Raw genomic sequence first — 72,089 nt, forward strand, 5'->3', positions numbered from 1 at the left:
AAATATATTTATCTTTTAAAGTAGTAATTAATAAAAAGATTAATACTTAATTATTTAGCGTTAACTATTATAGAGTAAGTAAAGGTATATATATAAGTACTATCTATAAGATAATATTAATAAGCTATATAGAGCTTTTTTATACGCGGCTAGCTTACTATTATATATATAAGATCTAGCCCTTTATATATAACTATATAGCTTAGGCTATAGCTTAAGCCTATTACCTATAATAGTTAAAGACTTTTATATAATGCCCTCCCTTAAGCGCGGCGTAGGGCTGCCTTATTAATAGCTCCTATATAATTAAGCCTATACTACTAGCTCTTCCTTACCCTTTCCCGTTAATTAAGCTAGCCTTACTAGCCTTATTATCCCTACGCTTATTAGCCTAGGTAGCTAGAACCTAGCTCTATACTTATTAGCCGGCTAGCTATTTAAATAAGGGCGTAACCTATTATATATACCCTTAGGTAGCTAGCAGCCGGTCTAGACCTACGTAAGCCTTAAGTTACCCGTCCCCTTTACCTTAGGTAGCGTCTTTTACTAAGGGGTATATAAAGTAATATCCCTTTCTCCCCCCTTCCCTTCTTTCTCTCCTTTCTTTAACTATAATAATAATATTAATAAGTAAGTTCTACTTTACTTAAGGCGTTAGTCTATTCTTAGCTATATAGGCTACTCTATTAACGTATACTTATAGTAATAGTAATAGTAGTAATAATAGCCTTAATAATAATAATAACTTTAACTAATAAGTTCTATGCCTTATTAAGTAAGAGGCCGTATTCTATTATACTAACTTCTATAATAGATATATCTACCTCTCTTTCTTTTACCTCCTCTTTCTTAGAGTATATAGAGTTATTCGTTAACGCTATACTAGCCGCGGCTAACGACGACTCCGCCGCTACCGCCGCTCTTACCCGCGCCGCTACTACCGCTCCTACTACCGCCGCCGCTACCTCTACTATACTATTCGCCCTTATATCGCCTCTTAGGGTAACGACGCTATCCCCGCCGCTACCTATAACGCCCGGCCCCTTAGCCCCTACCTCTATCTCTACTACCCCTATAAGTCTATAGTTAGGTAAGCGTAATAAATATTATCTACTAACCTCCTATAGTATAAGCGCTAAGTATAGGCCGGCGCCGCCTACTCGGCCCCTTATATACGTTATACGTTATAGGAGCTCGATTACTCCGACTAGGCTAGGCGCCGCCGCGGCGGTAGCTACTACTAGTACGCGCGCGCTAGCCGCGCCTATAAGGCGGCGCCTCCTATCCTACTCGCTATAACGTCGGCTTAAAAGGCCGGCTTATATAGGTCGGCGCGGGGGGCTACTAAGAAGCGCCTTACCGCTACCGCCGCCGCTTACTATAACCTTTATACCCTTAAGCGATAGGGCCTTATACTTAAGTAGGTCCTTACTCCTTCGCTCCCTTACTTTTACCTCTAACGTACTTAGCGCTAAAGATACTACCTCTATTGCCCTATTAGCGGTTCCCTTAGCTATGCCCGCTTCCGCTACTACCGCTACCCCTATCGCCGCTACTAGCCGCTGCCCCTTTACCTTTAGAGCCGCCGCCGCCGCTAACTAGCTTATAGTCTTAAAGGGCCGCCTTAGCGCCTTAGAGACCGCCGCTACTATTAATAAGAAGGAGGAGGCTAATAAGGATAACGATAATAAAGATAATAATAAAGGTAATAATAATAATAAGGAATAAGCCTAGGTAGTTTAAGGGCTCCGCCCTATAATAAATACTATTTTTATCTCTACTTATATTATTACGCTTATATTACCTATATTATTATAACTACCCCCTTTACTTTACTTACTTTATAGTCCTAGCCTAGGCCGCTATTAATAGTCTATTAGTTTATTATTCTTATTTACTAGTCTATATAAGGCCTTAAACTTATTAAGGGCTATAGCTTTTATAAACTTATATATAGGTTCTTATATAAGGTTAAGGTACCTATACTACTTAATAAGAACCTCTTAGCGTTTCCCTTAGCTTACCTTCTTTTAGTATATAGCCTATATCTCTTTAACCTTAAATTTATCGTCCCCCTCTACTTTAAATATAAGCGGTTAAGTATCTACTACTTCTTATTTAGGTAGCGGGTTAAAGGAGGCTTAGTAAAGGAGGTTAATATTAACTTTATTATAGACCCCTATTAAGAGACTATTAAGCTTAACTACCTATAAGCTAATAACCCTTTATACTATAAACTTTATTTATAGCTAATCTAGCTTTTTCTTTAGTCGCGCTAACTTATAGTTATAAAGGTCGAGCTATACTTTATCTCTTATCGTAAACCTATCTACTAGCGCCTTAGTCTTATTAGTATACTACTCTTAATCTTACGCTATAGCGGCTATCGCAGATTAATAGTATTCTATAGTTTCTTATAGCTTCTATATAAATATAAAAGCGCGGCTCTTTAATAACGTACTACTATATTACTCCGCTACTATATCCGCGGTAAACGGGATTAAGGAGGGCGGCTTAAAGCTATATATTATAAAGAAAGGGGCTATCTTAATAAAGGTTTATAGTCTACTATTTAGTATAAGCTAGGCGGTAGGGAGCTAGCGGTCTTAGTCTACTTAGTTATAGGCTATAACTACTTATAGGTATACCTATACTTCTTAGTTAACCCTCTTAGGTCCCTTATTAATCTATAAGTAATAAGCTATACTAAGTAGCTATATAATTTAAAGTAGCTAGTATAAGTACTACTAAAAGTAGCTAGTTTAGTTTAACCCTCTATCGCTTATAATAGAGGCTAGCTAGCTATATAAGCGGGCCTAGTATTAAAGGAAGCGCTTCGCGTAAGCTTTTATATTTATAAACGGTATTAGCTTTAATACTACTAATTTATTAAGTCGGTCCTTAATTACCTATATATAGTAGTTACCGCCCTTTATAAGCGGGAGGTCTATTATAAAGTCTATTTATATATATATATAGAACCGGTCTAGTACTAAAAGCTACTTTAATAGCCCTTTAAGCTATACCCTTTAAATCTTTATATAGCTATAAATATTATAGTTATAGAGAAAGCGATAAATATAGTACTATAAGAAGGGCTAGTAAAAGTCCCTTATAAGGCTTACTACTATACTTTATTTACTTAAGTAACCTATAATACTAAAGTTATAGATAAGTTAAACTAGCCTCCCTTAAAGCTCGTTTTATTTACCTAGCTTTAATAGTCCCTCCTTCTCCTTAGCTTCTATAATATATAGTGCGCCTAGTACCTATAGTCTCCCCTACTAGTATAGATACCCCTATAAGTCGATATAGTAGTTAGCTACCTATACCTTTAGCTTTAGCTTTAGATCTAAGTATCGAGCGCTAGACTTAACGGCGCGGCGTATACCCTTATAAGTATAGTCTAGAGCCGCTATCCTATCCTATAAGTATTAAAGGGCCTTATTTTAAAATACTCTCGCCGCGCGCGCCCTTAGGCCGGTCTATCTTTCCTTACTAGACTAAGGTAAGGGTATAAGGGTAAGCTTATTTACTAGCACTATGTCTTTTTCTACTAAGGAAGCTCCTATATAAGTCCGTAGTACTTTCTATAGGATAAGCTATAGATCCTAGGCCTCGATATCCGCTCCTATTAGCTAGTCTTAATCCCTCTAGGAAAGCGCGTCTAGGACCGCGGAGTCCCGCTTAAGGTAGTACTTAATCGAGAAGTTAAAGTATAAGAGATACTCCGCTTAGTAGGCTTACCGCTCTAAGAGGTACTAGCGAGTTATAAAGTACTTAAGGTTCCTATAGTCTATAAGAACCTTAAAGCTCTTATAGCTCTAGAGCTCCGCTTACTATTACTTAAAGTAGCTAATAATCGTTAGTATCTCCTTATCGTAAATAGCGTAATTCCGCTTTACTAAGGTTAGCTTATAAGAGTAAAACGCTATTAGTTACTTCCGCCTATCTACCTCTTAAGAGAGCGTTCCTCTAAGTGCCTAGCCGCTATAGTCTACTTTAACTAACGTAGACTAGTCGAAGTCCTATTAAAGTAGTACTAGGGCTTAAGAGAATAGGTCCTTAAGTATATAGAACGCTCCTTCTTATATAGGCCCTTAGTAAAAAGCGGTCTACTTCCTAGTAATCTTATTTAAAGGTATTATAATATAAGAGAAGCCCTTAATAAATATCCTATAATAGTTCGCGAACTTAAGGAAGCTTTATACGCTTATCTATATAGTTAGGGTAGCTTAGTCCTAAATTACTTAGATCTTTATAGGATCCGCCTATATACCTACGCTTATATAAATAATAAAGCCTAGGTACTTAACCCTCTTAACCCTAAATTTATACTTATCTAGGTTAAGGTAGAGCCTATAAAGTTAAAGGCGCTTTAAGACCTTCTATACTTTCTATATATAGTCCTTATAGGAGCTGCTTATATAAATAAGGATATTATCTATATATATAAAGGCGAACTTATTAAGGAAGTCTTAAAATATATTATTAATATAATACTAAAAGGCAGCGGGCGCTCCTAAGAGGCTAAAGAGCGTTATAAGCTACTTAAATAAGCTATAGCGTATATAGAACGCTATCTTTTACTCGTTACCCTCTAAGATCTATACTTTATAGAACGCTTATTTTATATCTAGCTCTATAAACTACTTTACCTTTAAAAGGTTACGGAGTATATCTAAGATTAAGGGTAAAGGGTAGCGGTCTAGCCTTATAATTACGTTTAAAGCCCTATAGTTATAATAGAACTATATCCCGCCCCTTAGTTTACGTATAAATAAGACCGGCGCTCTTACTTTAAAGCTACTTACTTAAATAAAACCCTTATCTAAGAGGTCCCTTAGCGTCTTCTTTAGTACTAGTAGCTCTACGTATAATATACTATATAGCGGTCTAAATAGTATAGGTAGTTCCTACCCCTTCTTATTAGTACGGAGTATAATCCTATAATTTACCCTTAGCTTATATAAGTTAAGCGTATCCGCTTCCTAGGACTTAAATAGAAGTAAGAGGTTATAAAAGCGCTTTAATATCTACTATTATAGCTTAGAGGGCGACTTTAGCTTCTTTACTTAAAGGGCCTTATCGATATCCGCTAGGCTAACTATATAGACCGCTACGTTAGCCGCTACCTAGCCTTCCTCCTACTTTAACTATTATATAGTTCTTATAAAGATAAAGGAAGGACTTCTTATACTAAGTATAAAGCTCGTACGCTTAGTCCTATACTTATAGAACTATTATCGAAGCGGACCTACTATTATATAGGCCTAAACTATAGCTTCTTTTAATATAAAACTAAGTATAACTTTATATATAATAACTAGGGTTTCCTAAGGATTAAGGGAAACTCTAGTTAAGGGATTATATAGGCTACGATAAGCTTATAGTAACTATCGACCTTTATAGCTAGCTACGTAATACCCTTAATTACTATACCTTCTATTACGCTTAAGGCGCCCTTTACTCGCCTTAGGGCGATCTTTTCTACTAGTACTTATATCTCTTATATAAGCGCCTTATTAACTATAGCGTAGTACTAGCAGCCCTTATCTATAAGGGCGGCGATAGGTAAGGAGTTATTAACTATAACCTATATTAAAGTAGGCTCCTCTTTTATATAAGCGGATAATTCCTCTTTCTCTTTTACTAGTACTAGTAATTAGGGCTCTTCTTAAGGTATATAAGTAAAAGCGGAATTTTAGGAAACTAAGGAATTACGTAAGACTATATAATAAAGGGGAAGATAGAGTATAAAGTAGGATTTTTAATAGAATTTATTAGTAATATATTAGTATATAAAAGAGGTATTAAAGTTAATAATTCTTACTTTATCTACTAGCGGATATACTATCTTATATAAATAATTATAGCTAAATAAAAGAACCTTTTAGGACTAGATTTAAGCTACTATATAGCCTTAAGACTAAGGAATTCTATAATACCTTAAGTAAATTTAAAAGTGTCTTAGTTCTACTAATATTTATATTTAAAGGAGGTTAGTTATACTAGTATTCTTAAAAGGTCTTAGCTAGTATTCTAAGCTAGCTCTATTCCTTCGATTCTTAATTATACGATAACCGGCAACCCGTTTAATATATAATAATATATAAACTAACGAGCGATTCTTACTTTATAATATAGGATTTTATCTATAATTAATATACTACTTATTAGCTTATATAATTAAGAGAGTATATTATAGCTGCTTTATTTATAGTAGGAATACCGTTCCTTATAGCTCTAGAGCCTATCTTTGCTCCGGAGCTACTCTTTTTCTTCTAGGCCTAAGGGAGCGGAGTCCTCTTTATCGTCTAAGGCAAGGAGCGGTTCTATCTTTACTACTTAAACTACTATAGGCCGCTTAGCTAAAAGGAAGGGGCATTTTAATATAAAGTATATAGACGCGCCGTAATATAGGTAGCGGCCGTTAGCCTTCCTTTTCTTAATTTCCTTACTTATTACCTACTTCGCCCGCTACTTAAAGAGCGGGATAATATAAGGGATATTTAATAATAACTTCCTACTATATTTAGCTTAGTCTATATAGGTAGCTAATATTAAGGTATCTCTATTAGTATCGATAGTTAGCTATTCCTCTTATAAAGGGGTAGTAATCCCGTTACCGCTATACGGCGTACGCTTACGAAGCTTTTAGAAACGCGGCGTTTACTTATAGCCCTATACTACCTTTATTAACCGGCTTATATACTCGCTATAGTTAGTAAGTATAATTATAGGGATAAGTAGCTCTTATAAGGCTAGCGTAATTAAGTTCCCTAATTATATAAGCTTCGCGCTATCTTCTTATACTATAGTTCCCGCCGCTTATAAGAGCGTCTCTTTAAAGTTAGGGAGGAATTCGCTAAAGGTCTACTTATCCCTTTACTTAAGGGTCTATAGCCTATCCTACGCCTTCTCCTACTCCTATACGTTACTAAATATATATATAAGGTATTAAAAGAAGTCTTATAGGTCGCGTTTACCTTTAGGGCCGCCCTTATCTTAGAATCTAAAGATCCGCTATATCTAGGGCTCTAGTAGCGTATAAAGGAGCGAATACTATACTATATTATAATAGCCGTTTAAGCCTTATTTCTCGTTTATTATAAACTTCGTCTATAGCCGGCTAAGAAAGAAGTAAAAGAACTTAAGCTTACTATTATAAGTCGGCTAAGGAAGTAGCTTCTATATTAGTAGTACCGCCGCTATAACCGGTATTACTAAGGTCGTAGGGGTTAACGCTAGTCTTATAAACGGCTCCCTTAGTATAGCGAGAACCTTATTTTTCTCGCTAGCTATCGCGCTTTTAATCGCTTCTAGGATAGCTATAATACTTCCTATCCGCTTAAGGGGTAGCGGGGTGCTCCTTTAAGGAAGTAGCACCCTTTCTAGGGAGATATCTATTAGATCTATTAGTTAATAGCTTATACTATTATAGAGTAAGTAGAGGCGTATATATAGGTACCGTCTATAGGATAATATTAATAAGCTATATAGAGCTCTTCTATACGCGGCTAGCCCGCCCTTATATATATAGGATCCGGCCCTTTATATATAACTATATAGCTTAGGCTATAGCCTAAGCCTATTACTTATAATAGTTAAAGACTTTTATATTAACCTATTAATACTAATATAAAAATAGTAATTATCTTTTAATACCTTTTATATTTATTATTTAAAGTAGTACTAACTATACTCTATATTCCCTTACTTTACTATTACTAAGCCCTAATAACTTAAGATATAATAGCGCTACTTATAGTAATCCTTATTATTAAGTAAAGTATATATCTATAAGGTTAATAGTACTATAAGTATTTAAGTATATAGGGACTTTAATAGGGTTTTACCTTAATATTACTATAAGAGTTTTAAGTAACTATCTTATAAGTATTAAGTTTATTAAAAGAAAGGTATTTACCTTAATATCTTATCTTTTCCTTAGTTTATAGTATTAAATCTAAGAGTCTTTACTAAGGTCTTTACCTTTAAAATATTAGTATATTTTATAGATAGGTATCCTAGCTTATTATATTAAAATATATAATTCCTAATTAAGTAAAAGATCTTCTTTCTTAATAATATCCCTTAGTTTAGCCTTTAATAAGTATATTACTAGCTTATTAGTTATTAATTAAATCGGTAGTATTTCCTTAATAATTTAGCTTAGCTTATTAGCCTCTTTAATTCCTCCCCTTATATATACTACCTTAAGGTATAGTACTATTTCTATTCCTAGTTCCTTTAAAAGTAAAAGTAGTATTAATATATTACCTCTTATTAATAGTAATATCTTAATATTATTAAGTAACTTATATAAGCTCTTCCTATTAATAGGTATAAATAAGTATTAAATAAAGGTTAATTTAGTCTTAAAGTTATAGCTTTAGCTTAGTAAAAAACGTAAAAGTATATATATTTTTTAATAAGCTTTTAAAATACCTTTCTAAGGATTTAAGGTATAAGTTAAACTTTAAAGAGGACTAGCTTTTATATTAATAAGCCTCCTTTAATTATATCGCTAATAGTATCTCCTTATTTATAATATCTTTAATTAAGATAAGTATTTATTCTTTAAAGTATACTTAATCTATACTATATTTAGTCTAATTAATCGGCGTTTATTTTTTAAGGTATTAACGCTATCTTACTTTATAGTCGCTATATATATAATCTACTATATAAAGGATCTTTATTTTATTATAATAAAAATATCTAAGCGTTACCTTAAAAGCATCCTTTAAATTATAAGTTTAGTCTAGTTATTTCTATATATTAATAGGTTAAGATAATTAAGTAATATTTTTAATCTTAACCTTACTACTAAAACTATTATCCGATTTAAGGGAGTAAGACTATTAACGCTTTCTTAAATAAATAGCGATAATACTAGTATATTTAGTAATATCCTTTTTTAATTATATAACGTAATCTTATATATATTTTATCTCCTTTAGCTCTTTAACGTACGCTTATAAAGCTATAAGCTTTTCCTTATAAAACGGTTATTTTAATAGGTAAGATCGTACCCTTATAGATATTAGCCTATTAAAGGGATAAGACCCTTAGCGCTCCCTATTTAACTTCCCTCGAAGTATACTTAAAGGCTTTATAAAGACCTAAATTATCTAATTAAGTATCTTCCTTAATTATAATTAATTTAAAGTTTTATTTTTCCCTTTTAAAGTAAAGGCTACTAGTTACGCGACTTTAATAAAGATAAAGAGGTATAGAGTAAAGAAATCTCTAAGACTTATATTAATAACTTAAGACCCTTAGAGCTATATATAGGACTAATAATTAGATAATTATAGAGTTAATTACTCTATTAATCCTTAGCTATATACTATATATACTTTAGGTATATACTCTCTTCCTTATTAAATTATCTTATACTTATAAGTAGCGATATCTTCGATATAGTTATAATACTATCTATAATAAGGGTTTATTCTTATTATAGGCTATGCCTATAAAAGGCTAAGGTTATACTATAGCGACCGTACTAAAGTCGGGCTAAAGTAGACCTATATATAGGTAGAGCTCGACCTAAACTTAAGCTAAATAGCACCTAAATATAGGTCGAGCTAAGGACTAAGGAAGATAGATAACCGTTGCGACTAAGATAGAGTTTTCCTCCTTTCTCCTTAGCTTTAGATAAATAATTATTTAGCCTTATACTACTATATTAAGTAGACGCCGGCCCTTAATATATCTAAAGCTCCTTTTAGATAAGGCTATAAAGCCTAGAGAGAGATCGGACTAAAAGGATATAATATAGATATCCTAACGACCTAAAGGAGGGAAAATAGGCCTAAGGATAGTAAGGAGTAGTAATAGGAGGGCTAGACGCCTAGCTAACGATAGAGTAAGTAATACTCTCGCTATAAGTAAGAGAGGTAGAGATAAGGCATTAAGTAATATAAAGCTAACTATAGATATAGGAACTAATTAGCTAGATTAAGAGGATATACTAAAGGATAGATAAACTAATATAGATAGGTATATAGGAGGGGGCTAAGGGCGGAGTAAGTAGTTTAATACTGCCCTTAAAGGCGATAGGGGGGGCAGCGACGCTTATAACTAAGGGGGAGGTAGTAAGGAAAAATAGCTATAAGAAGCCTCTCCTAAGCCTAGGAAAATTCGATGGATAATAATAGTACTATACCTTATAGGCATAATATATATAAAAGAAGTATAAGATTAATAAAGAATTCTTTTTAAGCTTAAGGGAAATCTTTTACTTTATCTATAACTACTTAAACGCTAAGCTATAATAAATAGTCGCTATATACTATAAAATAAAGGTAAAGAGGGGCTACGATTAAAAGGAATTCCTAAAGTGCCTTAACTTAATCTACCTTAATATAGATATTTAATTATACGCGGTAGCGGCGATCTAGATAATAAAATAAAGGGAAAGTTAGACGTTTATAGCGTTCCTCTTAAAGTTTAAGTAAAGACTCTTTAAGGCTAGAGGTAGGTCCTAGCTATACGACGTTTAGATCGTCTTCCTAGAAGGGGCCCTAGGAATCTAGCTCCGCGAGGCGTTAGCTATAGTCGACCTCCCTATATTAAGCTTCGCCGCTTATATTAATTAAGTAGCGTAAATAGCGGCTAAGCTAGAGAGGGTTTAGTAAATAAGATAACCCCCTTTAAACTAAAGGAAACTAGCGGATATATACCCTTAAGAAAGGGAAGATAAAGATAGGGATACCTTAATAACTAGTATTAACGCCTTAGATAAATAAAGGGCGGGGTAGAGCTAGCTAAAAAACTAAATATACTTTAACTATAGAGTTAAAGGATATATCGCGCTTTATTATAAGAAGAGGAGATAGGAACCTTAAAGGGTAAGCGTAATAAAGAAAGAGAGGGACGTTAAGGATAATAATAACTTAGAAAAAGGGGAACCCTAGCGTAAAGTTAGGCGCTAAGGGTAAAAGAGAAATAGTAAGAAGCTTAGAAGTTAACGAGGGACTATCTTATACTAAGCTTAGTAACGCTAAAGGTAAGTATTAATAGGAAGAAGGGACTTAACGTACTTATAGATACCGGCTATAATTACTATACTATAGTAAGCGAGAGGGTAGTAAGGAAGCTATAAATACCTCTTACTAATAAGAGGAGAAGATAACTAAGGCCGTTTTTAAAAGATACTTTAGCCCTATAAATAAAAGGAATTATAGTATTTAAGATAGATATTAATAGCTATATAAAGTAAACCTTTATATATATAGTCCTTAAGCTAAGCTATAATATATTCCTAGGAAGGCTATAAATAAAGAAAAACTAAGTAATATATAATATAGTAAGGGATCGGATTTAGTATAGTAAGGCTAAGATCTAAATAGGCCTATAAGGATCGGAAGTAATAAGGAGGGTAAAATAAATCTAAGGGGCAAAGATCGTTAGCGCGGTAGTATTTATAGCGGAATATTAAAGGGAGAAGGCGGTAAGGAATAATAAAGGAAGGCAGAGGATAGTCGATATCTAGGCGATTATAATAAAGGATATAAAGAGAGCACTCTAGCTAAAGACAGCGGTAGACCTAGCGGACTATATCTTAAAGTAAGCGCTAGATATATACTTAGACCTCTTTATACTAAAGAAGGCTTTAAAGATACCCTTATATAGGCTAAGGGTAGACTATAAGATTAACTTAATACTAAATTAAGATAGGGTAAAGCCTTACCTACTATAGGGACCCCTTTATAATATATTAAGGGAGGAACTCTTAGTACTAATAAAGACCTTAAGCGAGCTAATAAAGGTAAACTTAATCCGCTTAAGTAGCTCCTTAGCCGCGGCCTTAATACTCTTTACTTAAAAGTTAGATAGTCGCTTACGATTTTACTATAACTACTAAGCCTTAAACGTAATTATAAAGAAGGAGAGGTATATACTACCCTTAATTATAAAGATAGTATAGATACTTATAAAGGTAAAGTAGTTTATAAAGCTTAACGTTATAGCGGCGTTCTATAAGATCTAGATAGTAAAGGGCTATAAGTTTAAGATAGCCTTTTAAATAAGGTTCGGATTATTTAAGTAGTAAGTATACCTATTTAGCTTAATAGGGATGCTAGCTACCTTTTAACGATATATTAATAAGGTATTAAGGGAATACCTATATAAGTTTATTATAGTATATATAGATAATATCTTAATCTACTTATTAGGGTCTTTTTAAGACTATTAAGAGAAGGTAGTAAAGGTACTTTAAAAGCTATAAAAGGCAGGCTTAATATTAAACCTAAGGAAGTATAACTTTATAACAAAGGAGGTTAAGTACCTAGGCTTTATTATATAGGTAGGGGGTAAGGTTTAATATAACTTAGAGAAGATCTAAGTAATATAGATATAGCGGGTACCCTAGAATATAAGAGGAGTCTAAAGCTTCCTTAGCTTCGCGAACTACTACTAGGCCTTTATACTACTTTACGTAGAAGTATTAGTATACTTAGACGGCCTTTATAAAAAGGGCGCGATCTTTAAGTAGATAAATAAGTACTAAGTAGCGTTTAAGTTTATTTAGAACGCCTTTTATAACGCCTTAGTACTATAACTTTATAACCTAAAAAGAGAAATATACTTAAAGGTAAACTATTTTAGATATATAATAAAGGGGGCGCTAATATAGGTAAGGCTAAATAGTATATAATACTTAGTAGGATTCTTCTTAAAGAGACTAAACCTAGTAAAGTATAACTACTTAATCTATAATAAGGAGATACTTATAATTATATAGTACTTAGACTTTTAAAAGTAAAACTTTAAAATATACCTACCTTTATAATACTAACTAACTATAAGGGCTTTTGCCCTATATAGGCCTAGACTAGGGTCTAGGCTAAGTCTATATATAAGCGGCCTCCGCGCTTATATAGGCTAGGCCTATACTTCTCTTCCTTTTCCCCTTTATAAATTATTAACCTTCTTTTAATAGACTATACCTAAGCCTACGCCTCTACTTACTTTATAATAGTATAATCTACCCTTTATTTTACCCTCTTTATATCCCTATATATAGAATAGCTATTTTTAGCTACCTTTAAAGCCGACGTTTAATTACCTAGTCTAGTTAAACCGCCCGCGCCGGTATATACGCACGCGAAATATCTATACTCCTATAGTCGTAAAATTAAAGCGAACGTAATACTTAGTTCGCCCGGGCAATTAAGAGCCTCTTATAATAGTAAGGCTCCGTACGACTAAGAGCGGTACTACCGCACCTTAGTAAGTTCGATAGCTCCTCCGTAGAGCTTAAGCTATAGCTACTTTATATAGAAGCAAAGCTCTATACCGATAGCGCTATAATAAGGGATATCCGCGCCTAACTCGATTATCTTTACGCGAGCCTATCTCTATACTTATAAAGGTATCTCTTACTATTTACGTATACTAATATAAATAGACTAGCCGACCTCCTCGCGAAGCTCTATATTAATTACGGCGAACCTAATATAGCTAAGTTAGTAGGCTAGGAGCTTATAACGCTCTATTAAAAGCGGAGTAAAGCTATTCCGGCCTACTTTATATAGTTTAAAGAGGTGCTTTATCGAGTAAACGTATATAGCTAGCCTAACGTAGTAAAGTATAATTACCTTATTATAAGCTTAAATATAGATTAGCGTACCCGTTTAAGCGAAAGGGCTATACTACTAGATATATATACCGATCTCGTTTACCTTCTTTGCGAGCTTAGTAGTAATAAGTTTCTTTTTTCGTCTTTTTTTATAGTATAAGAAGAGGATAACGCTAGTAATACTATAAATATCTCTATCTCCGCCTTAAGGACTAAGGATAGAAAGAGGTAGCGATAGGAGGGTCGCTATATAGGCTATAGTAGTAAATCCTACTAGTTTTTAAAGTGCCCGCGCTAAGAGGCGCGGGTAAACGCACTCTAAGTAGTAGAGGGGCGCACGCGCTAAGATAGAAAGGAGGTTAGGTTTAACGATAGCGACTTTAGTAATAAGTAATCTTAGTAACGCCTCTACGGGCTTTATCGGCGTCCCCTTATATATAGTAGTAGCTACTATATAGACGGGACGTATACCTATAGCGACTAAAAAGGTAGCTAAGATATAGGAAGGCCGCTAATATAATATAACTATAGCGAAAGGGAGTGCCTATATAGCCCTATATAAAAGGGAGCGGAGCCTTATATACCGGAGTACCGTCCCCTACGTTATAGTACTAGGAGCTACTACCGTACGCTAATATAGGGGGGGCGGGATACTATAAGCTTACTAAAGCTAGCTATACGCCGTTTTATATACCTTTACTTCTTAGCTAAAAGTACTAAAGCCTAACTCCTAGGGCGCGGCCCTTACTAATAATATAGTCTATCCGAGAAGCTTATTTAGGAGGGTATTATACATTATTTACTAACGTTTTTTTCCGCGACTAAGCGTATATAGTCTACGCGAGGGTTCTATCCCCCTAGGCGCGGTATTAAGTATTATTTAGAGGCGCGCCTCTTTAAAAGCTAGGTAGGGGTATAAAATAAGGGCTTTTGCCCTATATAGGCCTAGACTAAGGTCTAGGCTAAGTCTATATATAAGCGGCCTCTACGCCTATATAGGCTAGGCCTGTACTTCTCTTCCTTTTCCCTCTTATAGATTATTAACCTTCTTTTAACGGACCGCACCTAAGCCTATACCTCTGCCTACTCTATAATAATAACTTTATATTAGAGTTCTAGCTAGGGAGGCTAGCGGCGGTGCCTAACGCGCTATCCTATTAAGAGTAAGATTAGCTAGCGTGCGAAATAGATAAAAGGGAGATAAGGCAGGTAGTTTAAATAATTCTAGAGACCGTATACTTATAGGGCCGCTTAGTCCCCGCTAAGGGCTAATACGCTAACTTACCGGGACGCTTAGCCTAAGATAGGGCGGTAGTAGCGGCGCTATAGGTAGGTAGAGAAGGGGTAAGCGTAATAGTATACGTTAGTAAAGTAAGGGGGCTTATAAGACGACCTAAGGAGGAGGTAAATAAGGGCGATAACTAACTAAAACTTAACCTAAACTTAGGCTAAAATATACCCTAAGAATAGGCTAACCTTATATTAGTATTTAATAACTAAGAGCTATAAAAGAAATAGATAAAAGCGTTAAGGAAAGATAAGGAATACTAAGTAGTGTTCTAAGTAGTATATAAAAGGGAGAGATCGCTAGTACTAAAATAGTAACTAAAGGTATAGCTAAGCGAATATATAATTAACGTTAAAAGATAGTTATGCTTTTAAGAGAGGCTATAAGTACTAAGGAAACTAAAGTATAATAAAGGAGAGGGGGCTAAAGAATAAGATATACTTTAGATATAGATAGCCTAATAAACGCACGACTTAATAGTAGTAAGATACCTAAGGAGAGAAGGGACCTTAGTAATACTAGCCTAAGAATTCTTCTAGCTTAGCTAGTTAGCGATAGTAAGGCAGCTCGTCGCGAACTATAGACTATATAAGAAGGGGTATATATAGAGGTAACTTTAAAAGGGACTCTTAAAGCCCTTACTACCGCTATCCTAACCGTTTATATACCTATTAATAGACTTTATAGTCGAACTACCGCTAACTAAGATAAAAGGTATAAAGTACTTTTAAGTAATTATAGACTAGCTAATAAAAGCGGTAACGCTTAAAGCGATATTAATAATAAAGGTAGTAGTATACGTAATAAGGTTCCTTTAAGCTTACTTTTACTTTTATAAGATACTAAGGTCGATTATATTAAATAAAGGGATAAACTAAATAGGAAGCTTTTAAAAGGAATTCTATAAATAAATAAGAGTATAGAGGAAGTTAAATTTAGTATATTACCTATAGATAGATAAGTTAACTAAGCGCGTGAACTAAGAAGTATAGGCGTACCTTTAAGCGTATATTTACTATAGCTAGGACGACTAAGGAGTATAGCTACTATACGTATAAGCTATACTAAATAACCGCGTAGCGTTAATAATAGGCATAAGCCTATTCTTCGCGATATATAGATATAATATTAAGCCGGTCTAAATAATAAGGGAGGAGGGGCTGCTAGCGCTAGAAGTAAGGGGGGCGAGGGAGCTCGCTTAAAGGATAAGAAAGGTAACCGACTTCCTATAAACCGCTATTATCGCGGTATAAGTAAGATAAGAGGAGATAGCGAACTAAAGGAGAGCCTTAGTAAAGAGGTTCGAAGTAAGCGATAAAGTATAAGTAGATATAGCTAAATATATAACTAACTAGCTATATAGGAAGCTTAACTAGCTATACTAAAAGTATATTATAACGAAGGTAGTAAGCCTATATATAATAAAGCTTAATATACTAAGGAGGGTATATAAGAGGCTTTATATAGAATTTCTTTACTAGGCGGTAAAGAACTTATTACTTAGATAGGTAGTTAACGACTACTAACTACTATTAGTAATTAAAAAGGATAATAAGCTTAAGTATATCGTCGAAAAGATTTAGTAAGTATAGTAAAAGTAAAGGGGGAGGGGTAGATAGTAATAGGTGCTTATAAAATAGTAAAGGTATATAAACCTATTATAGTACCTATTAAATAACTTCTAAGAGATAGAAGCCTTAGAGGGATTTAAGAGATAGTAGGGAAACGTAAGGGAGAACGATAGAGAAAGGGTAAAAGAAAGGGATAAAGAGGAGGGCGGAAGATAAGAAAAGGGAAATAAAGGATAAAAGGGGGAGAAAGAAAAAGAGGTAAGAAATAAGGGACGCTTATTAAAGAATAAGGAAAGGATAAAGAAGAACTATAGTACTAAAAGGAAACGATAAAGGATAAATAAAAGATAGATATAAGATAGATAGTAATAAAAGATAGATAAGGACTAATATAAGGGTAAGATATAATAAGATAAGATATAGATATAGTAAGACGTACTAAGGATACTAACTTAATTTTAACTAACTATAAACGCCCCTTAACTACTACTTAATTACTTTAAGATATTAAGGTACGTTTAAGCCTAGCGCGTAAATATAGCGGCGTAGGTAAGCTTAGTATACTAAAATAATAGTTAGAGATAAATAATAAGATAAAGTTAAAGGAGGAATAAAGTATATATATAAAGGTCGCTTTAATAGTTATCGAACGTCCTTTAAGATATATAGTCTTAGAAGGTATTAATAGCGGCGATTATATCCTTAGTATACTATTATTATATTAACGTCCTATTAAATAAAGTTAAAGGAGAGTAATTGATAGAAAGGTAGTATAATCTAGTATAAGCGTAAGTAAAGTAGTTATAAGTATATAGCAACGCTTAATTTTAATAAGTACTATACTATATCTTAATACTTAGCGACGTTATTCGGCCTATATAAGCGAGATAGGGTAGCCGCTATATAGTAGTACTATAGGTCGCGCTATACTTACTAAGAGATATAGGCGGACGCGTCGACTAGCGTAAAAGTAATAGAGTATAGTCGCTTAGCGTACTAAGAGGTAAGGTACTACTACGCGGAGTAGAGAAGCTAGCGGGCGTATAAGGGCCCGTAGTAGTTATAATATAGCGCGGCGCGGTAATAGAAGTTAAGTAAAGTAAGGGCGCGTATATAAAGGGAGTAAAGCTTAAAAGAGGAAAAAGAAAGAAAGAAAGAAAGGGGATAAAAGAGGGGTATTTATACGCGGCGGGGTATATATATAGTTAGTAAAGTATAGGGGTATATATATAGAGGAGGGAAGGATAGGGCGGAATAAGTATATAAAAGGGCGGTATATAAAGGGATAGGGCAAGCGTAAAGTAAAAGGAAGTAACCGCGCGCGCTAAGAAAAAGGGGATAGCGATAATAAAAAGGCGGTAAGAGAGGAACGGGAGCGCTACTAATAAAAAGAAGAGAGTAGGGGTAGTATTATAGGCTATGCTTATAGAAGGCTAAGGCTATACTATAGTAACTATATTAAAGTTAGGCTAAAGTAAACCTATATATAAGTAGAGCTCGACCTAAACTTAGGCTAAATAGTACTTAAATATAGGTTAAGCTAAGGACTAAGAAAGATAAATAACTATTATAACTAAGATAGAGTTTTCCTTCTTTCTCCTTAGCTTTAAATAAATAATTATTCGGCCCTATACTATTATACTAAGTATACGCTAGCCCTTAATAATTCTAAGGATATATCTTTCTATTCTTTATCTTTTAAGTAGATACTTAATATATATAATAAAGAGGCCTTAACTAATTAACTACTATATTATACTATAGGAGTATTATATAGTTTTTTTTAAGTAGCTATCTCTATTAAGTAACTAAAAAGGGAAGCTTTAAAAATTATAAGGGAATATATATTATAGTACGATTAATTAGGTAGTAGAGATAGCTAGAGGTACTACGCTATATATATTATATTCTCCTTATTATAATATTAAAGCTTATAAAAAAAGGGATTTCTCTTTTTTAGTTAAAGTAGTAAGTAGTTTATAACTTATAAGTAAGGTAAGTATAATTCCCTACTAATACCCTACTAATATATTAGTACTATATACCTAAGTGCTTTATTAGCTTATACCTCTTAGTAGCGCTCTTATATAGCTATTTCTTTATTAATAAAGGTAAGACCTATTATTAAAAAGGGAGACTATTATAATATAAGTTAAGTTTAAAAAGCGCTTTTAAGAATGCTAAATTAAGTAGAATATACTACTACCTTAAGTAGACGATATTATATATAAGTAGATATTATTAGTATAAATAAAAGTAATAAAGGAAAATTATTAACTCTTATAAAATTTTAGTATTATTAATTTATAGCTTACTAGCTATAACTAAAGTCGGTTTAAATATAGCTAAGGGTTAGCTATTACTATTAGTATTAGTATTAATATATCTTTAAGTATATACTATAGTTACTATTAAAACTAGTTTCTAGGGTATAAAGCTTTTATTTTCCTTTTTCTTTATCTCTTTATCTCTTTCTATTAAAAGAAAAATAAGATATAAAAAGGATAGAGCTAAATAAAATACACTAATACTACTATACCTTTCCTATTAAGATAAGCGCTAGGTAAAGGCCTAGAAAATAAGCCTATTAAGGCGTACTATAAGAACCTAGGGCCCTTAATTAAAGTAGCTAATATAGAGCTATTTACGATACTAAGAGTTATAAAAGACCTAGCTAAAAAGCCTTAGCTTTTAAGGCCTAGCCCCCTTAACCCCTTTATAAAGGCCTATCTTTTTATAGATAGCTAAGCTATTATAAGGAAGGTTATATTATAGAGTAAGTAGAGGTATATATATAGGTACTATCTATAAGATAATATTAATAAGCTATATAGAGCTCTTTTATACGCGGCTAGCCCGCCCTTATACTTATAGGATCTAGCCCTCTATATATAACTATATAGCTTAGGCCGCGGCCTAAGCCTATTACCTATAATAGTTAAAGACTCTTATATAATGCCCTCTCTTAAGCGCGGTATAGCGCTACCCTATTAATAGCTCCTATATAATTAGGCCTATACTATAGGCTCTTCCCTACCCTTTCCTATTAATAAGGCCGGCCTTACTAGCCCTATTATCCCCGCGCCTATTAGCCTAGGTAGCTAGGACCTAGCTCTATACTTATTAGCTAGCTAGCCGTTTAAATAAGAGTATAACCTATTATATACGCCCTTAAGTAGCTAGCGGCTAGTCTAGACCTATATAAGCCTTAGGTTACCTATTCCCTCTACCTTAGGCAATATCTTTTACTAAGGGGTATATAAAGTAGTATCCCTCCCTTCCCCCTTCCTTTCTTTCTCTCCTTTCTTTAACTATAGTAGTAGTATTAATAGGTAAGTTCCGCTTTACTTAAGGTATTAGTCTATTCCTAGCTATATAAGCCGCTCTATTAACGTATACTTATAGTAGTAGCGGTAGTAGTAATAATAGCCCTAATAATAATAATAACTTTAATTAATAAGTTCCGCGCCCTATAAAGTAGGAGGCTATATTCCGTTATACTAACTTCCGCGATAGATATATCTACCTCTCCTTTTCCTACCTCCTCCTTCTTAGAGCGTATAGAGTCGTTCGTTAACGCTATACTAGCCGCGGCCGACGACGACTCCGCCGCTACCGCCGCTCTTACCCGCGCCGCTACCACCGCTCCTACCGCCGCCGCTGCCGCCTCTACTACGCTATTCGCTCTTATATTACCCCTTAGGGTAACGACGCTATCCCCGCCGCTACCTATAACGCCCGGCCCCTTAGCCCCCGCCTCTATCTCCGCTACCCCCGTAAGTCTATAGTTAGGTAAGCGTAATAGACGTTATCCGCTAACCTCCTATAGTATAAGCGCTAAGTATAGGCCGGCGCCGCCCGCTTAGCCCCCTATATACGTTATACGTCGTAGGAGCTCGACTACTCCGACTAAGCTAGGCGCTGCCGCGGCGGCAGCTACTACTAGTACGCGCGAGCTAGCCGCGCCTATAAGGCGGCGCCTCTTATCCTACTCGCTATAGCGTCGGCTTAGAAGGCCGGCTTATATAGGTAAGCGCGGGGGGCTACTAAGAAGCGCCTTACCGCCGCCGCCGCCGCTTACTATAACCTCCGCGCCCTTAAGCGATAGGGCCTTATACCTAAGTAAGTCCTACTCCTCCGCTCCCTTATTTTTACCTCTAACGTACCCGGCGCTAAGGATACTACCTCCGTCGCTTTATCGGCGGTCCTTTTAGCCGTGCCCGCCTCCGCTACCGCCGCTGCCCCTACCGCCGCCGCTAGCCGCCGCCCCTCTACCCCTAGAGCCGCCGCCGCCGCTAACTAGCTTATAGGCTTAGAGGGCCGCCTTAGCGCCTTAGAGACCGCCGCTACCGCTAATAAGAAAGAGGAGGCTAATAAGGATAACGATAATAAAGATAATAATAATAATAATAATAAAGAATAGGCCTAGGTAGTTTAAGGGCTTTACTTTATAATAAACGCTATTTTTATTTCCGCTTATACTATTACGCTTATATTACTTATATTACTATAACTACCCCCTCTACTATACTTACTTTATAGTCTTATCCTAAGCTACTATTAGTAGTTTACTAGTCTATTATTCTTATCTACTATTTTAAATAAGGCTTTAAACTTATTAAGGGCTATAGTTCCTATAAACTTATATATAGGTTCCTATATAAGGTTAAGATACCCGCGCTACTTAATAAGGACCTCTTAGCGTTTCCCCTTACTAACCTTTTTCTAGCGCGCGGCCTATATCTCTTTAACCTTAAACTCGTCCTTTCCCTTTACCTTAATTATAAGCGGTTAAGCGTCCGCTACTTCTTATCTAGGTAGCGGGTTAAAGGAGGCTTTATAAAGAAGGTTTATATTAATCTTATTATAGACCCCTATTAAGAGACTATTAAGCTCTATAACTTATAGGCTAATAACCCTCTATACTATAAACTTTATATATAGCTAGTTAAGCTTTTTCTTTAGCTATACTAACCTATAGTTACGAAGGTCTAGCTATACCTTATCTCTTACTATAAACCTATTTACTAGGGCCTTAGTCTTATTAGCGTACTGCTCTTAATCTTACGCCGCGGCGGCTATCGCGGATTAATAATAATCTATAGTCTCCTATAGCTTTTATATAAACGTAGAGGCGCGGCCCTCTAGTAACGAATTACTATACTACTCTACTACTATATCTACGGTAAAGGGAACTAGTAAGGGTAGTTTAAAGCTATATGTTATAAAGAAAGGGGCTATCTTAATAGAGGTATATAGTTTACTATTTAATATAAGTTAGGCCGCGGGGAGCTAACGGTCTTAGTCTACTTAGTTATAAGCTATAACGGCTTATAGGTAAGCCTACGCCTCCTAGTTAACCCTCTTAGGCCCTCTATCGGTCTATAAGTAATATACCGTACTAAGTAGCTATATAATTTAAAGTAGCTAGTATAAGTACTATTAAAAGCAGCTAGTTTAATTCGATCCCCTATCGCTTATAATAGAGGCTAGCTAGCTATATAAGCGGGCCTAGTACTATAAAAAGCGCTTTATATAGGAATCTATATCTATAGATAGTATTAGCTTTAATACTATAGACTTACTAAGTTAGTCCTTAATTACCTATATATAGCGGTTACCGCCCTCTATAAGTAAGAGGTCTATTATAAAGTCTATCTATATATATATATAGAACTAGTTAGGTACTAAAAGCTACTTAAGTAGCCCCTTAAGCTACGCCCTTTAAATCTTAGTACGGCTATAGATATTATAGTTATAGAGGAAGCGGCGAACGTAGTACTATAAGAGGGGCTAGTAGAAATCCCTCGCGAGGCCTACTACTATGCCCTACCTACTTAAGTAGCCTATAATACTAGAGTTATAGACGAGCTAGACTAGCTTCCCTTAGAGCTTATTTTATTTATCTAGCTCTAGCGGTCTATCCTTCTCCCTAGCTTCTATAGTATACGGCGCGCCTAGTACCTATAGTCTCCCCCGCTAACGTAGGTGCCCCTATAGGTCGATATAATAATCGGCTACTTATACCTTTAGCTTTAGCTTTAGATTAAGGTATTAAGTACTAGACTTAATAGCGCGGCGTACGCTCTCGTAAGTACGGTCTAGAAATAATATCCTATCCTATAAGCGCTAAAGGACCTTATCTTAGAATACCCGCGCTATATACGCCCTTAGGCCGGTCTATCCCTCCTTACTAAGCCGAGGTAAAGGTATAAGGAAAGGCTTATCTATTAGCGCCGCGCCTTCCTTTACTAAGGAAGCTCTTATATAAGTCTATAGCGCTTCTTATAGGATAAGCTATAGATCCTAGGCCTCGATATCCGCTCCCGTTAGCTAGTCCTAATCCCTTTAAGAAAGCGTATCTAAGACTACGGAGTCCTACCTTAGCTAGTACTTAATCGAGAAGTTAAAGCGTAAGAGATACTCCGCTTAGCGGGCTTACTACTCTAAGAGGTACTAGCGAGTTATAAAGTACTTAAGGTTCCTATAGTCTATAAGAACCTTAAAGCTCTTATAGCTCTAGAGCTCTACTTACTATTACTCGAGGTAGCTAATAATTACTAGTATCTCCTTATCGTAAATAGCGTAATTCCGCTCTACTAAGGTTAGCTTATAAGAGTAGAACGCTATTAGTTACTTCCGCCCGTCTACCTCCTAAGAGAGCGTTCCTTTAAGTGCCTAGCCGCTATAGTCCGCTTTAACTAATATAGACTAGTCGAAGTCTTACTAAAGCAATACTAGGGCTTAAAAGAATAGGTCCTTAAGCGTATAGAACGCTCCTTCCTATATAGGCCCTTAGTAAAAGGCGGTTTACTTCCTAGTAATCTCGTTTAAGGGTATTATAATATAAGAGAAGCCCTTAATAAATATCCTATAATAGTTCGCGAACCTAAGGAAGCTCTATATACTTATCTATATAGTTAAGGTAGCTTAGTCTTTAATCGCTTAGATCTTTATAAGATCCGCCTATATACCTACGCCGGCGTAGATAATAAAGCCTAGGTACTTAACCCTCTTAACCTTAAATTCGTACTTATCTAGGTCGAGGTAGAGCCTATAAAGTTAAAGGCGCTTTAGGACCCTTTATACTTTCTATATATAGTCCTCGTAGGAGCCGCTTATATAGATAAGGATATTATCTATATATATAGAGGCGAACTTATTAAGGAAGTTCTAAAGTACGTTATTAATATAATACTAGAAGGTAGCGGGCGCTCTTAAGAGGCTAAAGGGCGTTATAAGCTACTTAAATAAGCTATAGTATATATAGAACGCTATCTTTTACTCGTTACCCTTTAAGATCTATACCTTATAGAACGCTTATTTTATATCTAGCTTTATAAACTACTTTACCTTTAAAAGGTTATAGAGTATATCTAAGATTAAGGGTAAGGGGTAGCGGTCTAGCCTTATAATTACGTTTAAAGCCCTATAGTTATAATAAAACTATATCCCGCCCCTTAGTTTATATATAAATAAGACCGGCGCTCTTACTTTAGAGCTACTTACTTAAATAAAACCCTTATCTAAGAGGTCCCTTAGCGTCTTCTTTAGTACTAGTAGCTCCGCGTATAATATACTATATAGCGGTCTAAACGGTATAGGTAGTTCCTACCCCTTCTTATCGGTATAGAGTATAATCTTATAGTCTACCCCTAGCTTATATAGGTTAAGCTTATCTGCTTCCTAGGACTTAAATAGCGGTAGGAGGTCGTAAAAGCGCTTTAGTATCTACTATTATAGCTTAGAGGGCGACTTTAGCTTCTTCGCTTAGAGGGCCTTATCGATATCCGCTAGGCTAACTATATAGACTACTACGTTAGCCGCTACCTAGCCTTCCTCCTACTTTAACTATCGTACGGTTCTTATAAAGATAGAGGTAAGGACTTCTTATATTAAGTATAAAGCTCGTACGCTTAGTCCTATGCCTATAAAACTATCGTCGTAGCGGACCTACTATTATATAGGCCTAAACTATAGCTTCTTTTAGTATAGAACTAAGTATAACTCTATATATAATAACTAGGGTTTCCTAAGGATTAAGGGAAACTTTAGTTAAGGGATTATATAGGCTATAATAAGCTTACGGTAACTATTAACCTTTATAGCTAGCTATATAATGCCCTTAATTACTATACCCTTTATTATGCCTAAGGCGCCCTTTACTCGCCTTAGGGCGATCTTTTCTACTAGCACTTATATCTTTTATATAAGCGCCTTATTAACTACGGCGTAGTACTAGTAGCCCTTATCTATAAGGGCGGCGATAGGTAAGGAGTTATTAACTATAACCTATATTAAAGTAGGCTCCTCTTTTATATAGGCGGATAATTCCTTCTTCTCCTTTACTAGTGCTAGTAATTAGGGATCTAGAGCCTATCTTTACTCTAGAGCTACTCTTTTTCCTCTAGGCCTAAGGGAGCGGAGTCCTCTTTATTATCTAAGGTAAGGAGCAGTTTTATCTTTACTACTTAAACTACTATAGGCCGCTTAGCTAAAAGGAAGGGGCATTTTAATATAAAGTATATAGATACGCTATAATATAGGTAGCGGCTATTAGCCTTCCTTTTCCCGATTTCCTTACTTATTACTTACTTCGCCCGCTACTTAAAGAGCGGGATAGTATAATAGATATTTAAAGATAACTTCCTACCGCGTTTAGCTCGGTCTATATAGGTAGCCGATATTAAGGTATCTCCGTTAGTATCGATAGTCGGCTATTCCTCTTATAGAGGGGCGGTAATCCCGTTACCGCTATATAGCGTGCGCTTATAAAGCTTCTAGAAACGCAGCGTCTACTTATAGCCTTATACTACCTTTATTAACCGGCTTATATACTCGCCGTAGTTAGTAGGTATAATTATAGGGATAAGTAGCTCTTATAGGGCCAGCGTAATTAAGTTTTATAACTATATAAGCTTTACGCTATCTTCTTATACTATAGTTCCCGCTACTTATAAGAGCGTTTCTTTAAAGTTAAAGAGGAATTCGCTAAAGGTCTACTTATCCCTTTACTTAAGGGTCTATAGCTTATCCTATACCTTCTCCCGCTCCTATATATTACTAAACGTATATATAAGGTATTAGAAGAAGTCCTATAGGTTGCGTTTGCCTCTAAGGCCGCCCTTATCCTAGAATCTAGAGATCCGCTATATCTTAGGCTCTAGTAGTATATAGAGGAGCGAATACTACGCTATATTACGATAGCCGTTTAGGCCCTATTTCTTATCTATTATAAACTTTATTTATAGCCGGCTAAGGAAGAAGTAAAAGGACTTAGGCTTACCGTCCTAAGTTAGCTAGGGAAGCGGCTTCTATATTAATAGTACCGCCGCCGTAACTAGTATTGCTAAGGTCGTAGGGGTTAACGCTAGTCTCGTAGACGGCTCCCTTAGTATAGCGAGAACCTCGTTCTTCTTACTAGCCGTTGCGCTTCTAATCGCTTTTAGGATAGCTATAATACTTCTTATCCGCCTAGGGGGTAGCGGGGTACTCTCTTAAGGAAGCGGCACCCTTTCTAGGGAGATATCTATTAGATCTATTAGTTAATAGCTTATACTATTATAGAGTAAGTAGAGGCGTATATATAGGTGCTGTTTATAGGATAATATTAATAAGCTATATAGAGCTCTTTTATACGCGGCTAGCCCGCCCTTATACTTATAGGATCCGGCCCTTTATACGTAACTATATAGCTTAGGCTATAGCCTAAGCCTATTACTTATAATAGTTAAAGACTCTTATAGGTTATAAGCTTCTTAGACCTAGCTATATATATTAAAAGGCTCTTAACTAGCTTAAAAGCCTTTTATAAAATATAGCTATATTAGTACCTTAGCTACTTTAATAAATAAGATCGTACCCTTATAGATATTAGCCCGTTAAAAAGATAAGACCCTTAGTACTCCCTTTCTTACTTACTTTTAAGTATACTTAAAGGCTTTATAAAGACCTTAATTATCTAATTAAGTATCTTCTTTAATTATAGTTAATTTAAATTTTTATTTTTCCCTTTTAAAGTAAAGGCCGTTAGTTACGCGACTTTAGTAAATATAAAGAGGTATAAAGTAAAGAAATCTCTAAGACTTATATTTATAACCTAAGGCCCTTAGAGCTATATATAGAACCGATAATTAAATAATTATATAGTTAATTACTCTATTAATCCTTAGCTATATACTACGCGTACTTTAAGTATATACCCTTATCCTTATTAAAACTAGTCTTTAAGGCGTAAAAAACTTATTATTCCGTTTTATTTATATAGCGATAAGTAGCTTTATAAAGCTAAGAATACTTAGAGGATAACGGTACTATTTAGAAAAAATAAAATCTAGGGATTTAATAATTAAAGTAGTAACTACCTTAATAGCTAGAGTTAAGGACTTAATAAAGTAATAGACTTACTAAGAAATAAATAATTAGATAATACCTTTACTAGTAATAAAGGAAAAGTAATAAGCTAATACTAAAAAACCCTAAGCTCTTATTATTAGCCCTATAACCCTTAATACTAGTAACTTAGTTAAGAAACTATAATCCTTATATAATACTTTAAAAGATATAAATAATAACGATAGCGTAATCTAAACCGTTCTAGAACCCTACTAAGACCTCTTACTTATATATATACTAATAATACTAATATAGGTATTAATAAAGGATACCTTAATAACCTTAACCTTAGCTCTCCTTTATATAGTAGTATATAAAGAACGCTTACCTCTTACTAATAAATAAGAAAGTAAGTAATAAAATAGTTATAATAAAATATCCTTTAACTTTAAAAACTTTAACTTTAAATTTTATAACCTTATAATCTATAGGTATATTATATTTAGAAACGCTAGCTATTAAGAGGGATTATTTAATCTTACTACTAGTAATATAAAGAAAATTAAAGTAAATATTAATAAGATTACTAATAGATTTAAAGATATACTTACTAGAAGCTAAGATTCTCGTAAAGAGAGATACGAAAAGTATATAAAAATATATAAAGGTAAAATTAAAAGTAAGGGGTCGGATAGGTAGGGTAGAGAGATTTAATTCTTATAGGGGCAGTAATAAAGGTAGGGGAGTAATTATTATATTGCCTTAATTATCCCTCTTTCCTTTATCTAACGCCCCTCTTTATACCCGTCTAGTATCTTAATTAATAAAGAAGATCCTACTTAAAGAAGCTATTAATATCCTTTCGACTACTAAGCTTTTTACCGGTTTTTTCCCCTCTTTTCTAGCCGTTGCCGGTATATCCGTCTTATCTTTCGCTACCTCTATAAGAAGCTATCGCTACTTCTACTTCCCCTTATACCCCTACCCTCCTTTCTATACCTCTTTTTAGCTCCTTCTTCCTTTTTCTATACCGGGTGTTTTTAGCTTCCTTAGTCCCTCTTACTAAGGGATATCTCTAAGAACTACGAAATTAAGCTACGCTTCGCGATATACCCCCTTAGCTATAGCCTGCCCTTATAGTAAGGGCATAGCTAATATAGCTTTAGGCTAGTAAGCGTATAGAGGAGGTTCTTAGCTCTATACTTCTCCCTTTACTTAAGGAAAGCAGGGGCCCTTTTAGGTCCCTAGGCTCTTTTAGACCTACTTAAGGAAAAGGGGCCTTAAAGAGGGGAAAGTCCTATAAGAAAGGGGGCCTTCTTAGAAGGGAAAAACCTAATTAAAATAGGGGGCCCTTTAAAGGGAAAAACCTCTTCCCTTTCTTTAGCTATAGACGTTACCTTCTTATACGTGCTATTAGCTCTTCTTATAGACTCTTAAGGCGGGCCTCTAAAGACAGCTTCTCTCGAACGTCTTCTAGCTTAATTTACTATAAAAAGACAGCTAGCTTCTACTTCGGTAGGGGCTTTATAAGACCGTTGGCTTTTATTAATACTATTAGAACCTAATAGATAGAAATAAGTCCCCTTTAGACCTCTTAGCGTAACTAATACTAGTAAATATTAATATACCGTAGCTAGGTCGATAACTTACTATTTTTTATAAGAATTCGTATAGTCTACGTATTATTATATTCTATAGCTAATAAGGTCGGAATTTATAGTTATAGAGATATTAGTAGCTAGCTAAGGAAAATCGCTTCTTTTAACGCTTCTAAAGGAGCTAGTAGCTCTACCTCCGTACTAGAAGTCGTAACGGTAGCTTACTTCGAAGCTCTCTAAGTAATAGTTCTTTTAAAAAGGGATATAATATACCCTTATAAGCTCTTTCTATCTAAGGAATTATCCGTAAAGGACGAATCGCTCGAATAAAAGAAGATATCGGTAGCTTATTTCCTTTCCTACCCTCCTAGGCGTAGACTATATAATCTCGTTAAATAGAGATAAAGGATAGCTCTATCTACTACTTCTTAATACTTAGGGCTAGGATTCTAGTTATACCTAGCTAGCCGGGAGACCGTAAAAGAGATATCCGGTCTAGTAGAAATAGCTAAAAAAAAGTAAGGAGCCTACCTTTTATTAATATTAGTATTTCTCTTGCTCCCTAGCTTAAAAGGACGGATTAGGTAAAAGCTCTTTATTTAATATAGGCGTAGAGGGAAGCTTCTTATTAAGGGAATTCGGGAGGAATTTATAAGCGACCTTATCGATATAGGCGTCTTAGGTAAGCTAGATAGTCCGTTAGGACCTATTCTAAAGGATTCGTATCCCTAGGAACTACTTTAGCTCCCTAAGCCTAGTTATCTTATACCTTTATTATAGGCCTTATATAGCCTCCCTAGTAGCAGCTTCTTCCTCTTTTAGGTAGGCCTAGATAATATCGTCGACGTAGAAGAAGACCGTGATTTTACCCTTCTATATTATATACGGTTCCTAAGGGACTTTCTTAAAGCCTAGGGCTTTAAGGGAACCTATTAAATACTATTACTAAAGAAGGGGTAATCTTCGTAGTCCGTATAGAGCTTTCCTAAGCTATAGAACCTTTCCTAGTTATTAGAAACTAGGAGGAAGTCGTATATAAATAACTTCTTCTTCCTTAAGAGGGCAGTTAACGAAGGCGTTAACTATATCTATCTAATCGAGCTCGAGGTCGAATTCTACTACTATAGCTATAAGGGTCTAAAAAGACATCCCTACTAAGGTAGTTGCCCTAGTAGGTAGATCCCCCTTTTCCTATTAATTCCTATAGATAACTAGCTAGGCTTTATACTTTTAAAAGAAGCTATGTTTATTAGTCTTATAGATAAAGACCTACTTATAGCTAAGGACCTATTTTCCTCTTACCTTTTCCTTAAGGACCTCTTCGAAAGACCTTATCTCTTTATATAAGGCTAGGTAGTCTTTCTAGGCCTAGAAAAACTAGTCTCTAAAGGAGTATCTTTCTAGCTACTTCTAGTTTACTAGTAGGTCCGGGAGGTCTCTTTTATATACCTTCCTTGCTAATAGTAGCTTAAAAAGCTAGCTTACTATAAACGCTCTATAGGAACCGTCTTTTATTAGCGTTAGGTAGAAGTCGGAAAAACGATTAAAATAGGAGAGAGGTTAGTCTTCTTTAGTATCTATATCGGGCCCTATACCTTCCTTTGTTTTTCGAAGTAGGGATAAAAAGGCAGCCGGGTAATCCTTTAAGAGAGGTGCCTTTCCTACCCCCTTAAGGGTTAAGACGGGAAGACTAACTAAAAAAGCTGCTTCTAGATCTTCTTCTTACGTAGGAGGAGGCGTAGGTAGGTAGGCGTATTCTAGCTCTACTGCTTTCCTATAATCTCCTTCTTTATCTAGATTATCTAATCTAGTAGCTTTCTCTTCTTCGAAGTTAGCGTTATCCTCGACTACTTCGACGTTAGTTTCTTCTTCCGTTTCCTTATCTAGGACCTCTTCTTAAGACTATTAGGAAGGGGGGATTTAAATCTTCTAAATTAGCTAACGTTAAGAGAGTAAGAGGGGCTATTAATCCCTCTTTCTATTAAAGAAGCTAGATTCGTCGAAAATCATATCCTTAATCGTAATAACCTTCTATAGAAGAGGAATCTAAATCCGGAAGATATTTATAGAATTATAGCCGATAAGGTAACTAATAAAGGCTCTAAGATTAAGCTTTCTTTTCTTCTTCCTTTTTAGCTATATATCGGTAGTTATTGCGTATACCTTATAGCTATAGGTATAAAGGTAGGCTAGCGAGGCCCTCTTCTTTATAAAGAGCTCGAGGGGGGATTTCTAATCTATTCCTTAGTTTAGTTCCCTAGGGTCCTTAGGGTCCCTAGGGGTCCGGTTCCGAAGGTAATAAGCGGTTTTAACGACTTCCCTCTAAAGGTTATATAGAAGCTTTATAGTAAGTCTTATTATACGGGCTCTTTTTATTATAGCACCCCCTAATCTTTCTGCCCCTCCGTTTTAGGCCTAGGTATTCGGTGCTAATATAAGGGGTAAAATGCCCCTTTTTCGAAGCTAATTTAAGATATCCTTTATAAATAGCTCTCTATTAGACCGTATCTTCTTTACCTCGTAGCTAAAGTAGGATTTTATCTAGTTAACGAAGTCCTAAAAGGTAGACTAGTTATACTTACTTAGGTAGGTCTATAAGAAATAGGGGAAAACTATCCCTAAAAAAGCGTCTATAAAAAACATTACCCTAACGAAGCTTTCCTAGTCCCTAGAGACGTCGGTTTAGTCGACCTAAATTTCCTTATATAGCTAGTCCGGCCGTATTAGGGTCCTTCTAGAAATTCGTCTCTTAGTCTTTCCTTAGCCGTAGTATTTATATTCGACGGTCTTTAGGCCCCTTATTCGTACGCCCTATTATTAGCCTAGCTTATGCAAAGCTAGGGGGCCCGGGTAACTAAGTCGTGCGTACTAAAGAATGCCGTCTCCTTAGGCTGCTAAAAGAGGGTCCTTTATAGTAGACCTATTCCTCTTAGTAGGGAAAGCTAACTTCTTAAGTAGTTCCTTCCTATAAATAGGTTAGAATTCGAGAATAAATTAACCGAATTTCTCCTCGATAAGCTTAATAGTCTAATTCTTTTAGACTAGCCTCGTAGGCTTAGACGTTATATCCTAGAAGATTCCTTCCTCTTAAAGAAGGTAGAAGGAAATTAAGCTCGTTAAAAATCGAGGGTAAAATACTACCCTTTTTCGCCGAAGAATTTATATAGACCTATTAGGTAATTTCATCGTAAAATTCACCCTTCTATACCCCTCTATCTATACGGTTAATTCCCCGGTAATAAGGTATTCCCTCTATACCTTCTTAAAGGACCGGAATCGTAAGAGTATATTATAGATATTAAGGGAAGTACTAGAGTCGAGGATAGCTGATTTTCGTAGGGGATAATCGGAGGGCTCTAACGGTTAGTCTTAGCCTTATTAATCTATAGGGAAGATAAAGGCCGGATTTACTATACTAACGATTTTTCCTTAAATTTACGGCTTAAATAAGGGCAGCAGCGTTATTAGTTACTATTTCTTAGTAACCCGAATCTCGTCTATCTTCTTCTATAACGATAGGTCCTCCTTAAGAGACTATTATACTATTTCTTATAGCTTCTTTAAAGGGTTAACTCCTTTAAGTCGGTTTTCCTCGAAGACCTACTAGTAGTCTTCTAGCCGATAGGGCTTTTTATATGCTTAGTAGGTAGGTCGATTCCTCCTCGTACGTTATTTCTTCGAGGAATCCTCGTCCCGATCCGGAAGGTCTACTTAAAAACCTCCCCTTTTTACCCCTTATTGCTAATTTTAACGAAGAGGTTCGATTTCGATTAGTTCCTTAATTTTTCGACTAACGGACTAAAAGGTCTATTAGGGGATTAGTCGGGCCGGTCTAACTAACGGGACCGGGGCCGGGCCCGGAGTAAGATACGAAGCCGGGGCTAGGACTAGGGCAGCCGTTAAAGACGGGGTTAAGGCTCTCGAGGGAGGAGGAGCCGAAGGAGCAATAGCCGTAGCAGCAGCAGCGTAGGCCGTAGCAATAGGGGCTGCAGCAGCTATAGGTCGAGCTATCTAGGTCGAGTGCTAGCTATAAAGGAATAAGACTGCTTACTATTATACTCTAGCAGCCTCTTCGTCTAGTTCCCGGCTAGCCTCTTAAAAGATAGTTAAGTAACCGTTACTAATAGGCTTTATTAGTAGAGATATATCCTATAGCTACTAGCCGGAAAGAGCTTTTATTAGGAAGTATTAGTTAGCTTCCTCGAGGATTTCTTCCTACTTAGCTAGCTACGAAGAAGCTAGTAGGTTCCTAGTAGAAAAGGCTCCTAGATATACCGTATAGGTCTTCTTAATACGGTTAGTTATATAGCCCCTTAAGGGAGCTATCGAGGTCTTAAGCTTTAAAAGCTACTGCTTAGGAGTCTCTTCCCCTTAAAGAGAGATTAGCTTTACGGCACTAACGGATTCCGTTATCGCCGTACGAGTAGTAGTTAGTAGCTTTATCTCGTAAAGGTATTCCTTTCGATAACTTTCGTAGTTACCTAAGGCAGCAGAAAACGCTCTCTATTATATAGAGGTTAGCTCGGAGAAGAGGGTAGCTCCCTTTATAAAGTCCGTTGCCCTAGGATAAAGAGGGGGCTCGAGAGGGTCCTACTTATTAGAGAAGACTAAATTATAGATAGTTCTATCTATACGAGCCCGTAGCTCCTTTACCTACTTATCCTAATCTTAGGGCTCTATAAGAATCGTCTTATAGACCGTAGGGATAGTAGAGGAGTCGGTTTTCGTTATCGTTACGGAAGTAGGGGGGTAGAAAAGTCGGTTAAAAATCGGCTTTTTTAGTAAGAGGGGTAAAAGGAAGCTATAAAGGATATAAGAAAGGTGCCTTTTATAGTAGCTAGAAGGTATAAGAATACTATTCCTCCCGGGCTTATAACTCTCGCGAAGAGAGATACGAGAAGTATATAAAAATATATAAAGGTAAAATTAAAAGTAAGGGGTCGGATAGGTAGGGCAGAGAGATTTGATTCTTATAGGGGCAGTAATAAAGGTAGGGGAGTAATTATTATATTGCTTTAATTATCCTTCTTTCTTCTATCTAACGCCCCTCTTTATACCCGTCTAGCATCTTAATTAATAAAGAAGATCCTGCTTAAAGAAGCTACTAATATCCTTTCGACTACCGAGCTTTTTGCTGGTTTTTTCCCCTCTTTTCTAGCCGTTGCTAGCATATCCGTCTTATCTTTCGCTACCTCTATAGGAAGCTATCGCTACTTCTGCTTCCCCTTATACCCCTACCCTCCTTTCTATACCTCTTTTTAGCTCCTTCTTCCTTCTTCTATACCGGGTGTTTTTAGCTTCCTTAGTCCTTCTTACTAAGGGATATCTCTAAGAACTATAAAATTAGGCCACGCTTCGCGATAAAGATAACCTTATAAGAAGACTCCGCTAATTATAACTCTTACTTATTAGTAAATTTAACGGTAAAAATATAACTAAATTCCTTAAAAAGTTTAAATAAGAGATATATATTAACTATATCTATAATAAGGATAAAATAGACTAGCTTAAAGTCTATATCTTCTTTATATAAGCCCTTATTATTAAATTTCTTATAGATAGACTTACCTAAGAAAAAGTAAAGAAAAGACTCCTTTAATACTACTATATATATAATACTAAATAACTAGAAACTACTAACGACCGCTTAAACTATTATAATACTAAAAAGCCTAAGACTATTATAGAAGTAATAAAATAGCTTAGTCTCTACTTATACCTATAGCGTAAGGTATAACCTAATAGCTAGGAAGAATCTATAGTTTAGTTATACTTTATCTACTATATAATACTAAAGGAGCTTATTATTAATATTATAAAGAGAAATAAGAAGATATTTAAAGTTATCTTAAAACTCTTATATAAAAGCCTTATCTATATAATTAATAACTACTTAGTACCTTACTAAGATATTAAGTAATAAGATATAGTATCTAAAGTTTATAATTAAAAGCTTAAGAACCTAAAGAAAGACTAGCTCTTTAGGGAAATTAGTAAAGTAATAAAAGAAGCTAAATTTAATAAAGGTAAAGAAAAACTTCTTAAAGAGTTAAAGAAAATAAATAAGAAACTTAGATAGCCTATAAAGGAGATCTTAGACCTAATAAAAGCCTTTAAAGATATAAAGATTAACCTTACTCGCTAGTAAGAGTAGATATTTAACTAGCTTAATAAGGAATAAAAACGTATTAGTAGTAAAGGCTACTCTTTAAGTCGTAAATAAAGAGGTAGCGTAAATACTATCGGATTTTACTACCTATTTAATTAATATATATAGTTTTAAGTTAATACTTTTAACTAGCTCAAGAGATACTTTTATTATAGTAAAGAAAGATACTACCTTAATAAGTATAAGGTATACTCTTAGGATTATAAGATTAGATTTATAATATATAAAGTAGTAAATAGGACTTTTTACCTTAAAAGAAAAGATAATAAAAGCGTAATTCCCTTAGTACTTATTAATAGGTTTTCTTAAATAAGTATATATATTTAAAGGCTTATTATATACTAAGTAGATATATAGCTAGACTCCTTTATATTACTACTTATAAAATAGGTTAAAGCTATAATTATACTATCTTACTTAAATTAAGCTATTAGTAAAAGAGAATCCGGTTTCTTAAACTAGTTTTAAAGATATAGAAGCCTATATAAATAAAAGCTAAGGAATCTAAAAGTAAGTAATATAAGAAAAGAAGTAAGAAAGATATCGGTTATTATAATTATAGATAATATATAATAAAGCGATATATATAATTAGATAATCTATATAACTATAATAGGGATTAATACTTATAAGGGGAAAAGATAAAGAGTTAAAGAAGATATAAAGGAAATCGAGATAATAAAAATAGTAAAAACTAGCCTAAAGTTTATCCTTATATACTATAGATATAGAGTAAATCTAAATAAGAAGTTTAATAGACTTATAAATAAAATCGTTAGAGAAATTATATATAAAAGAATCTTTATCCCTTTAAATTACTTAATTAACTTTATTCCCTAACTAAGTAAGAGACTTAATATAAGATATATAGATATAGCTTAAGGTATAGAAAATACTAAGTTCTAAACCTTAGAGAAAGTAAAGAGTAATATAAGACCTTATAAAGCTATAATAATAGTTATAAAAGTAGCTAAAGATAATATAAAGAGTAGTTTACTCCTTCTTAAATATTTATAAGGAAAACTCTTAGTAGCTTTAGTATAAGTTAAAGAATAAAATAAAGAATACTAGGTCGAGCTAATTAAGCTTACTTACCTTACTTATAAAGAATCGGATTATAAGTACCTTAAAGTCTAATAAGTATTAAAGGAAGTAAGGTTTATAACTAATATAATTAATATAACGTAACTAGCTTAAGGACTATTTAATTAATAAACTCTAAAGGTAATAAAACTAAAGAAAGATAAATTTATTATATAGGAAGTAGTACTTTTAATAAGATACTAAGAAATAACTTTAAAAGACCTTATAGTAATTCCTATAATATATATAAATATAGTCCTTATACCTTTCCGCTCGCTTAAGTATATATAAGATCTACCTTATATTTAAGTATAGCTTAGTAGCTAGAAAGCTAAAGTTCTAAGCGCCTTAATTAATACTAGGTTTAAAGGAAATATTATTACTAAAAGATATATAAACGTATATAGGCTTAAAATCCTATTAATAAGAGTATTAATGTCGCGAAGCGTGGCCTGATTTCGCAGTTCTCGGAGATATCCCTTGGCACGAGGGACCTAGGAAGCTGAAAAACAGGTTTTAAGGAAGGAGCTGAAAAGAGGTGCAGAAAGGAGGGTGGGGGCATGAGGGGAAGCAGAAGTGGCGATGGCTTCCTATGGAGGTGGCGAGAGATAAGACGGATATGCCGGCAACGGCTGCAAAGGAAGGAAAACCGGCAAAAGCTCGGTAGTCGAAAGGACATTAGTGGCTTCTTTAAGCAGGATCTTCTTTGTTAATTGAGATACTAGAAGGGTATAAAGAGGGCGTTGGATAGAGGAAAGAAGGAAAATTAAGGCAATACAACAATCACTCCCCTACTGCAATTGCTGCCCCCGCAAGATTCAAACATCTCTGCCCTACCTGTCCGACCCCTTACTTCCAATTTCACCTTCGTGCATTTTCATGCACTTCTCGCATCTCTCTTCGCGAGAATTAACGATAGCGTATACTAGGTCCCTTATAAATATAGTTAGGGAGGTAGAGACTAATCTCTATTTAAGTATAGCTTAGATATTAATCTATCTTTATATTATACTAGATAAAGTCTTAGTCCCCTTTATCCTAAGTATACTATTTATTAAAGCCGCGTATATATTATTTAATTATTCCTTAAGGAATATCGATATATAAGTTAAATATTAAATTAGTATTATCTAAGTAGTTATACTAGCGGTAAGAGCTATTAAATAAGAGCTTCTAAACGAGGTCGATATAGTAAAATCCTTTTAAACTATAACCTTAATAGTTAATAAAGATATATATAAAAGACTAAAGCTTAAGGAGACTATATAGGAAATAGCTACCTAGCTCCCAGGGTGGTTTTCCATACCCAAGTATGGAAATACCCTTTCCATACTATGGCATGGACAGGGTATGGATATGGATCCATAGTATTTCAATGCTCAGTCAATAATTGGCCAAATTGCGCCACTGACCGGGACCCCTACAGCGCCATTGTCCAGGGTCTGAGGGCCTTGAACCCCTAATTCCCACACAAACACAAATCGCTTTCCCCACCACTTTGATTGCAGCCATTGTCCCCAGACGAACCCGTACAGCAATTCAGTTACCACTAACTTTCGAAAACATCTGGAGGGTAAGCACGATATTCGAGTCGTGGAAGATTTGACCCCTCTTCAATCATCCATCTTTGAGGGTTTGAGCAACTCTACCAGCAAGCACGGGAATTGGGCCACACAACGGAGATTGAGTCGGAGGTCTTCAAACGCTACCTGGACCAAGACAAGATAAACAAAGCCTTAGCTTGGCTGATCGTCGCACGAAACCTTCCTTATCGAATTGTCGAATCCCGCGAATTTCACCTCTTCATTTCGACCTTGAACCCGGTCGCGAAGGACCATCTCCCTTCCGCCCACTCGACTATTCCACGAATTATCGACAATCATTTCCAGTCGGCCAAGGATATCGTGCGAATGAAGCTCCAGTCAGCAAAATCCAAGGTTCACCTCTCGCTTGACATTTGGACGTCCCCCAATCGGCTCCTTCTTCTCGGAGTTTGCTCCCACTTTGTTGACCACGCACAAGAAGCACGACGGAAAGCTCTCCTTGCACTTCGGCCTGTGGCGAACCATTCCGGGAGGAGCAATTCGTTACACTTCTTCCCATCTTGCGGGACTTTGGTATTCTGCGACGCCTTGGAAGCATCGTTGGGGATAATTCGAGCACGAATGACACCCTCTGCCGGGCAGTGAGCACGTATCTCAAGGAAGAGGGCGTCAAATGGGATCCTGAAGTTCACCGCCTCCGATGCCTAGGCCACGTTATCAACTTGGCAGTTCAAGCTTTCCTGTTCCAGAATTCTATTGACTTGAAAGAGGGCGAAATATGCGAAGACGCAGATGACCTGGCAAAGTTCAAAGGCAGCGCACCGAATTTCGCCGCCTTGGACCACTTGGTAAGCTCCACAACCTGGTTGTCAACATCCGGAGTTCATCAGGACGCAGTGGAGAGTTTATGGAACTCGCTGAGAGGGCATTCCACTTGACAATCGTACGAGGTGGAATAGCTGGTATCAGATGCTGCATGTTGCCACTCAGCAGGAAACTGCCAGCGCTCTGGACACCTACACCAAGAATCATTTCGAAGATCTTTCTGCGGATTTTCTATTGCCGGAAGATTGGGCCCGGCTCCGAATAATTGAGAAGATCCTTCAACCGTTCGCCCGAGCGACATTAGCAACACAAGGGGATCATGCGACCCTGGACAAAGTGCTCTTCACGATGGACGTCTTGATCCGATGCTTTGATGAAGCCCTGGTACCATGCCTTCCATTCCTCTGATCTCCTTGTGCAAGCGCTGAGATGGTGCAATAGGTCACGTACAAATCAGACACCGAGCTGTCCTTTAGGATCAAACGAGGGTGGGAAGTCTTTGACAAATATTATAGCAAGACAGAAGCATCGCCCTATTATGCAGCTGCCTTGATCCTTCATCCCAGCTATCGCACAACATACATCCAGGCAAATTGGAAGAAGAAGTGGCAAAACCTGCGTTCAAACAGGTCAAAGACCTTTGGCTCACATACCGAGACACTGTGGATGGCTCCTCTCGCAACATTTACTAGATGACGATGATGACGAGGACCTTGACGCGTTTGATCGCATTTCAAGGAACCTGCAGAATTGCACTCGACCGTCAAGCCAGGACGAGTACGAAGATTACATTTCATGTGATCCGTACGACATTACGCCGACGACGGCCTTGTCATGGTGGCTTCAAGAGCAACAGAGAAAACGATGGCCCAAGCTATCACAAATGGCCATAGACATCCTATCAATGCCGGCGATGAGTGATGAACCTGAGCGGGTGTTCTCAGGGCGCGTCGCACAATCTCATGGGAAAGAGCCCAATTGGACGCGAAACAAGTCGAAAAGGGAGAATGTTTAAAGCATTGGCTCAAGAACGATATCTTGCAAGGGCCGAGGGTGGTGGCGGGTCCCCAGATTTTGGGTAAAATCCTGGCTCAACTTCTACGCCTGTTTCCTGCAAAAGGAGCAAATTTCTGCTTGGCATCCCCTTGACCGGTCGTCTGTCATTACGTTCACGTTAACTGTTCCTTGATTTTTCATTGATTCATGTCGTGTTTGGCACGTTTTGCCGAGACCATATAGGTGAGCTGTTGCGGGATGCGCACGGACCAAGAATGGAAAGGTGTATTGCAATACTTGCAATAAATGTGGGGCGATACTCCAGTATGGATTGCACACCTTTCCATATATGGAAAACCACCCTGCTAGCTCCTAAGAAATTCTTTTTAGGCTTTAGTAATAGAAGTTAAAGAAGATAACCTAAGAGCTACTTAATAATTATAGAGAGAACCCTTTATAAATACCTTAATAGCTAAGATTCTCTTACTAAAAGGTAAGATCCTTAGTTATAAAAGGGGGGCTAACTAAGTTCTTAACCTAGCTTACGCTAGCGTAAACGAGCCTTTAATAGTACTAGTATAATAGTAATTAATTATAGATAAAGGAGATAAGGCGATTCTAGCTATTAGATCTAAAATAGTAAAAGAGATTATTAAAGTTATAGTTATAGAGGCTATAAGAGAATTTAAGAAAAATATTATTAGAGCTAAAGAAAAGTTTAGAAAGATTTAGAAGGTTAAAGTTAAGATAGGGAGGAAACGACCTATTAGATTATATAATCTAAGAGTTAATACTCTCTTTAAAAGAAAAGTAAATAAGATTAACCTTATTAACGATACTCTATTAAATAGCTTAATATTAAAAGGGGACCCTAACTAAAAAAAAGATTAAATAAAATACTATTAAAAATAAGATATAGCCTAGACCCTACTTAGAATACTTAATAGGAAAATTCTTAAGTATATAGAAAGGAAAGCGGCTAATATAAGAAAGACTTAAAGTAATTTATAAATAATTTAAGGGCTTTCTTATAAAGGTAGAAATCTAGATCTTCGATAGTATTCTATTTAATAAGGAAGTAGTATTATCTTAAGACTTTATAAAAAGAGGTAAAGTTAACCTAGCTATAGCCCTTTTATAAGTTTTTAAGATAATAAAATATAAGGCGTAGTAAGTAGCCTTAATCTTAATCTTAAAAGTAATAAAGTAAAAAGTTATTAATATCCTTAAAATTAAACTAGAAATAAAAGTCCTTAAAAAAGCATAGGCCTTATAGGAACCCCTTATTCTTAATAGTAAAGAAAGATAAAGGACTACGCTTAATTAATTCCGCTATATATATAAATACTATTATAATAAGAGATATAAACCTACTACTAAATATAAATAAGTTTAGCGACTACTTCTTAATATATAAGATCCTTTCCTTCTTAGACCTTTTTTTAAGCTATAATTAGATCCCTCTTAATATTAAAAGCTATAACTTAATAATATTCGCGATACCTATTAGCTTTATATATATATATATACTCCTTTAAAGGGCTATAAACTTAGTCGGCTAATTTATAAGGATAATATAAAGAATCCTATAAGACTTTATACTAAATATCTATAGGAATTTCCTTAATAATATAAGTATTAAAGGGCCTAATATAATATATAATAATAAAAAGGTAGTGCTAAGAGTAAGGAGATTTATCTTTAAATACCTTATTAACCTTAATAAAGTCCTAGTTATTATTAAACTCTTTAGTTCTATAATTATAAAGGCTAAATCGAAATTTTATTAGTAAGTAACTAAAGTTATTAGTTATATCTATAAAATAAATAGAAAGTGCCCTATAAAAGCTAAAGTTATTAAAATCAAGGAATAAATAAGATACCTTAATATAATATATATTAGAGCTTTCCTTAGTATTATAGGATATTATCGAATCTAGATTAAATAGTTTACTATCTTAGTAAAACCCTTTATAGACCTATTAAAGAAAAAAGTCTATTAAAAATAAAGAGATAAATAAGTAAAAGCGATAGCTACCCTTAAAGAAGCTATTATTAATCTAGTCTTTTTAGTATCCCTTAACGTTAGCCTAGGAAAAGGAGATATTATTTTAATATATAATACTAGTCTACTTAGCTAAAGGGTAGTCTTAATATAAATCGTTAATAGAAAGAAGCGCCTTATAAGGTTTAAAAGTAAAACGTAGTTACTAGTAAAAGCTAAATATAATATAATAAAAAGGGAGTATAGGGCTATATTAAGTACGCTTAAAAGACTAAGAATATACCTATATAGCGTATATTTTATCTTAGAAACTAACGTATAGGTCTTAGTTAATTAACTAAAAGGTGCCTTTAAAGACGTCCTTAAAGCTATAGTAACTCGCTATATAAGCTATATTTTCCTCTTTAACTTTACTATATAATATATTAAAGGTAAGAAAAATAGTATAGCTAATAGACTCTTAAAAAAGCCTAAAGGACCTTTTAATATATTAAATAGGGAAATAAAAGGCAATATTAAATAATTTATAGACTTTTACTTAAATATAGTATAAGGGACTAAGCTATAAAGGGACTACTTAAAGGAATCAAGGATAATTATAGACTTCCTTTAAATATTAAAATAGCTAGAGGGCCTTTTTAAATAAGACTATAAGAAGCTATATTTAAAGAGTTTAAATTTCTATATTAAAGATTAAAAGCTTTAACGACTCCCTAAGAAGGAAGAAAGGGGACCTATATTAGTTATAGATAACCTAAAAGAAGAGAAAAGGATTATTATAAAGTATTATATATAAATAAGATATAAAGGACGATAAGTTATATATATATTTATAAAGAATAAGTATTAATAGGCTAGCCTTTAAAACGATATTTATAGTATAATCTCTTCTTATAAAAATACTAATACTTTATAACTAAGAGACCCTAAGAAGTTATAACCGCGACTATACCTAGCTACCCTATAAGTAAGATTTACTTCGATAGCCAATATATACTATCTAATTATAAGTATTTATACCTTATAAAAGTATAAGATAACCTTACTAAATAAGTAAAAGTAACCTTAGTTAAAGAAATTACTATAAGAGCTATAATTAAATTTATACTCTTTATTATTTATAGGTATAGTATAATACTATACGCTATAATTAATAAAGGGCCTAAAATAAAGAAAGACTTTAAGTATATCCTAAAGGATATAGGCGTTAAAGTTATTTAAACTTTAGTATTTAATCTAAAGGTAAACGCGGTAGTAAAATAAAGGTATTAAAGGTTAATAATAATATTTATAAAAATAGTAAAGAAAAAGGGTAAGTAAATTAAATACCTTAACTAAGTAATCTTTATAGACTAAATAATAGCTAAAGAGTCTTATAAAATATTAGCTTACTACCTACTATATAGATAGGAACTAGTACTACCTTTTAAGGTAGAATACCTAACTTAGCGACTAATCGACTAAGATAAAGTAAAGATAAAAGAAGAATTATTTAAAGTATAAGTATAAGTTTTAAAAAGAAAAGAAAAAGATATAAAAGAAGCTAAGAAAAGAGTAATAAGATATTAAAATCGATTAATAAAGAGGATAGATAAAGCTAATAAGTATATAATAAGGAAAGAAAGCCTATAACCTAGAGACCTTATCTTACTATTTAATATAAAATAATTAAATAATTTAAGGAGGTAAGCTAAGTATTAGATAAGGTAAAACGGTCCCTTTTAAGTAGTATCGTACTTAAAGTAGTTTAAAGTATATAGGATTAAGACTTTAAATAAAATTATACTTAATAAGATAATCCTAAGAGAGTATTTAAAGAAGTTTAAAAAGGATAAAAAAAGTTAGTAGTACTCTATTAAGGATAACTAGTTACTCTATATTACGACTACGGTTAGTAGGCTATAGGAGAGCTAGCTATATTTACGTAATAAGGCGGCTCGGAATAATAGTTAGGACGAGAGGTTACTTAAGCTTAGCTTACTTAGAGCGTACGTAAGCTAAGTAAGCCTTATATAGATAGATTACTACTTAGGAGCATAGCTCATAAGTAAGCTATAATAAGCTATAAAGGGGATTACGGCTAGGACTATAATCTAAGGATAGTCTCTATAGGTATATATAGCTACCTACTTTTACTCCTTTAGACGGATAGCTCTCTAGCTTTTAATATAGATCTTTATTACGATTCTATCTTTAATTCTAATTACCTAGTTATAGTCTATAGTCTACGACCTCCGACTTATTACTAACGTAATATATATATTATTGCTTAGACTACGCCCTATTATATCTATTAATATAAACCCCTCGATAGGTTTATCCCTTAAGAATAATACCGGTCGTTATACGTTAAAAGCTCTTATTTAGTATAATACCGCGTTACTCTAAGTAATATCGTAACTATTAATATACCTATATAGTAAACTAGATTAACTAACTCTAGAGCTACTATATCGCCTTAGGATATAATACGCGAGATTATTACCCTTCGATAAAAGGTATAGTTACTTAGGAATAAAGAAGGCAATAAATAAGTTAGGGACCTTAGAGAAGTAGTTAAACTAAAATAGCTAGGACTATTTAACGGTACTTATAGCACGCTTTAAGACTTTCTTACCTAACTTAAAGCCTACTACTAGTTTTATCTTACTAAACTCTCGGACCTAGTTAAAAAGGTACTTTATATAGGAAATTATTTATCTAGAATAGTACTCGCTTAGTTTAAACCTATTATAAGGGACTTTCTTAATAACTAATTAGCGCGACGAGATAATAAGATAGATAAAGTCTTTACTAGTTTTTAAGGATTTAAAGAAGCTATTATAAAGGTATTCGGAATAACTAACGAGGAATAAGAAGCTAAATAAAAACTTTAAGAACTTTAATAAAGGATCTTAGTATTAAATTATACTATAAAGTTCTATTAAGTTACCTTAAAGCTTAATTAGGACGACGAACCTCTTATATTACGATTCTACGATAGGCTTAAAGAAGAAGTTAAAGATAAGCTCTATAAGGAAAATCGACTTAATAACCTCTTAGACTATATTACTATAATAGTATAAATCGATAATAGATAGTACGCGCGACGCTAAGAAAAGAAATAAAGAAGAGGAAACTAAAACCCTTCTTATAAGAATAACTTTAACTAACGCGCTAACTATAAAAAGAAGCGCGAAACTCTTATTACCTACGCTTATATAACTAACCTAGGTAGGATAGATTTAGATATAATATAGAAAAGTAAAGGAAAGTATTTTAAATATAGGAAACTTAGATATTACTTTAAAGAATATAAATAACCTTATAAGGAGAAGAAAACCTACTAGGCACTAGCCTTAAAAGGTAAGAAATACCTAAACGCTACTAATAGATAGGAACTAAAGTATAAACTCCTTAGTTAGACTATATACTACGACGATAAATATATAGTATACTTAAGCGATAAAAACGGTACTAGATAGTTCTTAAAGCTACTAAAGAAGACCCTTATAATAATATAATAAAGGGATCCTAAAATATAGAAATAAGTTAAATTTATAGAACTAAAATACCCCTATCTTAAAGGAGTCTCTTAAGACTAGATTAAGAAGAACGGTAACTAATTCTAAGAAGATATATAAAATAAAAATCGATAATAATAACGGGTAGTCTATAAGTAATATAATAAAGAAGATATAGATATAGCCTTTATACTTACGAAACTTAGATAATAACCTAAAAAGGAATAATAAAGTATTAACGATATAAGCTCTAAAGAATAAGAAATACCTAGAGAAATAGAAAACGAGAACGAACTTATACTACTACCCTCGCTACTAAGAGAAAATACTATAATTAGAGAATACGCTCTATATTTTAAAGAATTTAAAGAAATACTTAAAATTAGAACTTAATAAATACCTTAAATTCTTACGGAAAACTAATAAGCTATATTAATTCGATATTAACCGGTACTATATAAAGGAGACTATACTATAGCTATCGCCGTAGTCGATACCTTTATAGCTCTATAACGAGAATAGTAACTATAAGGAGAATTTAAAGATAATCTATAAATACTACTTACTTATAAGTACTATAAGTATATTTTATAGATATTATACATTTACCTAGATTATATAATATACTTTTAGATAAAGGCACGATATAACGCTTTCTTAGTTAGGTTTAAGGGATAAGTACTTTTAAAACCCTACTTAAGCATAGAACTAAACTACTAGAAAATCGATTAACGCTACCTAAATAACTAAGTTATATTATTAGAACCCGATTATAGTATACTACTTAAATACCGCGATAATTATAGTTTATTAACGAGATATCTTTTAGAGATATATAAAATCTATAAATATACTAAAATAAAAGAATAGTATAACGCTACTCGCTCTAAGGCATCCGAAGAATAATAGAACGGATTAAACGATAATATAACTTCCTATAGCTTAAGGAAGTAGTATAATAAGTTATTAAAGAATATAAACTTTCTATATAAAGTAAAGCTAAATAATATAAACTATATAGAGAATTATAACCGCTATTAGTACTAGAGAAACTATAGGATTCGATAGCTTTCGATTATATTATAAAGCTACTACCGTTAAAAAAACCTATAACTAATATTAAGTACGATAGTATATTTATTATTACTAATAGACTAACGAAGTATAGGTATTTCTTACTATATAAAGAAGCAAGTAATATAAAAGAGCTAGTATATATATTCCTACGAATAATTATTAGTAATTATAGACTACTAAACGAAATTATCTTTAATAGAGGAAGTATATTTATAGCTAAGTTTTAGTAAGCTTTTATAGTATAATTAAGGACGAAATATAAGCTTAGTATAGCTTATTACCTATAAATAGATAGATAAATAGAACGACTTAACTAAACGCTTAAATAATATTTATAATACTATATTAGCTATAAATAAAACGATTAAGTTAAATAGCTATTAATAGTATAACTAGCTTATAATAGCTTAGTTATAGAAATAACTAAGCTCTTACTAGTATACGCTAATTATAGATATAACTTAGAAGTATTTAAGGTTACTCGATAAAGACTATAAGCGGAACGAGCAATACTATAAGTAGATTAGCTATAAAAATTATATAAAGAAATATAATAAGAACTTTAATTTATTAAAGAATAAATATCTACTTACTATAATCGGAAAAGATTATAGGGACTAATCTTTTAAGAGGGAGATATAGTCTACCTTATACGACGAAATATTAAAATAAAACGACTAAGTAATAAATTAGATTTTAAGAAAGTTAGACCGTTTAAGGTTAAGAAAACTATTTTAAAAGTTAACTACGAACTTTCGCTACTAACGATAATATAGATATACCTAATATTTTATATCTTATTATTAGAACTAGTACTACGAAACGTTAAACTATAGGAAAAAATTAAAGTTAACGACGATTAAGAATATAAAGTAGAATAAATACTAAATATAAGAAAATAAGGTTAGTAATAAGAATACCTTATTAAGTAGAAGGGATATAGACTAGAGGAAAATACCTAGGAACTACTTAAGTACTTAACCTACTATAGTTCTCTACTTCGATAGTTCTACTAGTAAAATCTACCCTAGGCATTATAAAATCGCCTAACGAACTAATAGCATTCTAATTAATTATATTAAATCTACTTATAAACTAAATATCGACTACCGCTTTAGATTCTTAGCGCTTAGCTTCGTTAAGGTTATCTAAGGAATAAAGGCCCTAATAGACTATCTTAATACCCTTTATCTTTAGCTAGCGCTTTTAATAGTAAAGCCGCGCTAAACGGGCTAAGGCTTTGTTTAGGTTAGCTTAAGCTTTTAATATTCGCTCCTTAGTAATTTCTTTTTCTTTATTTAATTAATCGGACTTTAGATTTATTCGGGATACTAGGAAATATATTAGCTATAAATAATAAGTAAGATAATAAAGTTACCTATAAGAGCTAATCGCTACGCCTAGTATATCGTAAGAACGACCTCGCTATATATATTCGGTATACTTAGAAGATTTCTCTAGCATTTTATAGTAGTAGCCGCGCGACGAATAAAAAGAATATAGTATAACGTCGAAACTAAGATAATTAATAGACTTAGCTAAACGAATACGCTTAAGGGTCTTATAAGAACGATCTTTCGATACGCGACTAGATATACTATTAGTAGTATATCCTAAGGGATAGAAAGGACGAAACGGGGAATATATATACGCGCGATAAGGGTATATTTATATACGGCGGCTAAGGCAGTAGTAGGTCTTACGGATAAGACTAAAAAGAGGGGAGATATCGTGTTACGACTATAGTTAGCGGGCCATAGGAGAGCCGGCTACGTTTACGTAATAAGGCGGCTCGGAATAATAGTTAGGACGAGAGGTTACTTAGGCTTAGCTTACCTAGAGCATATATAAGCTAAGTAAGCTTTATATAGATAGATTACTACTTAGGAGCATAGCTTATAAGTAAGCTATAGTAAGCTACGAAGGGGATTACGGCTAGGACCGTAATCTAAGGATAGTCTCTATAGGTATATATAGCTACTTACTTTTACTCCTTTAAACGGATAGCTCTCTAGCTTTTAATATAGATCTTTATTACGATTCTATCTTTAATTTTAATTACCTAGTTATAGTCTACGGTCTATAACCTCCGACTTATTACTAACGTAATATATATATTATTGCTTAGACCACGCCCTATTATATCTACTAATATAAACCCCTCGATAGGTTTATCTCTTAGGAATAATACTAGTCGTTATACTCTAGGATAAGATTACTTTTAATAAAAAGAGGAAGGAAGAAATAATAGATAAAGTAGATAATTTACTACTCCTACTAAGTAGAGAAGCCTTAGATTAAATAGTATTATAATTATAATAACTTCTTAATAAACTTTAAAAGGATTAAAGCTAGGAAAAAGAAAAAGAGCGACTATAAATACTTAAGAAAGGCCTAAGGTATACGATTAAGGTTTAGCTACTATAACTTAATAAAGTAAAAAAGGATCTTTATATAAGAGCCTTAAAGACGCTAATTTAATAAAAAAAGGAAGAGGTAAAAAAGAGCTAGGGAGGAAAAGGTAATAAAGATAAAAATCTATAACTATTATAAGAAGTATACTAGAACCTAACTAATAACTAAGGTACTATTTAACTATCTAATTAAAAGATAACTATAATAGCTAAGATATTTATAAGCGCCTTACTTACTACTTTATCGTTTTAAATTTTCTACTTAAAGCTCCTTAAGTAAATAAAGATAATATTTCTTACCCTTCCTTAATAATAACTTACCTTTTACTACCTTAAAGAAGATAAATAGAGATATAATTAAATAATAAAGTAAGAAAATAAATATTCTTACTACTTACCTCCTTTAAAAGTAGGATTTTTTACTTTATAAATAAGGATATTTATTCTTTATTATAAAAGAAGAGACTTACTATAGCGAGAATAAATATACTTATAAGATAAATTTTAATTTATTTTCGACTTACTAGATTAAACGTAAATAACCTTAAGAGAAAAACTTTTACTATTAAAGATAGTAACTAAATAAAGCTACTTACTCTTAGTAAACCTACTATAGACTACTATAAAGTAAACTTAAAGACTATTTAATTATTATTTAAGAGAGAGCTTATTAAACCTATATAATCTCTTTCTAAGTAAAATAAGTATAAGGTTAATTTCCTCCCTTTCCTTTAAATCCTTAATAAGACTAAAAGAATTAAGGATATTATAAAGAAAATAAAAAGCGGTCTTATTATTAATATACTTATCGTAAAATTTATTAGTCTTAAGGATAGTATAGAAATTATAACTATATATATAGTTAGTAAATCTATTAAGGTTATAAGTAGCCTTATAATACTTAGGGAAGTACCGCTATTTATAAATAAGCGCTTTAGTTAAATCCTAAACGTAGTTAATATAAAAGCCGCTAATAGTACTTAAAAGAGAGATATACTTATAAAAAGGAAATATAATATACTTATAAGTAAAAGTTATAGTTATTTAATAAGTTTAAATATACCCTTAATAAAGGTAAGGGTTATAAGTTTTATATAAAGTAATTAAGACTACTTAAGAGTATTCTTACTACCTTAAACTAAGCTAAGAAAAGAAGTATTTATATAGATAAGCGATTTCTATAAGGATATAAGTTACTAGCTAACGTTTATAATAAAAGGTATAAAAGACGATTTAATTATACTAACTTAGTATACTCTTAAGAAAGTAAGAGAGAGGAAAGTAACCGCGCGCTTTAATCTTAATAATATTAAAAGCTTTTAATAAAACCTATAACTAAAAAGTAATTTCTATATAAATTAGAAACCCTTAGTAACTAATATTATTTCTACTATAGACCTAGGTCTTAAAGTAATTATAAATCTATAAAAAAAGACGGTTAAAATAAGCTAAGCGAGATAAAATAAGTTAAATAGTTATTACTTAAAAGTACTTTATATAAAGAGGAAAGACCTTAATATAATAATTTTAAGTAAGAAGAGTAGTAGTAACGAGGGAAGGTTATAAAAGAGTAGTTAAAGAGAGGTTAATAATATCTAATAGCTCTTTAGTTTTAAGTTTAGCGGTCTTATAAGATATAATAAGAAAGAAGAGGTAGTTATAAAAAGAGAAGATAAGAGGTAGCGGTCTAAAGAAATAAAAAAGATAAAGAAGAGAAGAGAAAGAAAAGGAATAAAAAGAGTAAAGAAATGAAGAAAAGGGTAGAGATTAAATAGCTCCTTAATCGATAATTAGTAAAAAAAGTAATTTAAGTATAACCCTTAAATACGCTTAAGACCTTACCGCTATAAAGGCTAGCTAAAGTAATTAATAACCGCGCGCTTTAATAACTATTTATTCCTTTTACTATACCTTCTTTCTTTCTTCCTTCTTCTTCCTTTTATATATATATATATATATATACTCTATACGCTTCTTTACTTATAACGATCCCTTTTACTAATATAACTCTTATATATATATATAATACCCTCTTAGCCTCTTAGCGTTATAACTTAAAACTACTTACCCTAACTATTTAATCTTATCTTCTCCCTTTCTTTTACTTACTTTACCTTTTCCTAAGATATAGCGGCGAACCTAAATAGTATCCTAGGCCTAGCTATAAACCTCTTTAAGAATACCGCTATCTTCTTTAGCATACTACTATTTAAGAGTAAGAGCTTTATTTTACTTACTTACTATAGTAAAGTTAAAGTAAAAGGTAGTAAAGGGCGCTTTTACGCTAAAGATAAAGAAAAGTTTATAGACTAAGACTAATAAGACGTTTATAAGTAAAAGTAACCTCCTTAGTATATTTATAAAGATCGTTAGCACCTAATATTAACGGGCCCTATTAAACGGTAGGATATTACCTTTAAAGACGCTTAGATAATATATAAGAGCGTTAAAAAGATAAACGGATTTACTAAGAATAAGGCCCGCTAAGAAGAGTATATCGTCGATATATATAACTTTCTTTATAAAGCTATTAATAAATAATAAGCTATAAGCTTTAGCCTTCGCGTAATAATTAAGATCTTAATAAGAGGTATTAAGAATATAATATTCTCGCGTAGAGAGATGCGAGAAGTGCATATAAAATGCACGAAGGTAAAAGTAGAAGTAAGGGGTCGGACAGGCAAGGCAGAGATGTTTGAATCTTGCGGGGGCAGTAATTGCAGTAGGGGAGTGATTGTTATATTGCCTTAATTGTCCTTCTTTCCTCTATCCAACGCCCCTCTTTATACCCGTCTAGTATCTCAATTAACAAAGAAGATCCTGCTTAAAGAAGCTACTAATGTCCTTTTAACTACCGAGCTTTTTGCCGGTTTTCCCCCTCTTTTCTAGCCGTTGCCGGCATATCCGTCTTATCTCTCGCTACCTCTATAGGAAGCCATCGCCACTTCTACTTCCCCTCTTGCCCCCACCCTCCTTTCTGCACCTCCTTTCAGCTCCTTCCTTAAAACCTATTTTTCAGCTTCCTTAGTCCCTCTTACTAAGGGATATCTCCGAGAACTGCGAAATCAGGCCACGCTTCGCGACACACCCCCTTAGCTATGGCCTGCCCCTTAAGGGCATAGCTAATACGGCTTTGGGCTGGTGAGCGTATAGAGGAGGTCTTAGTCTATACTTCTCCCCTACTCGAGAAATCCGGGTTTTGGCCCTAGGCTCTTTTAGACCTACTTTAGGAAAAGGGGGCCTAAGGAGGAAATCAAGTCCTATAAGAAAGGGGGTCTTCTCTAAGGACAAGTCCCTAAAAAGGGGGCCTTTAAGAAGAATAAGTCCTAATTAAGCTAGGGGCCCTCCTTTAGGACAAGTCCTAATTCCTCTCTTTGGCTGTAGACGTCTCCTTCCTCCTACGTGCTATTAGCTCCTCTCGTAGACTCTTAAGGCGGGCTTCTAAGGATAGCTTCTCTCGAACGTCTTCTAGCCTAATTTGCTATAAAAAGATAGCTAGCTTCTGCTTCGGTAGGGGCTTCGTAAGACCGTCGGCTTTTATTAATGCCGTTAGAACCTAACGGACGGAAATAAGTCCCCTTTAGACCTCTTAGCGTAACTAATGCTAGTGGATATCGATATGCCGTAGCCGGGTCGACAACTTACTGTTTTCCGTAAGAATTCGTATAGTTTGCGTATTATCGCATTCTATAGCTAACGGGGACGGAATTTGCAGTCGTAACGATATTAGCAGCCGGCTAAGGAAAATCGCTTCTTTTAACGCTTCTAAAAGAGCTAGTAGCTCTGCCTCTGTACTAGAAGTCGTAACGGTAGCCTGCTTCGAAGCTCTCTAAGCAATAGTTCCTCTAAAAAGGGACATGATATACCCCTGTGAGCTCTTTCTATCTAAGGAATTATCCGCAAAGGACGAATCGCTCGAATAGAGGAAGATTTCGGCAGCTAATTTCTTCCTTTCCTACCCTCCTAGGCGCAGACCATATAATCTCGTTAAATAGAGATAAAGGATTGCTCTGTCTGCCGCTTCTTAATGCCTAGGGCTAGGATTCTAGTTATGCCTAGCTAGCCGGGAGACCGTAAAAGAGATATCCGGTCTAGTAGAAATAGCTGAAAAAAGCAGGGAGCCTACCTTCTATTAATATTAGTATTTCTCTTGCTCCCTAGCTTAAAAGGACGGATTAGGTAAAAGCTCTTCGTCTAATATAGGCGTAGAGGAAGCTTCTTATCGAGGGAATTAGGGAGGAATTTATAAGCGACCTTATCGATATAGGCGTCTTAGGTAAGCTAGATAGTCCGTTAGGACCTATTCCTAAGGATTCGTATCCCTAGGAACCACTTTAGCTCCCCTAGCCTAGTTATCTTATACCTTTATTATAGGCCTCGTATAGCCTCCCTAGCAGCAGCCTCTTCCTCTTTTAGGTAGGCCTAGATGATGTCGTCGACGTAGAAGAAGACCGTGATTTTACCCTTCTATATTATACACGGTTCCTAAGGGACTTTCTTAAATCCTAGGGCTTCGAGGGAACCTGTTAAATGCTGTTGCTAAAGAAGGGGTGATCTTCGTAGTCCGTATAGAGCTTTCCTAAGCCATAGAACCTTTCCTAGCTATTAGAAGCCTAGTAGAAGGCGTATATAGACAACTTCTTCTTCCTCGAGTAGGCAGTTAATAAAGGCGTTAACTGCATCTATCTAATCGAGCTCGAGGTCTAATTCTGCTGCTATAGCTATAAGGGTCCGAAAAGACATCCTAGCTAGGGTGGTTGCCCTAGTAGGTAAATCCCCTTTTTCCTATTAATTCCTATAGATAACTAGCCGGGCCTTATACTTTTAAAGGAAGCCGTATTTATTAGTCTTATAGATAAAGACCTACTTATAGCTAAGGACCTGTTTTACTCTTGCTTTTTCCTTAAGGACCTCTTCGAAAGACCCTATCTCTTCGTATAAGGCTAGGTGGTCTTTCTAGGCCTAGAAAAACTAGTCTCTAAAGGGGTGTCTTTCTAGCTGCTTCTAGTTTGCTAGTAGGTCCGGGAGGTCTCTTTTATATGCCTTCCTTGCTAATAGCTGTGGCTTAAAGAGCCGGCCTGCTATAAATGCTCCGTAGGAACCGTCTTCTATAGGCGTTAGATAGAAGTCGGAAAAACGATCGAAATAGGGGAGAGGTTAGTCTTCTTTAGTATCCGTATCGGGCCCTATACCTTCCTTTGCTTCTCGAAGCAGGGATAAAAGGCAGCCGGGTAATCCTTCGAGAGGTGCCTTTCCCACCCCCTTAGGGGCCGAGACGGGAAGACTAACTAAAAAAGCTGCTTCTAGATCTTCTTCTTACGTAGGAGGAGGCGTAGGTAGGTAGGCGTATTCTAGCTCTACCGCTTTCCTATAGTCTCCTTCTTCGTCTAGATCATCTAATCTAGTAGCTTCCTCTTCTTCTTCTTCCTCGAAGTCGGCGTTATCCTCTACTACTTCGACGTTAGTTTCTTCTTCCGTTTCCTCGTCTAGGACCTCTTCTTAAGACTATTAGGAAGGGGGAATTTAGATCTTCTAAATTAGCTAACGTTAAGAGAGTAAGAGGGGCTGTTGATCCCTCTTTCCGTCGAAGAAGCTAGATTCGTCGAAAATCATATCCCTAGTTAAAATAACCTTCCGTAGAAGAGGAATCTAGATCCGGAAGATATTCGTAGAATTATAACCAACAAGGTAACCAACAAAGGCTCTAGGATCAAGCTTTCTTTTCTTCTTCCTTTTTAGCTGTGCATCGGCAGTTATTGCGTATGCCTTATAGCCGTAGGCACGAAGGTGGGCTAGCGAGGCCCTCTTCTTCGTAAAGAGCTCGAGGGGGGATTTCTAGTCTATTCCTTGGTTTAGTTCCCTAGGGTCCTTAGGGTCCCTCGGGGTCCGGTTCCAAAGGTAATAGGCGGTCTCAACGACTTCCCTCTAAAGGTCGTAGGGAAGCCTCGCAGTAAGTCTTATCGTACGGGCCCTTTCTATTATAGCACCCCCTGATCTTTCTGCCCCTCCGTTCTAGGCCTGGGTATTCGGTGCTAACGGGAGGGGTAAAATGCCCCTTTTTCGAAGCTAATTTAAGATATCCTTCGTAAATAGCTCTCCGTTAGACCGTATCTTCTTTACCTCGTAGCCAAAGTAGGATTTTATCTAGTTAACGAAGTCCTAGAGGGCAGACTAGTTGTGCTTGCTTAGGTAGGTCCGTAAGAAATAGGGGAAAACCATCCCTAAAAAAGCGTCTATAAAAAACATTACCCTAACGAAGCTTTCCTAATCCCTAGAGACGTCGGTCTAATCGACCTAAATTTCCTCACACGGCTGGTCCGGCCGTAAAGGCGTTCGTCTGGAAATTCGTCTCCTAGTCTTTCCTTGGCCGCAGTGTTCGCATTCGACGGTCTTTGGTCCCCTTATTCGTACGCCCTGTTATTGTCCTAGCTTATATAAAGCTAAGGGGCCCGGGTGACTAAGTCGTGCGTGCCAAAGAATGCCGTCTCCTTAGGCTGCCGGAAGAGGGTCCTTTATAGTAGACCTATTCCTCCTAGCAGGGAAAGCTAACTTCTCGAGTAGTTCCTTCCTAAGGATAGGTCGGAATTCGAGAACAAATTAACCGAATTTTTCCTCGATAAGCCTAATAGTCTGATTCTTCTAGACTAGCCTCGTAGGCTTAGACGTCGTATCCTAGAAGATTCCTTCCTCTCGAAGAAGGCGGAAGGAAATTAGGCTCGTTAAAAATCGAGGCAAAAGCTACCCTTTTCGTCGAAGAATTCGTATAGACCTATTAGGTAATTTTATCGTGAAATTCACCCTTCCGTACCCTCTATCCGTACGGTTAATTCCCCGGCAATAAGGTATTCCCTCCGTGCCTTCTTAAAGGACCGGAATCGTAAGAGTGTATTGCATATATCGAGGGAAGCACTAGAGTTAAGGATAGCTGATTTTCGTAGGGGATAATCGGAGGGCTCTAACGGTTGGTCTTAGCCTTATTAATCCGTAGGGAAGACAAAGGCCGGATTTGCTATACCAACGATTTTTCCTCGAATTTACGGCTCGAATAGGGGCAGCGGCGTTAGTTGCTATTTCTTAGCAACCCGAATCTCGTCTATCTTCTTCTATAACGAGGGGTCCTCCTTAAGAGACTATTATATCGTTTCTTATAGCCTCTTTAAAGGGTTAAATCCTTTAGGTCGGTTTTCCTTAAAGACCTACTAGCATTATAATAATCGATGGCCTAGGGATTTATAGGCTAGGCAGCCGTTTCGTCGTCTAATCTTCTGTTTCTTCGAGGAATCCTCGTCCCGATCCGGAAGGTCTGCTTAAAAACCCCCCCTTTTTACCCCTTATTGCTGATTTTAACGAAGAGGTTCGATTTCGACTAGTTCCCTGATTTTTCGACTAACGGACTAAAAGGTCTATTAGGGGACTAGTCGGGCCGGTCTGACTGACGGGACTAGGGCCGGGCCCGGAGCAAGAGGCGGAGCCGGGGCCGGGCCTAGGGCAGCCGTTGATGACGGTGTTAATGCTCTCGAGGGAGGAGGAGCCGAAGGAGCAACAGCCGCAGCAGCAGCAGCGGGAGCCGCAGCAATAGGGGCTACAGCAGCTGCAGGGGCAGCAGGTCGAGCCGTCTAGGTCGAGTGCTGGCCACGAAGGAATAAGACTGCTTGCTGTTGTACTCTAGCAGCCTCTTCGTCTTGTTCCCGGCTAGCCTCTCGAAAGATAGTCGAGTAACCGTCACTAATAGGCTTTATTAGCAGAGATATATCCCGTAGCTACTAGCCGGAAAGAGCTTCTATAAGGAAGTATTAGTTAGCTTCCTTAAGGATTTCTTCCTACTTAGCTAGCCACGAAGAAGCTAGTAGGTTCCTAGCAGAAAAGGCTCCTAGGTAGGCCGTATAGGTCTTCCTAATACGGTTAGTTATATAGCCCCTCGAGGGAGCTATCGAGGTCTCGAGCTTTAAAAACCACTGCCTAGGAGTCTCTTCTTCTCGAAGAGTGATTAGCTTTGCAGCACTAACGGATTCCGTTATCGCCGTGCGTGCAGCAGTTAGCAACTTCGTCTCGTAAAGGTATTCCTTACGGTGACTCTCGTAGTCACCTAAGGCAGCAGAAAAAGCTCTCTGTTATGCAGAGGTTAGCTCGGAGAAGAGGGAAGCTCCCTCTGCAAATTCCGTTGCCCTAGGACGAAGAGGGGGCTCGAGAGGGTCCTGCTTATTAGAGAAGACCAAATTATAGATAGTTCTATCTACACGAGCCCGTAGCTCCTTTACCCACTTATCCCAATCTTAGGGCTCTATAAGAATTGTCCTATGGACCGTAGGGACGGCAGAGGAGTCGATTTTTATTATCGTTGCGGAAGAGGGGGGGCAGAAAAGTCGGTTAAAAATCGGCTTTTCTAGTAAGAGGGGTAAAAGGATGCAAGAAGGTGCCTTTTACAGCAGCCGGAAGGTACAGGAATACTATTCCTCCCGGGCTCATAACTCTCGCGTAGAGAGATATAAGAAGTGCATATAAAATGCACGAAGGTAAAAGTAGAAGTAAGGGGTCGGACAGGCAGGGCAGAGATGTTTGAATCTTGCGGGGGCAGCAATTGCAGTAGGGGAGTGATTGTTATATTGCCTTAATTGTCCTTCTTTCCTCTATCTAACGCCCCTCTTTATACCCGTCTAGCATCTCAATTGACAAAGAAGATCCTACTTAAAGAAGCCACTAATGTCCTTTTAACTACCGAGCTTTTTACTGGTTTTTCCCCTCTTTTCCAGCCGTTGCCGGCATATCCGTCTTATCTCTCGCCACCTCTATAGGAAGCTATCGCCACTTCTACTTCCCCTCTTGCCCCCACCCTCCTTTCTGCACCTCCTTTCAGCTCCTTCCTTAAAACCTGTTTTTCAGCTTCCTTGGTCCCTCTTACCAAGGGATATCTCCGAGAACTGCGAAATTAGGCCACGCTTCGCGACAAATATACCCTTTACCTTACCTATTATTAGTTTATACTAACTATTAAAAGGATCCTATTAAAGATATAAAAGATAAATATATAAAGTACTATAAATACCTAAATAATAGGAAGTATTTAATTAAGTTTACCTCTCTTACCTTTAACCTTAGTTATATTATATATAAATAAAGGTATATAACTATAATTATTAACTTTTTAGTAAGACTAAATAAAAAGGGACTTTATTAAGGAGCGTTCCTTTAAAACTATAAGGAAGGAAACTTAGTTATTTTTAATACTTAGAAAGAGTAATAGCACGCTAAACTCTATATATTCCTATAAGTATAATAGTAGTTTCTTTATATCTATTAAGTTCCTTATAACTTTACCTATATACTAGTCCCCTATACTACTTAGTAGGAAAAGTAAGAATATAGTTACTTAGCCTTAATAATAATCTAATACTAGGTTAAAGGTATAGTTAGGCTATACCTTAAAATTATTAAGTAGTAATACTTAAAAGTTAAAGTAATTCTAAAGTAAAGGTATAAGGTAATATAAGAAGCCCTATAAATAGATAAAATCTTATACTAAGACTAGTATTTTTTTAAGTAAAATAAGAGGATAAGTATAAAAAGCTACGTTAATAGGCTAATATATAGAATCTAAGCTATCGCGGTAAATAAACTTAATTATATATAAGTAATATTATAAGGTAGCGGAGTTTCTTAGTAGTTTAATAGTAGGGTTAAATAACTATAAAGGATACTATTTAATTAAGGTTTAATAACTTTTAATAGAGTCTTTCTTATAAGGATTCTTAGGTATAAACGGATTTACTAATATAACTATATTATTCTAAGAGATTAAGAAGAATAAGACCTTTAAAAAGTCCTAAAAGTAGTTAACTTTTAAGATAAGCTTAGTAGATAGAAACTACTACTTTAAAGAGATATAGAACTAGCTTATATAGTAAGGAGAGCGAGAAAAGAGCTAATTATACTAGCTACCTTTATAGAGTAACCTAACCTAATCGCTTAAGCTATACGCGGTTTCTTTATAAAACTCCTCCTTAAAAAGACCCCTAACTATTTAATCGCGCTAATAGGAATTAAGAATAAGCCTAGACCTTTATTACCTTAAGCGTTAACTAAATTAAGCTCCTTATTTAAACTAAGTAGCCTTTCCTTAAGTAACCTTAAGATAGGATCCCTACCTTAGAATCTATAAAGGAGAGAGCTAAGCGCCCTTACTAGTCCCTTTATTTATATAAAAATAACGCTTTTATTTTCCCCCTTAAATATATAGCTAATTAAGCTTACTCCTCGCTTACTATTAACGACCCCTTTAAATATATAAAGGAGTAAAAGACTTATAACTATACCCTTACCGATAGCTTAATAAGAAGCTAGTAAGGAAGAAAGGTAGATAGCGCGGCTACTAACTTACTTTAAGACTTTAAAATTACTAGGCGCTTAGTTAATTACCTTAAGGCTAAAGACTTTAGTAACGCTTATAGCGCGCCCTATTACTCCTTAGAAATAAAGTATAGTAATAGCCTTTCTAGCTATAGTCCTTATAAGGTTTATACTAAGCTTTAAACCCTCTTAGGTTAAAGGAGTTAAAAACCTAGGAATATATTAAAACTACTATTAAAATATTAATAACTATAATTCTATATATTTATATAGGACTACTAGCAATATAATAATAACTAGTTTATAAGACTTTATAGCTTATTTAATCTAGCTATACTTAAAGCTATAGACTAGTAAAGATATTAACTACTTTGTTTCCTTAATACCCTTAAGAATAATAAGCGCGAATACTTAAGAGTATATATAAGGGGTAGTAGATAATTATTTAAAGAAGGAAGTATATAAGTAAAGATAGGAAAGAGCTAAATAAGTAGCTTATAGGTAAAGAGAGGAATAAATAATATAAAGGAAAGGGATTATAGTAAAGGAGAAAAGTTCTATTAATAGTTTATTTACTTACTTATATACTTAGAAAGAGATTCTTACTTATTATTATCGCGCCCTTTTTATTAATATCTTAGGTTAGAAAGTCGCTAAGGAGGAGTTTAATAAGTAAGATTATACCCTTATAGATATTAGCCTATTAAAGAGATAAGACCCTTAGTACTCCCTTTCCTACTTACTTTTAAGTATACTTAAAGGCTTTATAAAGACCTTAATTATCTAATTAAGTATCTTTCTTAATTATAGTTAATTTAAATTTTTATTTTTCCATTTTAAAGTAAAGGCTACTAGTTATACGACTTTAATAGAAATAAAGAGGTATAAAGTAAAGAAATCTCTAAGACTTATATTTATAACCTAAGGCCCTTAAAGCTATATATAAAACTAACGATTAGATAATTATATAGTTAATTACTTTACTAATCCTTTAATATATACTATACGTACTTTAGGTATATACCCTTATCCCTATTAAACTACCTAAGGATCTTTAGTAATAAGCTAGCTAATTAGCTAGCTAAGAAGGGCTTAGAGACCCTTACTTAAGGGACCCCTTTAGTTTTTATTAGCTACTTATAAAGAAAGATCTAGTAAGCTACTAAGGACTACTAAAAGGGCCTCTAAGCTACTAAGGTAGCTAAAGGCCTTAGGGCTAAGGGCCTAGGTAAATACTATATATTTATTTAAAAGACCCCCTACTTAGCTTTTAGCTTAAAAAAGAACCTTATAAGGAGGCTTAAGCTAATCCTTTTAGCTTTTTACTAGCTCCTCTTTAAGGCTAGCTTCTTATTCTCCTTTTTAAAAATAACTAATAAAGTAAACTAAGATAACTACTACTATAGTTAAGGGAGGTATATAGCTAGGTACCTTATCTTAAGGTACTTATTATATACTAGTCCCTTAGTATAGGGCCGGTACTTTAACCTAGCTATTTACCTAGATTTAGTATAAGTTTAATAGGTAACTAAACTAACTAGTTTAACGGGTAAGATCGTACCCCTATAGATATTAGCTTATTAAGGGGGGGATAAGACCCTTAGTACTCCCCTTCTAACTTACTTCTAAGTATACTTAAGGGCGTTATAAAGACCTCGATTATTTAATTAAGTATCTTTCTTAATTATAGTTAATTTAAATTTTTATTTTTCCCCTTTAAAGTAAATACCGCTAGTTACGCGACTTTAGTAGAGATAAAGAGGCATAGAGTAAAAAAAATCTCTAAGGCTTATATTTATAACCTAAGGCCCTTAGAGCTATATATAAGCTAAATAATTAGAAAATTATATAGTTAATTACTCTACTAATCCTTAGTTATATACTATACGTGCTTTAGGTATATACCCTTATCTTTATTAAAACTAGTCTTTAGAGCGTAAACTCGTTATTCCGTTTTATTTATACGGCGATAAGTAGCTTTATAAAGCTAAGAATACTTAGAGGATAATAGTATTATTTAGAAAAAATAAAATCTAGGGATTTAATAATTAAAGTAGTAACTACCTTAATAGCTAGAGTTAGGGACTTAATAAGGCGATAGACTTACTAGGAAATAAATAATTAGATAATACCTTCGCTAGTAGTAAAGGAAAAGTAATAAGCTAATACTAAAAAAACCTAAGCTCCTATTATTAGCCCTACGACCCCTAATACTAGCGACTTAGTTAAGAAACTACGATTCTTATATAATACTTTAAAAGATATAAATAATAACGATAGCGTAATCTAAACCGTTCTAGAACCTTACTAAGACCTCTTACTTATATATATACTAATAATACTAATATAAGTACTAATAAGGGATACCTTAATAACCTTAACCTTAGCTCTCCTTTACGCGGTAGCTTATAGAGAACGCTTACCTCCCGCTAATAAATAAGAAAGTAAGTAAGTAATAAGATAGTTATAATAAGATATCCTTTAACTCCGAAAACTCTAACTTTAAATTTTATAACCTTATAATCTATAGGCATACTATATCTAGAAACGCTAGCCGTTAAGAGGGATTATTTAATCCTATTACTAGCGATATAAAGAAAATTAAGTTAGATATTAATAAGATTGCTAATAGACTTAGAGATATACTCGCTAAAAGCTAAGATAACCTTATAAGAAGACTCCGCTAACTATAACTCTTACTTATTAGTAAATTTAATAGTAAAAATATAACTAAATTCCTTAAGAAGTTTAATTAAGAGATACGCGTTAACTATATTTATAATAAGGATAAAATAGACTAGCTCGAAGTCTATATCTCCTCTATATAAGCCCTTACTATTAAAATTCTTATAAACGGACTTACCTAAGAAGAAGTAAAAAAGAGACTCCTTTAATACTACTATATATATAATATTAAATAACTAGAAACTACTAACGACCGCTTAGACTATTATAATACTAAAAAGCTTAAGACTATTATAGAAGTTATAGAATAGCTTAGTCTCTACTTATACCTATAGTATAAGGAATAACTTAACGGCTAGGAAGAATTTATAGTCTAATTATACTTTAACTACTATATAATACTAAAGGAGCTTATTATTAACGTTATAAAGAGAAATAGGAAGATATCTAAAGTTATCTTAAAACTTCTATATAAAAGCCTTATCTATATAATTAATAACTACTTAGTACCTTACTAGGACGTTAAGCGATAAGATATAGTATCTAAAGTCTATAATTAGAAGCTTAAGAACCTAAAGAAAGACTGGCTCTTTAAGGAAATTAACGAAGTAATAGAGGAAGCTGAATCCGATAAGGGCAAAGAAAAACTTCCTAAAGAGCTAAAGAAAATAGATAAGAGACCTAGATAGCCTATAAAGGAGATCTTAGACCTAATAAAAGCCTTTAAAGATATAAAGATTAACCTTACTCGCTAGTAAGAGTAGATATTTAACTAGCTTAATAGGGAATTATAAGAAGGTATAAGCAATAAGCGTAGAATCGGGTAATCGATAATATAAGCGGAAAGATCGGTCGAAGGAGTATAGGGTAGGATTTCGTCCGGAATTTATAACGAGCATATAAGGGGCTAAATAATATATTAAAAGAATAGCGTTATAAAAGATATATACGAACTTACTTATTCTATCTACTACTCCTAGGGAAATCCTTTGTCTTTTATAGACTATTGCTCGCCTACTAGTAGACTAATTAGTTAGCTTTCTAGTATATTCTATAGTGCTTAAAAAGCTCTATCTATAGTATATCTTCCTAACTTAGTAGGTGGTCTAATTATAGCGTGATAGTTAACGTAAGACTATAGGTTCTAGCGTAAGTAGTAGATTTAACTAGAATGTTCTATGCCCTACCTATTCTCGTATCGCGGATATCTTCGGAACTACTAGGCCAAAATAGGCAATAGGGTATCCGTTCTACTCGTAATTAATTTATGCATTTAATATATATTTTTGTTTATAAGGATAGGCTTATCCTAACCCGCTTTTCCTAGAGGAAGGTATAGATATTTAGTAGAGGTCTTTGTCTTTTAAGGGTTATTCTCTTAGACTGTATTATAGAGCCTCTTTTTACTAGCTTATTCTATAAAGCCTCCCTATGCCTATTATTTCTTTATAATAGTAAAATAGGAATATAAGGGTATATTCTTATAGGAATAAAGACATATTAATAGTAAAGGCTACTCTTTAAGTTATAAATAAGGAGGTAGCGTAAATACTATCGGATTTTACTACCTATCTAATTAATATATATAGCTTTAAGTTAATACTTTTAACCGGCCTAAGAGATACTTTTATTATAGTAAAGAAAGATACTACCTTAATAAGTATAAGGTATACTCTTAAGACTATAAGATCGGATTTATAATATATAAAGTAGTAAATAGGACTCTTTACCTTAAAAGAAAAAATAATAAAAGCGTAATTCCCCTAGTACTTACTAATAGGTTTTCTTAAATAAGTATATATATTTAAAGGCTTATCGTATACTAGGTAGATACGTAGCTAGACTCCTTTATATTACTACTTATAAAATAGGTTAAAGCTATAGTTATACTATCTTACCTAAATTAGGCTACTAGTAAAAGAGAATCCGGTTTCTTAGACTAGTTTTAGAGATATAGAAGCTTATATAAGTAGAAGCTAAGGAATCTAAAAGTAAGCGATATAAGAAAAGAAGTAAAAAGGATATCGGTTATTATAATTATAGATAATATATAATAAAGCAATATATATAATTAGATAATCTATATAACTATAATAGGGATTAATGCTTATAAGGGAAAAAGATAAAGAGTTAAAGAGAACGTAAAGGAAATCGAGATAATAAGAATAGTAAAAACTAGCCTAAAGATTATCCCTATATACTATAGATATAAAGTAGATCTAAATAAAAAGTTCGATAGACTTATAAATAAAATCGTTAAAGAAATTATATATAAAAGAATCCCGATCCCTTTAAATTACCTAATCGACTTTATTCCCTAACTAAGTAAGAGACTTAGTATAAGATATATAGATATAGCTTAAGGTATAGAAAACACTAAATTCTAGACCTTAGAGAAAGTAAAGAGTAATATAAGACCCTATAGAGCTATAATTCTCGCGAAGAGAGATACGAGAAGTGCATAAAAATATATAAAGGTAAAATTAAAAGTAAAGGGTCGGATAAGTAGGGCTAAGAGATTTAATTCTTATAGGAGCAGTAATTAAGGCAGGGGAGTAATTATTATATTGCTTTAATTTTCCTTCTTTCCTCTATCTAACGCCCCTTTTTATACCCGTCTAGCATCTTAATTAATAAAGAAGATCCTGCTTAAAGAAGCTACTAATATCCCTTTAACTACTAAGCTTTTTACTGGTTTTTCTCCTCCTTTCTAGCCTTTGCCGGTATATCCGTCTTATCTCTCGCTACCTCTATAGGAAGCTATCGCTACTTCTACTTCCCCTTATGCCCCTACCCTCCTCTCTGCACCTCCTTTTAGCTCCTTCCTTAAAACCTATTTTTTAGCTTCCTAGGTCCCTCGTACTAAGGGATATCTCCGAGAACTACGAAATTAGGCCACGCTTCGCGACACACCCCCTTAGCTATAGCCTGCCCCTTAAGGGCATAGCTAATACGGCTTCGGGCTAGTAAGCGTATAGAGGAGGTCTTAGTCTATACTTATCCCTTACTCGAGAAATCCGGGTTTTAGCCCCGGGCTCTTTTAGACCTACTTTAGGAAAAGGGGCCTAAGGAGGAAATTAAGTCCTATAAGAAAGGGGGGCTTCTCTAAGGATAAGTCCCTAAAAAGGGGCCTTTTAAGAAGAATAAGTCCTAATTAAGCTAAGGGCCCTCCTTTAGGATAAGTCCTAATTCCTCTCTTTGGCTATAGACGTCTCCTTCCTCCTACGTGCTATTAGCTCCTCTCGTAGACTCTTAAAGCGGGCTTTTAAGGATAGCTTCTCTCGAACGTCTTCTAGCCTAATTTACTATAAAAAGACAGCTAGCTTCTACTTCGGTAGGGGCTTTATAAGACCGTCGGCTTTTATCGATGCCGTTAGTACCTAACGGACGGAAATAAGTCCCCTTTAGACCTCTTAGCGTAACTAATGCTAGTAGATATCGATATACCGTAGCCGGGTCGATAGCTTACTGTTTTCCTCCGTAAGAATTCGTATAGTCTACGTGTTATCGCATTCTATAGCTAACGGGGACGGAATTTATAGTCGTAACGATATTAGTAGCCGGCTAAGGAAAATCGCTTCTTTTAACGCTTCTAAAAGAGCTAATAGCTCTGCCTCCGTGCTTAATATAGTAACGGTAGCTTACTTCGAAGCTCTCTAAGTAATAGTTCCTTTAAAAAGGGATATAATATACCCCTATAAGCTCTTTCTATCTAATAAATTGTCCGTAAAGGACGAATCGCTCGAATAGAGGAAGATTTCGGTAGCTGATTTCCTTCCCTGCCCTCCTAGGCGTAGACTATATAATCTCGTTAAATAGAGATAAAGGATAGCTCTGTCTGCTACTTCTTAATGCCTAGGGCTAGGATTCTAGTTATGCCTAGCTAGTCGGGAGACCGTAAAAGAGATATCCGGTCTAGTAGAAATAGCTAAAAAAAGCAAGGAGCCTACCTTTTATTAATATTAGTATTTCTTTTACTCCCTAGCTTAAAAGGACGGATTAGGTAAAAGCTCTTTATCTAATATAGGCGTAGAGGGAAGCTTCTTATCGAGGGAAGTAGGGAGGAATTTATAAGCGACCTTATCGATATAGGCGTCCTAGGTAAGCTAGATAGTCCGTTAGGACCTATTCCTAAGGATTCGTATCCCTAGGAACTACTTTAGCTCCCCTAGCCTAGTTATCTTATACCTTTATTATAGGCCTTTTATAGCCTCCCTAGTAGTTACTTCTTCTTCTTTTAGGTAGGCCTAGATAATATCGTCGACGTAGAAGAAGACCGTGATTTTACCCTTCTATATTATATACGGTTCCTAAGGGACTTTCTTAAAGCCTAGGGCTTCGAGGGAACCTATTAAATGCTATTGCTAAAGAAGGGGTAATCTTCGTAGTCCGTATAGAGCTTTCCTAAGCTATAGAACCTTTCCTAGCTATTAGAAGCCTAGTAGAAGGCGTATATAGATAACTTCTTCTTCCTTAAGAGGGTAGTTAACGAAGGCGTTAATTGCATCTATCTATTCGAGCTCGAGGTCGAATTCTACTACTATAGCTATAAGGGTCCGAAAAGACATCCCTACTAGGGTGGTTGCCCTAGTAGGTAGATCCCCTTTTTCCTATTAATTCCCGTAGACAACTAGCCGGGCTTTGCACTTTTAAAGGAAGCCGTGTTTATTAGTCTTATAGATAAAGACCTACTTATAGCTAAGGACCTGTTTTCCTCTTGCCTTTTCCTTAAGGACCTCTTCGAAAGACCCTATCTCTTCGTATAAGGCTAGGTAGTCTTTCTAGGCCTAGAAAAACTAGTCTCTAAAGGGGTGTTTTTCTAGCTGCTTCTAGTTTACTAGTAGGTCTAGGAGGTCTCTTTTATATACCTTCCTTGCTAATAGCTATAGCTTAAAGAGCCGGCCTGCTATAAATACTCCGTAGGAACCGTCTTTTATTAGCGTTAGGTAGAAGTCGGAAAATCGATCGAAATAAGGGAGAGATTAGTCTTTTTTCGTATCGGGCCCTATACCTTCCTTTGCTTCTCGAAGTAGGGATAAAAAGGCAGCCGGGTAATCCTTTAAGAGAAGTGCCTTTCCTACCCCCTTAGGGGCCGAGACGGGAAGACTAACTAAAAAAGCTGCTTCTAGATCTTCTTCTTATTCTATAAGAGGAGGCGTAGGGAGGTAGGCGTATTCTAGCTCTACCGCTTTCCTATAGTCTCCTTCTTCTTCTAGATTATCTAATCTAGTAGCTTCCTCTTCTTCGAAGTCGGCGTTATCCTCGACTGCTTCGACGTCGGTTTCTTCTTCCGTTTCTTCGTCTAGGACTTCTTCTTAAGACTGTTAGGAAGGGGGGATTTAAATCTTCTAAATTAGCTAACGTTAAGAGAGTAAGAGGGGCTATTAATCCCTCTTTCCGTCGAAGAAGCTAGATTCGTCGAAAATTATATCCCTAGTCGAAATAACCTTCTATAGAAGAGGAATCTAGATCTAAAAGATATTCGTAGAATTATAACTAACGAGGTAACTAATAAAGGCTCTAGGATTAAGCTTTCTTTTCTTCTTCCTTTTTAGCTATATATCGGTAGTTATAGCGTATGCCTTATAGCCGTAGGCACGAAGGTAGGCTAGCGAGGCCCTCTTCTTCGTAAAGAGCTTAAGGGGGGATTTCTAGTTTATTCCTTAGTTTAGTTCCCTAGGGTCCTTAGGGTCCCTAGGGGTCCGGTTCTAAAGGTAATAAGCGGTCTTAACGACTTCCCTCTAAAGGTCGTAGGGAAGCCTCGTAGTAAGTCTTATCGTACGGGCCCTTTCTATTATAGCACCCCCTAATCTTTCTACCCCTCCGTTCTAGGCCTAGGTATTCGGTGCTAACGGGAGGGGTAAAATGCCCCTTTTTCGAAGCTAATTTAAGATATCCTTCGTAAATAGCTCTCCGTTAGACCGTATCTTCTTTACCTTATAGCCGAAGTAGGATTTTATCTAGTTAACGAAGTCCCGGAGGGCAGACTAGTTATACTTACTTAGGTAGGTCCGTAAGAAATAGGGGAAAACTATCCCTAAAAAGGCGTCTATAAAAAACATTACCTTAACGAAGCTTTCCTAATCCCTAGAGACGTCGGTCTAGTCGACCTAAATTTCCTTATACGGCTGGTCCGGCCGTAAAGGCGTTCGTCTAGAAATTCGTCTCCTAGTCTTTCCTTAGCCGTAGTATTCGTATTCGATGGTCTTTAGGCCCCTTATTCGTACGCCCTATTATTAGCCTAGCTTATATAAAGCTAGGGGGCCCGGGTAACCGAGTCGTGCGTACTAAAGAATGCCGTCTCCTTAAGCTACTAAAAGAGGGTCTTTTATAGTAGACCTATTCCTCCTAGTAGGGAAAGCTAACTTCTTAAGTATTTCCTTCCTATAAATAGGTTAGAATTCGAGAACGAATTAACCGAATTTCTCCTCGATAAGCTTAATAGTCTAATTCTTCTAGACTAGCCTCGTAGGCTTAGACGTCGTATCCTAGAAGATTCCTTCCTCTTAAAGAAGGTAGAAGGAAATTAGGCTCGTTAAAAATCGAAGGCAAAAAGCTACCCTTTTTCGTCGAAGAATTCGTATAGATCTATTAGGTAATTTTATCGTGAAATTTACCCTTCCGTATCCCTCTATCCGTACGGTTAATTCCCCGGCAATAAGATATTCCCTCCGTGCCTTCTTAAAGGACCGGAATCGTAAGAGTATATTATAGATATCGAGGGAAGTACTAGAGTTAAGGATAGCTGATTTTCGTAGGGGATAGTTAGAGGGTCCTAACGGTTAGTCTTACTAATTCGTAGGGAAGACGAATGCCGGATTTGCTATACTAACGATTTTTCCTCGAATTTGCGGCTTAAATAAGGGCAGCGGCGTTAGTTACTATTTCTTAGTAACCCGAATCTTATCTATCTTCTTTTGCAACGAGGGGTCCTCCTTAAGAGACTATTATATCGTTTCTTATAGCCTCTTTAAAGGGTTAAATCCTTTAGGTCGGTTTTCCTCGAAGACCTACTAGTATTATAATAATCGATAGCCTAGGGATTTATAGGCTAGGTAGCCGTTTCGTCTAGTCTTTCGTTTCTTCGAGGAATCCTCGTCCCGATCTAGAAGGTCTGCTTAAAAACCTCCCCTTTTTACCCCTTATTGCTAATTTTAACGAAGAGGTTCGATTTCGACTAGTTCCCTGATTTTTCGACTAACGGACTAAAAGGTCTATTAGGGGACTAGTCGGGCCGGTCTGACTAACGGGACCGGTGCCTGGGCCGGGCCCGGAGCAAGATACGGAGCCGGGGCCGGGGCCATAGCTGTAGTTAACGACGGCGTTAAGGCTCTCGAGGGAGGAGGAGCCGAAGGAGCAACAGCCGCAGCAGCAGCAGCGGGAGCCGTAGCAGTAGGGGCTGTAGCAGCTGCAGGGGCTGCAGCAGCTGCAGGGGCTGCAGCAGCTGCAGGGGCAGCAGGTCGAGCCGTCTAGGTCGAGTGCTAGCCACGAAGGAATAAGACTGCTTACTGTTATACTCTAGCAGCCTCTTCGTCTAGTTCCCGGCTAGCCTCTCGAAAGATAGTCGAGTAACCGTTACTAATAGGCTTTATTAGCAGAGATATATCCTATAGCTACTAGCCGGAAAGAGCTTCTATAAGGAAGTATTAGTTAGCTTCCTCGAGGATTTCTTCCTACTTAGCTAGCTACGAAGAAGCTAGTAGGTTCTTAGCAGAAAAGGCTCCTAGGTAGGCCGTATAGGTCTTCCTAATACGGTTAGTTATATAGCCCCTCGAGGGAGCTATCGAGGTCTCGAGCTTTAAAAGCCACTGCCTAGGAGTCTCTTCCTCTCGAAGAGTAATTAGCTTTACGGCACTAACGGATTCCGTTATCGCCGTGCGTGCAGTAGTTAGCAGCTTCGTCTTATAAAGGTATTCCTTACGGTGACTCTCGTAGTTACCTAAGGCAGTAGAAAAAGCTCTCTATTATATAGAGGTTAGCTCGGAGAAGAGGGTAGCTCCCTCTATAAAGTCCGTTGCTCTAGGACGAAGAGGGGGCTCGAGAGGGTCCTGCTTATTAGAGAAGACTAAATTATAGATAGTTCTATCTATACGAGCCCGTAGCTCCTTTACCTACTTATCCTAATCTTAGGGCTCTATAAGAATTATCCTACGGACCGTAGGGATAGTAGAGGAGTCGTTTTTCAATATTATTACGGGGAAAGGTAGAAAAGTCGGTTAAAAATCGGCTTTTCTAGTAAGAGGGGTAAAAGGAAGCTACGAGGGATATAAGAAAGGTGCCTTTTGCAGTAGCCGGAAGGTATAGGAATTCTATTCCTCCCGGGCTTATAACTCTCGCGAAGAGAGATACGAGAAGTATATAAAAATATACGAAGGTAAAATTAAAAGTAAAGGGTCGGATAGGCAGGGCTAAGAGATTTAATTCTTATAGGAGCAGCAATTAAGGCAAGGGAGTAATTATTATATTGCCTTAATTTTCCTTCTTTCCTCTATCTAACGCCCCTCTTTATACCCGTGTAGTATCTTAATTAATAAAGAAGATCTTACTTAAAGAAGCTACTAATATCCCTTTAACTACCGAGCTTTTTACCGGTTTTTCTCCTCCTTTCTAGCCTTTACCGGCATATCCGTCTTATCTCTCGCTACCTCTATAGGAAGCTATCGCTACTTATACTTCCCCTTATGCCCCTACCCTCCTCTCTGCACCTCCTTTTAGCTCCTTCCTTAAAACCTATTTTTTAGCTTCCTAGGTCCCTTATACTAAGGGATATCTCCGAGAACTACGAAATTAAGCTACGCTTCGCAATAACAATAATAGTTATAAAAGTAGCTAAAGATAATATAGAGAGTAGTTTACTCTTTCTTAAATATCTATAAGGAAAACTCGCGGTAGCTTTAGTATAAGTTAAAGAATAAGATAAAGAATGCTAGGTCGAACCGATTAAGCTTACTTACCCTACTTATAAAGAATTAGATTATAAGTGCCTTAAAGTCTAATAAGTATTAAAGGAAGTTAGGTTTATAACTAATATAATTAGCGTAATATAAATAGCCTAAGGACTATTTAATTAATAAACTTTAAAGGTAATAAAACTAAAGAAAGATAAATTTATTATATAGGAAGTAGTACTCTTAATAAGATACTAGGAGATAACTTTAAAGGACCTTATAGCGATTCCTATAATATATATAAATACGGTCCTTATACCTTTCCGCTCGCTTAAGTATATATAAGACCTACCCTATATTTAAGTACGACTTAGTAGCTAGAAAGCTAAAGTTCTAAGTGCCTTAATTAATACTAGGTCTAAAGGAAACCTTATTATTAAAAGATATATAAACGTATATAGGCTTAAAATCCTACTAATAAGAGCATTAATAACGGCGTATACTAGGTCCCTTATAGATATAGTTAGGGAGGTAGAGACTAATCTCTATCTAGGTACGGCCTAGATAATAATCTATCTTTATATTACGCTAGATAGAGTCTTAGTCCCCTTTATCTTAGGCATACTATCTATTAAAGCTATATATATATTATTTAATTATTCCCTAAGGAACGGGGATATATAGGTTAAATATTAGATCGGCTCTATCTAGGTAGTTACGCTAGCGGTAGGAGCTATTAAATAAGAGCTTTTAGATAAGGTTAATATAGTAAAATCCTTTTAGGCTATAACCTTAATAGTTAATAAAGACGTATATAAAAGACTAAAGCTCGAGGAGGCTATATAGGAAACAGCTACCTAGCTCCTAAGAAATTCTTTTTACGCTTTAGTAATAAAAGTTAAAGAAGATAACCTAGGAGCTACTTAATAATTATAGAGAGAAACCCTTATAGATACCTTAACGGCTAAGATTCTCTTACTAGGAGGTAAGATCCTTAGTTATAGAGGGGGTGCTAACTAAGTCCCTAACCTAGCTTACGCTAGTATAAACGAGCCCTTAATAGCACTAGTATAATAGTAATTAATTATAGATAAAGGAGATAAAGCGATTCTAGCTATTAGATCTAAGATAGTAAACGAGATTATTAAAGTTATAGTTATAGAGGCTATAGGAGAATTTAAAAAAAACATTATTAAGGCTAGAAAGAAGTTCCGAAAGATCTAAAAGGTTAAAGTTAAGATACGGAGGAAACGACCTATTAGATTATTATAAGGAACGGTGTCCTACTATAAATAAAGCAGCTATAATATACTCTCTTAATTATATAAGCTAATAAGTAGTATATTAATTATAGATAAAATCTTATCCTATAGAGCAAGAATCGCTCGTTATTTTATATATTATTATATATTAAACGGGATGCCGGTTATCGTATAATCGGGAATCGAAGGAATAGAGCTAGCTTAGAATACTAGCTAAGACCTCTTAAGAATACTAGCACGACCAACCTCCTTTAAACACGAATATTAGTAGAACTAAGATACTTCTAGATTTACTCGAGGTATCACGGAATTCCCTAGTCTTAGGGCTATATAGCAGCCTAAATCTAGTCCCGAAAGGTTCTTCCGTTTAGCTATAATTATCTATATAAGATAGCATGTCTACTAGTAGATAAATAGAGAATTATTAACTTTAATACCTCTTCTATATACTAATATACTACTAATAAATTCCGTTGAAAATCCTACCTTATACTCCTTCTTCCCCTCTATTACGTAGTCTTACGCGATTCCTTAATATCCTAAAATTCCGCTTTTACTTATATACCTTAAGAATTATATAATCTAAGAGTTAATACTCTCCTTAAAAGAAAAGTAAATAAGATTAACCTTATTAACGATGCTTTATTAGACGGCTTAACGCTAAAAGGGGACCCTAACTAAAAGAAGACTAAATAGAATACTATTAAAGATAAGATATAGCCTTAACCCTACCTAGAATACTTAGTAGGAAAATTCTTAAGTATATAGAAAGGAAAGCGGCTAACGTAAGAAAGACTTAAAGTAATCTACGAATAATTTAAGGGCTTTCTTATAGAGGTAGAAATCCGGATCTTCGATAGTATTTTATTTAATAGGGAAGTAGCGTTATCCTAAGACTTTATAAA

Source organism: Hirsutella rhossiliensis (genome assembly GCF_020360975.1).
Source record: "Hirsutella rhossiliensis strain HR02 chromosome Unknown scaffold00014, whole genome shotgun sequence".
NCBI lineage: Eukaryota > Fungi > Ascomycota > Sordariomycetes > Hypocreales > Ophiocordycipitaceae > Hirsutella > Hirsutella rhossiliensis.